At 37.4% G+C, this 72089-nt stretch overlaps 1 long non-coding RNA gene across 1 annotated transcript; it reads right to left on the bottom strand.

Moving 5' to 3' along the window:
* Positions 1–28776: 28776 nt before the first annotated feature.
* Positions 28777–48676, bottom strand: LOC121666019. The gene is made up of 3 exons (XR_006016538.1): positions 48575–48676; positions 45140–45227; positions 28777–28914 (listed from the first exon to the last, which is right to left on the bottom strand). It is a non-coding gene; the product is annotated as an uncharacterized LOC121666019 (long non-coding RNA).
* Between the last annotated feature and the right edge of the window lie 23413 nt (positions 48677–72089).

Below are 72089 nucleotides of genomic sequence, written 5' to 3'. Positions count from 1 at the left end.
CAACGATGACAGCTTTACAATTTAATTAAAGGCAACAATAGAAAAAATGTAATAATAAATAAGCATAACATTTCATGTGAGTCAGATACAAAGGAAGAGATTGTTGAGTGTCTCATTGATAAAGCACTGAATCCATTTTACATTTTACAAATGAGAGCAGCAGACCCAGGGGTTCATGCTCAAATGTTGAAAGACCCAACTTGTAGGGTGTCTTTACAGCCTCAAACTGTATTTAGAGAGAGAGGAAAAGGAGACAAACATAATGCTTTTACAGCTAAAAAGAGCATGAAATGCATTCTATTTGTAGATAAGTATTAGAGATATGACAGACTCTATCTATATGAGAAATTTCTCAGCAACATCTATCTGCTGAGAGTTTCTGACTTTTGACTGCAATGCCAGCCAGAAAACAAGATTTTAAGGAAAGGTGCTTGGTCTTTAATGTATATGCTCTATCTTTACAGCTTTATTGTAGTTAAAGAAAGTATATTATATATAGTAATATTCTTTGTTTAACTACAGCTGAGAGACATTGGGCTGTGTTCCTTTAAAAGTTACTCAGGAAGCCATTTCTCTCAGACAGGTCAAGTTTCTGAGTGGGGGGCTTGGCAAAGTGGAAGGCTTAGAGAAGTGAAAGGCACAAAAAAGAGTAATAAGACAGGTTCAAAAGACAACAGACAACTTAGGCTAGGGCACTCTACAGGGAAAGACAGCTTAGTTCTAAGATGCAGGCATCAACAGTAAAGTGATCTTAAATAAAACAAACAAGCACAGGTTAGACAAGGTGATTGTACCATGGGCTCTCTCACAGGTAAGCAGGCAGTGATTTACTTGCCTTGCAGTTACCTTTCCTACCTCCCTCTCCATGCAGGCACTCCATGCAGAGCCTTCAGAGAGCTTCTTTCAATGTCTTGAGAACTCTATCACAACAGACTTATTTATCTTTACTGGGTTCTCTATTATTCCTCTCTGTCTATTGGTCTTAGAGGCAGTAAAAGAACCCACAAAAAAACTCCCCACTTTTTCCTTTCATAGGGAAGAGGTAATTTAGTGCCTTCTTCCAAGATGGATTATCTCACTAAACAAAGACTTTTCTAGTTCTTCCTTTTCAGGTGAGCAAAGACTCAGAGTGGGTGTCCAGCATCACCTGTGACTCTGTGTCAGCAGGACACGGGATTCCACAGTGCACTTTGGGTGGGGAACAGAAAGAGGCACAGATGTAGGTGCAGCACTAGCCACAGAGCCTGACTGTGGGCTTGGAGGACACTCACTTGCAGAGCCAAGATTTAGAGAAAGGAGATCTGTTCCAAGAACTAGAATTTCTACAAGAGTGAAGTTTTACACTGTAAACAGTAGGAAGGTAAACAGAGTGTCCATAACTGCTTGCCTTTTATTTCTTACTACAGGCAGTTACATCTTCTGTGCATAAGACACATGGCCACAGCAAAAAGATCATCAGACATTTCCTCCATCACTGCCACTACATCCTTGATCATGGCAGTGTCAGCATCTGAGGAAAGTATCCCCAGGATATAAATAGTGTCATAATTCCTGTTTGTTTAGGTTTTTTTTAAATCTGTGGATAATATCTGCCTGAGATTCCAGGAAATATGGTAATTAATTAAAAATTATACAAATATGTGTGATTGAATGAATATTTTCCAAATCTAGTATTTTCACACACCTGTTCCTTCCCAGATATGAGATACAGCAGTTGGCAGCAAAAGCAAATAGAGAGAGGAAAAAAGCCCTCCTGTGCAAAAGAAAGAATGTCCATTAGCTAAATGGAAAAAACCAAGATGACAAAGGGGAGATAACAGACTATAAAGTTCAAGAATCCAAATTAGTGTTAACAATTCAATTTATCTTGCATAATATTACAGTAATTGGATTGTGTCTATCATACTGCTGTTGTGACACACTTGGTTTGCTCTCTTTGTTCCGGCAGTTTCCCACAGAGACCACTGTTAGATAGAGATCACTTTTGCAAACTCCAGAATCTCTGTTCTCCTTGCTACCAGAGCTGAAATGCACATGGCAGGCTGGCCTTCCCAAAAGTCCTGCAGACCTTCGTGACCTGGACTGCTGCTCTTCACTACAGTAACAATATGTACACATCGTGAAAAAGTTCACAGATATTAATACTTTAAGACTAACTTAATGTGGCTATTAAGATTGTCAAAGCATATTTCTTTTCTTGGTGGTTTAGTCATCAGCAGTGAAAGGTAAAGGAGTAATTTTCATCAGCCACAGAAGACTGAATATAGGTCATGGTGAGTTCAAAGACAAATAATTTAAGAATCAAAGTCTCAGTGGAATGCATCAGAAGTAATGCCAAGTAAATCACTGTGTCAGTATGACTGATTAAATATTATCAAAGAATGTGAATTGATCTTTAAAAAGAAGAAAAAGACCTTTGTATCTATTATGCTGTAAATATTTTTTCTTCCATGCTACCATTACATTTTCCATTTTATTTTATTGACCTATGATAAAACTATAATGTTTGCCTCAATAAGGTTAAGCATTTTAATTCAAAATCCATAAAGGTGAACCTCAACTAGAAACAATGGAAAGCTAGTCAACATTCTATAATGCTCACTCAAAACACTGTAGTCTTTTCACATAACTCTAACAGAATAAATGCTGCAATTCATCTTAAATATCAAAAATAAGCACTGAATTTCATGTGACTAATGTTCAAGCAAAATTGTCATATTTCATTTGTAACAAGGTAACCTCTAATCTCAGTGTTGCTAGTTTAGATCAGCTAAAAAACCTTAAAAGTAAATTAAGGATGGGTCCTGAAAAAAGTGACTAGACAATATTGATATATAATAAAATCCCAAACAAAATCATCCCTTAACACATAATGCACCTCTGGATTAGTACATTTTTTAAAATTTTAAAATACCCTTTCTAAGCATTAAAGCTCAGTAAGGAATGTCTTTGAAAGTTACCAATTTAAATTGTAAGCATAAAGACGTAACATACGTCATCTTGTGATGGGGTGATAAGAGAAAACAGTCCAAGCTGTAACTAAGATAACAGCACTAGTCATCCCAGAAACTGGTTAAAGGGAAAAAGTAAATGACAAACACTAAAGTGCTTTTGGGATGTACTCTATTTGCAAAATAAGGCATTTCTAAACATGTCACGCATATATAAAAGAATAAGAGGAGAAAAGCAGGGCAGGCTTTGTTAGCTTTGATAATTTTGCATTTCAGACTCTCCAGGATGAGGACCGCTTCTCACCATGTATGCACAGCAGTCCTGGCTTTTTCTTGAAAGAAGAGACAGGCTGACCATTTGTAAGTTATGACCTGTCCACTGTAAACAAATTGCTTTTTCTTTGCTTGCATCTTCATTGCTTAGTTAAGCAAATAAGACAAAAGGATAGTGCCAGAAGACATCCTTCTGTGAATTTCTATAGGTTACAAAATAAGATATTTAGACAGACTCCTCTTCCTGCAAGAAAATAAAAAGCTATTTAGACACCCAGAAATAGTAAGCACATCAGCTACAGAAAGGAGCCATTTTACTGTCCTGGTAAATGTGGAGTCCTTTTGTTCAGTGCTGATAAAGGCATCAAAATTCCTCTCACTCGTTGGACATCTCATGAGATTTCTCCAGCCTCAGGGCTGCAGAAACTAACTCTGTGCTTGAAGGTGGAGGTGCACATTAAAAACATAAGATGAACAATGAGAGACCTGGAAATCTCACCTAAGCTGCTCTTAAAACTGTTCTGTAACTCTCACTTCTCTATTCATGGTTTATTTATGGGAGCTGACCCGATTGGTTACAGCAAGTAAAATGTCCTCTGGACATTCATCAAATACCCAAGCTGAACTATTAACCTGAGCTATCTTGACAAACCAAACTCTTAAAGTCTAATTCAATATACAGAGTTTTAGTAATAATAGAGCCACAAATTTCACTAAGACTTCCCTCAGTATCAACCTATGTTATAGGCTACATAAATCATATAACTATACCTCGCAATGATTTAACATTCGAGTGTAATATATTTTGGCATTAAAATAAAAATATGTTTAGTTATGATATTTGCATTGTGCTTATTTCACCTTGGATAACTACAAATGCTGAGCTCTTAATTTAATTTTACATGTTAGTCCTTTAGATCTCACAAATATTTATATTATTTGTATTTTTATACTCTATTTATCTTTTCCCTGTGCTATGTTTAATCTCTGTTTCACGTTTTTCTTCTAAATTTCCTTTAAAACACAGCAGCATTTGATAGCTTTGTGTCCTGGAGGGGGGAAAAAAAGTGTATACAAAGGAATATTTTTATCTAACCATAAAATGATGCCCGAAACCCAACAGGGACCAAACACCATGTTGGAACAAAAATAGTCCAGAGATACACTTTCAAAGTTGAGCACCTGCTGTAAAATAACCATCTGTGTTTAACTGTAATTTAATTATAGGTTCATTCCTTTTGTGTACACTGGAAGGATCTCATAGGTCTTCCCCAGTTGGTCTGCAATCAACTTCTGGCATTTTGCAAAAGCAACAGACATGTTCTCTTAATAACACCTGCTAACTTTTTTCATTCTCGTTTCAGCAAAAGTTTTCTGGGATTTTACAATGCTGTTGAGAAACAAAATAAAAATTATTACTAAATCTGAAATAAAACCCTACATTAATTAATCACCTGCCCTAAAAAGCCAATATTATTGGCTGTCAGATTACCATTTCCCTTTCCACAAAAGTAAATCAAGATTCACAGAGGTAAAAGATTTTTTATTATTATTTTTGAGGGTGAAAGAAAATCAGTATTCTCCAAAGATCTCCAAGCTACCATGGCAATCTATATTAATTGAAAACTGCAGTGTTCTGCCCAATACCTCAAAGCAAAATAAAGTTCATAGACATTAATACTTGCTGAAACTAAGCCAGTGTATTTGAGCTTTACTGGAATTAGAACAAAAAAACAACACAGCTACTTCTCACAGGTAGAAGGATACAGTCAGAGATCCCAAATTTCATCTTAGTGTGACCAATTCATTAGGCCAAATGACACAAATATTAATGACCAAAGTTAGCCATTGAATAAAAGCTTGATGTCAGAAGAATTTTTTCGATGACTATTTAATTGCAAGATAAAGGATTGAAATGTCTTATGTTTCCAGTGTACCTTTACATATATTATATATACACAAATAAATTGTTACCTGCTGAATGTAAGTCCTCTGGATGAAACTGTAGAAAGCAGTGTTAAAGTCCTGAATCCCAAGGTGTCTCGTATTAAAAATTCTAATAACTCAAACTATCAACTTCAGAAAAAAGTGGAATTAGACCTGAATTCAGCACTAGCTCCTACTAGACGAAATAATGAAATACATATACATATACATATATATATATATAAAGTAACTTCCCTGAATGTTCAACCACTAGCTGCTCCATTACCAAGCATGCATATAGATAACAATAATGGTCAGGGTTTTCCTGTCAACAGCGGCTGACAGAAATATCCACAGCAGCATGATACAGAAACTTTCATATAATCTTAACTGTTAAAAACTACAATAAAATCAGCAACGAAGGTGTGTACTCAGACTTACATAAAGCAGTACTATCCCCAAGATCCTAAACAATATCTCTTTACTTGCCTAGCATTATTGCTGTTTTTTAATATCTTTGCAAATCCCTGGGTAATTTAAGCTCATACATTCATTAAGCAAACACCTGCAAGGGACAATTTATACTTTTTAGGTAACCTAACAGGGCCAATTACTACTCAAAATCAGACCCAAAGTCTTTCCTGACAGGCAATCAATGCAATCTTCTAATCCTGAAGAGGATTTGAGGCAGTGGAAAACACTGGCCAAACCCAAATTCATATGGGAAACCTAGGTGCCATTGCAAAAGTCCTGCACTTTGCTCACTGAGTAGAGGCACACTGTTGAATACTATTCGATTCTGTGTGAAACAAAAATATTTAATCAAGTGTTATTCTCTATTTTGGTGAAATACCTTCAGAGAAAACTCTTATGGAAATGACACTGAAATGAAAGTATTCAACAAGTTCTGTTCTGTCAAACTTTCTCAGTGCCACACTGATGTAAATCAAGTACAAAACACCTCTGATCTCAGGTTTCTGTTTCTACTTGTACCCCAGACTGATCCATAGCAATCTTTCAGACATTCATTAGGAAATGCCATTCCAGTGGCACCCATCTACAGGCAGAGAGGGTTTCCTGCTTGAATTGGCAGCAACAGAGGCAATTCCGTGCAATGTAAGCACAGACAGGATGTATATGAAGGAAATGGGCACCTTGACTGAGACTCTTGTGTGTGATGAACAAAGCGAGCAGGTGGATGCAACCTTGCAAATGGACAACCTCTCCTCCTTTTTTCTTTTCTTTTCTTTCAACAGCTGTACACAAACAGCTCTAGACTTGTTCAATAGCAATTCCCTACTCATAAACAGCTGTATCTATGATAGATTTAGTCCAGCTGCTAAACTACGTATAAAGCAGGTGTTTTATTGCAAGTCTGACTGAATGACCAAGTAAAAAAGTCTAATTCAAGATTTAACATCTTTTCACCTTAGCATTCTTCTCTAAATAATCACCATTTTTAAAAGAAAATAAAAGAAAAATCTGAAAAAAAACCCCTGCACCTTACAAGTTTATGAAAGGTGGAACTTCAGTAATACCATCAGCAAACCAGGGAAAATCATGAGCAATTCTGATGGTTTACCAAGTTCTTTGTACCAGCCTTTTACCCGCAGCTGAGCAACACAGCTCTGAGCTATGGATCCTCAGGGCTGAGACCTGCAGCTGCTCCAAGGTGGCATTGGCTGATGGAGCCCTCGGCTGACAAAATGGGGCAGAGGCTCTTCAGGAAACATCACAGCAATGGCTGCCCCTGCAGCTTCCCTCGCCTCTGATCACACAGGTTTCCCAAGACAGCCTCTGAATTACCCAATTCCATACCCTGATTTCATCAGACAGGGTGTGCATTTCACAGTGACTTGGGTCACACCTTGCAGGGGGCTAATTTCATACAGAAGATATTACAAGCTTCTCTCTATTGAACGTGGTGGCACATCAGTTAAAGGTCTGCTACTACAGGTTTAAGGGAGGAAGCATAAAATCAGAGTGCAAATGACTGCAGAGGAACAATAACATAAACAGCGATGGAAGGAAGGCCATGGGAGTAAGAAATTTGGAAGACATTAAAGGAGAACACAGGAGAGCATCCACTGCTCTGCAGAGGTGTCTAAAAAGCTGATTTTGACCCTAATCAATAGGTTCCTTCCCAAGGAGCCTTTTTTTCTCTGTTGAGGCTTAATAATGCTGAATAGTGTAAAGAAAAGGTGCAGGGGAAAATGCATTCACAACTTCGCAAATTACACAGTAAATGAGAAACTGAAATTACAGTCTCAGGCCTGCAGCACCTCAAGAGTACCCAAAAAATATAGTTACAGAATTTTACAAAGCAGAGAAGACACTTATACTATTTTTCCTCTCCTCGTTACTAATTACAGTCTCTTCATATTCTGGATGCCCAGCAAACACCACCTGGGCTACATGGAAAGTCATTCTAGATGGAGTGCTTAGATTAAAAATGTAATTTTTAATTTTTCTATTCAATAGAAGGGCTGGAGGTCTTTTTGTCTGTAAAAAAATATTGCCTATAAATCAATTCTTCCTCTGTCCCTCTCAACTCCTGAAAAATAACTTTCTTTAAACCTTGTAAAAGCTCAGTTATTTGTAAATCTCTCTTTTTGCCTTTAAGAAAGAGCTGTGTTTTCTTCTGTTTACACTATTCCCTTAATTTGCTTACAGCTAGGATTGATTAAACACATAATAACTAAACCTTCTCTTGAAAGGCAATTTGCAATGGCCATGCTGCCATGCATTTTAGATTGTATTTTTAAAATAACTGTTCCCTCAAGGGTATTACTTAACCTCTAAGACCACTAAACATTTAAAGGTTTGCATTTAAGAAACCAATTTCATACGCAAAAATAACTCTGTTTACTACAAACCCAGTCCTCCCATCTCAGTCAAAACTGCTCAAACTCTGCCTCTAACATATATTCCTCACTCTCGGGTTCTGAAGTTGTTTTTAACATCAGTGACTTTGATGAAACGTCAGATTGAATAAGACCTCCCAAAGTCTTCCAAGACCATTTGTAAACCATTTATCAGAACTTTTCAATGCTGTTCATTGAACACAGGTGGAATTCTCATTACCAATAACTAATCACACTGCTTCCATAGATATCATCTGTCGTTTATTGCACATACTACTCTTGCTTCCAGTGACAGCCTCAGCTAAATTAGTTTTATTTACATTTTACCTGAATGTTCAAACATATAATTTCTTAATTAAAAAAAGGGTAAAAAGCTGATAGAGTAAAATGAAAATAAATCAATCCCTGTAACAACACAGATGACTAAGTAGCTTAATTAAATATTTAAAAAAATACAGATATTTTATTAAATGCAATATATACATTAGGAATGTGTTATTTAAGTGTTTGGCATTTTCACAGTTTCTGGTGAATATTAATTACTAGAGAATTAACAGCATAGAGAATACTTATAATGAGTAGAAGTCATATGCTTTACTGTCACCCTGGAGTTTTAAAGCACCTGCCATATGTTCTCCTAATAATTGCTACTTTTGCTTTCTGAATACAGTAAGGGAATTTATTAATTTGCGAGGCTTCTGAGATATATGTGCTTGTGACTGGAAATGGAGAAAGAATGCCAAGATGTTAGTTCAGTCTTAGGAAGTCTGATTTAATATGAGGTGAGACCTAAGGACAAAGGCTAAATTGATATACTTCCATGGAAAAGCAAACACCCAATGAAAAATTATCCTTTTAAAAAAGTATATGAAAAATTAGGGAAACTCGTCTGAGTGTAGCAGTCACAGGGATTTTCAGATCCATTCTGTTTGATTGGGTTGCATTCCACCCATAAAGCATTTCTCAGCTGTGTTTTGTTTATCACTATTTTATTTATATCCATTTTCATTATTAACATGCTGTGCATTGAGTCCCATTGTATTCACTCATTACACAATAAAGTGTTAGCAATGCTTGACATTTGCTTGTTGCAACGGGCTGTACACAAATCCATGGAATTGGATACTATTTGTGAGCAGAATTCCTATCAATTTTATATCCGATGTTTAAAACATCTCAAACTCTAACCAACAAACGTAAAAATTAATATAGCTTACAAAGCAGACCTTTACAAAAAGATCCCTACATTTTATATATGCTAAAATTCTTTTGTTAAAAAAAAAAAAAAAAAAGGAAGAAAAGGAGTCATACTGCAAATAAAGGAACTCTATCACCCTTATGAAGGAAGAAGCTGATTGCTTAAAACTATCCTATGCAACTCCCATTCACCACATGAAAGAGCTTTATTGTTTTGTATAATTAAATATGTAATTTACTGCAAGTCCTGTCAACCAAAACTAAAACCTTAGAGAGACTGGTCCTAAATTAATTGCTAATATAGCAATTTCCTTTTACTTCATTGCCAATAAATGTAGCAAACAAAGTTTTTAATTCATCACCTCTTGATATTTTGGAGTTGAAAATAGCATTAGCTATTCATTTTAAAGCCATGATAATTTATTTCAGCAAAACTACATGCTTTTTCTTGTGCTGAAATCTGGGTTGTATTGAAGTAAATGTGAAGGATTCACTATTTACCTCAATGGAGCTGAAATCTCACACTAACATTTAAAGAAAATAAACCATCAGTCATAAAAAGACATATTAAAAGAGAAGTCAAATTTTTTATTACTTTTCTCGTCAGAGGCTTCATGCCAGAGTTGGTTGAGGAAAGCAGCTTTAAATGGTTTTGAATCCTGCTCTTCCTCAGGAGTTTCCCTGACTAAAATCCTTCAGAATATCTTAGTATTACTGGAAAAACACCAGGCACAGTCACCCTTGTTAAACACAAAACCGGGGTTAACAACAGATCACCCATGGATCTATATATCTAATCTGCATTTTTATGTGCACCTATTTATCTTTGTGTCTCTTTATGCAGAAATATGTGAGGCCAACAACAGAAGAGTATGTCTTTGTAGAAAGTTTAAAGTTTTCTTCAGTGAAAATTGCTAGAGCCCATTCCTTCTGAAAATACCCGAATATTAAACAGGACATTTCCTTCAGCAAAGCACAAGTGTCTCTATCCCACCCACGCCAAAACTTCACAGAAGCAGCATATCTGGCATCTTCATACTGCTATGTGTTTAAAATATTCTTTTACCTTGATGTTATAATAGACAGTCCAATTCCCAGGGCTTTGATACCTGCACTCTTAGCAAACCTTTGCCCAATGTTTTTATTAACTCAATTTAATGGAACCTTTTTTATAGTGACCTTAAGAATTTAATAACTCCGCAATGCAAGGACAATACCACCTGCAGGCTCTTCTGGGATTAAACTGTGGTAGTTCAATATGTCTGCAGGAGCACATAAAAGAAAAGCAGAAAAAAAAAAAGTCAGGAACTTCACAAATCAGTAACTCATTGCTGAATTTGGGAATTATGCCTGGTTATGGCGTCCTGCTCTGAGACATGTGACATAAAACTCTGCATCTGATACATGCTGCAGCCTACTTAATGCTGCTTAATGGTATTAATCTAGCTTTGATCATGTCAGTTATGCTGGCAATTTTCAATTCCAGAGTGCCTTCCTTTCTGACAGACACTCTGCATATCTTACAGATACAATCAATACGTTATTAGTCAACAACCTGAGAAGAGGCACATAAATTAATCCTTTTCTGTCAACCCAGCAGTCTGTACTCCAGTGAAACCTCACCCCTGCAGTATGTGCCAGCCTGATCCTAATCCAATTAGGGTAAAATGAACTTTTTTTCTATGGCACTCTCCATCTATGTTAATTCAACCCCCTGAAGACAGCTGCTCTTAGGAAATAATTTTATGCTTGACCTTTTATAGGCAAGGTTAAAATCAGTATAGATACACATATATGCAAGGAAAGTCAATAAGTTTGCTCTCTCTCACTTCCTCCTTTAACCTCCACTAGCACCTGCAAAATAATGCCAGAGAACACTGCTGATTTCAAAGTGACAGGAATGTATTTATTTTAGTTGCATAAAGGACTCTGTCACTTCAGCTTTACACCGAGTACATCCTGTACCCTTGTTTTGCTGAGGGGCAAATTAATATGGAGTGACAGCCCTGTCTGTAGTATTGTAGGATTTGACAAGTAGAGGATGTTAACAGTATACATTATGCAAAACAAATCATTTCTTCTCTTTGTGATAGTTATCAGATATAATGACAACAACCATTAAGGAAACAACACTTGCTTGGTGCTATTATTTCTCCAGTAGGAAATACAGGAGAGAGAAAAGAGCATTTGAACCCATTTTAATAACAATAGAACAGGGTGCAGTTCTGTACTAATGATGCAGTGCATGCTGGAGGGGGTCTTAGTAAGGTAGCGCTTAACTGATTCCTTTTCTCACTTTTTCTCACAACAGTATGGAATATCATGGCTACGGTCCATGATTACTCTTCGTTCACCTAAACTTCCTCTGAAGATCTCTCCTGACCAAACCTAACTTCCCTGTGTTAAAATTAAATGACTAAACCCCACCCCGTCCTGTTAAGTAGGCAGGGCAAAGAGGCTACCTGGAAGCAGGTTGCAACTACAGTGTTGCAGCCCTATGGCAGGAGGACTCCTGTGCTTCTCCCTCAGATTGAGCTCTTGATTGCAGTCAGGAACAGAAGATAACACATAAAAAAAGGCTGTTGCAAACTGCAGGAACAGCCTTCTCCTGGGAGCTCCTGGGGATCCTACGTGTGCCCCTTTCCCTCGCTGTCCGGTCCCAGAGCTGTCCATGTACATATTGTGACAGGGAGCAGGTGTGTAACACACTGCCTCTGTCTCTTGGCTCTGCCTAGATCAGGTGGGGTATTCACAGGAAATGTTACATGTCATAAAATGACCTGACAGCTAAAGAAAGAAGAATCAAAACCTTTACTTTGTGAAGTGCAATGGGCACCAGTCTCTTTTCCAGTCTGGATTGCTTACATAAAACATTATCCCTCTAACGGACAGAAAAACACACAAAAAACTTGGTCTCTGAAAACTTCCCAAGGCAAAGAAGATGAAGCAAAGACTGTTATTTCTCTATCTAGAAACATGTCATTTTTAATGTCATTTATTGGACACTGCAGTAGAGACTGTAATCATCCTAAAATCAGCCCAATGTGTTTCTGAACTGCTGCTCTTAGCCTCTGCTTAGTCATACATAATTTTAAGAATCATGCCTTACTTAAAACTTCAGCATTTTTATTCTAAGACTTTAGCCCTGAGGTTTGTTCTACTTGATTTGTTTGTTTCCTTTGCCATCTAAAACAAGTAGCTTCATTAAATCAGGAAAGCCTTATTTTCCAGTATAATTAAAAAGGATAAAAGAATTTTATCAAACTCTCAAAAGTAAAAATAGCTCTGAATGAGACTAAGCAAAGAAATCTGTAGGTCCAAAGTCTTGAGGAGTTATGGATGAATAACACATACATAACAGTGTAAACTTACACCCCATCACAGCATCTGGATTACCAGTTCCTAACCTTTAAAACATCATAGCATGCCTGTACTGTGAAAGGATAACAACAGGCATTCCAGGTTTGAGTACACTATTTCTCCAGCTAATAACTATTTACATTTCTTCATTAACAGTATACCAACATGAATAACTATGTCAAATGCTGTCTGCACAGCCCCTTCTCTAAACAAAACTATGTTGTCAAATTCAGTTCTCAAAAATACCTACCTGAAAAAGACTCTCATCCCCCTGGCACTAAGTGTCACTCCATGAAGGGTGGGAAAAACACAGAGATGAGATGAAAGGAAGTGTCTTTGAAGAAATATTTCCTCAAGGTAAAATTGCATTTCTCTCTTTTTCATGAACTTCCTAATCCCAACAAACCTCTTGGCAAGTTGCTCTGTAGATGGTCTCAGGCAAGAAGGAGCAAGTTCACCATCAAAGCAAAATTCTAGTTATCCTCAATGTCAAAAGGTTTCCCATACCCAAAAAATATAACTTCAAGGAAGAAATTATTGTTTGGCAATGTTCTAGGCAGCTTAAAAGGAGATAGGAGCTGCATAACTAAAAGCTTTGTGTATAACAAACTGTCAGAAGTGCTGCTGAATATCTGCTCTAATCAATGGTGGCAGACAGTGATCCCTGTCTGACTTGACTCAGTGGATTTTTCAGTTCCCAACATATTCGATCATATTTCTGACTATGTCCTGCAGCCACAGAACTAAACTAGTTTCCAAGAGTCTTCCATGGGACAAATTACTGTCTGCATACAGACTTTCACATACAGATTGATATTAATGGGACTAACATTTGAATTTAGGTATAAACACACCTACATACCTTAATTTATCAGGCCACCCTTCCAGCTACCAAGCAGCAGTGGTCAGCAGTTCACAAGGAGACTGTAAACCCAGTTAGGAATACTCACACATAAAGGCAGATGTTTCTTCATAACACCTTTTCTTGCTAATGGGATGCCAAGGAAATATATAATAAATATAGTGTTTATATTTTAAGATGACATGCAAATAAGCACATTAAAATTAAGAAATCAAACCAAGCCTAATTGCAATAAGGCCAAATCAAACTATTAATTCTCTAACCTGGAACACAGGCCCTTTCAGGTAAGGATCATGCTGCAAGGTGTGAAGTTTGGTTGCAAGATCATATCTTTTTTATTGCAATAAAATCTCCTGCTTGTTGTTTGAAGAAAGACTTTGACCTTAGTATTTTCATACAACAGAGGTACTCAAACTCCCATCACTAAAATTCTGTGCTGCTTGTCACAGCAGGAAACTCACTGAAATATTTGTTCTGTATCAAAAAGTTGGTTTGTTTTTTTTCTACAGAAGATACTTTCCTCCTTTTATCTTTTAGTGCTCCTCAGACTGTAATTGAGAGTGTTTTGTAATTGGAACAAAGACTCTGAGGAGTAGTCATGCACTGAAGACAACCAAAAATCTGAAATAGTTTAAAGTCAAAAGCAAGTTTTAATAACATATGAATTAAAATACCCTACAAGCAATAACAGGGAATGAAAAGATGGGGGACAAATAGCAGTCATGAAATGAAATTCAGATACTGCTTATTTCTGACCTAATAAATGGAATGGCAAGTAGCACAGCATGAAATGTATTGTAACAAACAGTTTCATAGTTGTATTTTTAAAAAGCACTATTCACAATGGCAGAATCGTTGCAATTCTTAAAAGATTTCAGCAACCCTGGGTTTCTCACTAGATACTATTTCTGTCTTATAGCTGAAAAAGTTAAGTATTGCAGATCTTAGAAAAGGCCATTTTTACCCATTTACACTTGAGAATGATTAAATACAACACCTTATAGAGGAAAAAGAAGACACACAGAACCATGTCTACATCTCCTTGGAGATAACCAAGGCACAATAGATCAGGTCTCAGAAAGGGCAACTATCACATTATTGTAAGCTTCAAAACTCAACAATGACTATTTTATTAATAATTTCAAACCTTATTTTTTTCATCAAGAATGAAGAACAATTAAACTCTTCCTATCTTTTTCCTAGTGGCATTTGTAACTTTTACTGAAAAATTCTGATTTTGCTGTGTGCCCAGTGGAAAAAAAATACAAAGAAATATGTTTAACCTTTTCTTTCATTTCAGTTCACAGCTTCTATAACAAGGTTACTGGAAGCATTCTAATATCTGTGCCTATGCCTCTGACATGCAATAATGAAGTATTTTGTTTGTATGCTACTTGAACCCAGGTAGCTGCATAGAAGAAATCACGGTTCAGCTAGCACATCTCTCTTTTCTTATTTTTAGCTTAGTTTGATTAAATGCTCATGAAACTTCTGATTCCTCCAATGGGGCAGCATTAGGTAGATGTAATCTGAAGAATACCACACTGACTTTTACAGGGACTGATAAACACAGCTGGGAGGAATGACCTGGTCTCAATTAGGGTTTTTTTACTTCACTGCAAAAAAAATCACTATTTGAACTGTGCTTATTTTTCCCATTTCCTCTTTTTTCTCTTTCATTTAAAAGAGACTGATAGAAAATATAATGTAATGTTGACAAGAAAGTAAAACAAAAAAAGTAGAAGGGTGGGGGGAGGAAGGAAAGCACACTGGGCTCAAGAAAAGCAAATTATTTAACATGGGAAAACTTACTTATGTTTGCTTTGCTTGTGTGCATAGCTTTTGCTTTCCCTATTAAACCATCTTTATTGCAACCCATGGGTTTTCTTGCTTTTCCCCTTCTGATTCTCTTCCCCATCCTGCTGGCAGTGGGGTGAGTGAGCAGCTGTGGGGTGTTTAGCTGCCAGCTGGGCTTAAGCCATGAGACCTACCCAGGATCTAACCAAACCATGCTTGTTACAAAGCCACTGCTCACCCTGAAACAAAGCCCAGCTACCAACAGATATAATGTGCTCCCTCACAGCATACAAAGCAAAAAGCCCCAAATCTGGATATTGACACGTATCTCTCTCCCAGTCAGTCCTGATTAAACATAGTCTTAATAAAGACAATTTTTTTGAATCACAGAATATAGCATTTCAGAAAACAATATTATTGTTTGATTTAAAATGCAGTGACATGGCCTCAAGCAAAAGTAAAATCTATTTCCAACCACAAGTTTAAAGGAAAAGATGATCACTTTATGTCAGCAATACTCAATTAATTTCTCCTCAATAGCAGCACTCCAAGAAGTTTAAGTAAACTATTTGCTAAGAATAGCAAACTGGTACATAGTATGTTCCTCATGGGTTGTGCTAACTACATTAAAAAGAAATAAATAAACCCTGGAAAGCTTGAAGAATGAAACCAAACCATGTCAAGTAATTTAGTAACCAGTAATTAAACCAGTTTTCAATCTTGTTGAAAACTTTGATGTTTTTCCATAGTGTGTTCTGAAATTGTATTACTTTATTGTTGGTAATAAAAATTCTTTTAAAAAATCCTCAGAACCAACAAATATCTCATGGAGAACTTTCACGTATCGTATCTCATGTATCCTTTCTCATGTAGTACTTACAAGAGAGAGTATATTCTGTACACTTTATAACTCATCTGCCAGAGCCCTGCCAAGGTGCTGAGGTCCTGCCTTCCTCAGCAGTCAAGTGTTTCTCTAGCAAGTTTCAACAAAGGCTCTGGATGCAGCCTTCCCACGACACAGCTCTCTGAAAGAGCTCTTCATCTTTCATTCTGCTTTCAGAAGTTATTTTCCCTTTATAAAGACAACCTGAAATACTATCAGTCCCTTAGAAATTGCTAGGCTTAATGCTAGAACATTCTGTAATGAAAAACCAGTTTGGTGTCTGGGACACTAAGGCAGAGTTTGTGTCACAGCACTGTTCAAATAAGACAGACAGAAACAGTGACCTACATAGGTTCAGGGCTCCAAAACAGAGTCTGAGCATGTGAAACAATTTGTTGTGTCTTGGGATCCTGTTTTGACCGCAAGTCAATATTCAAAAAACATTTTAGCTTAATTTAGGGTTAAGTTTCTGCTTATCCAGATGAGTTCTTTGTATGAGCATTCTCTTAGTTCCCTATCTCTAAAGGGCAGGAGAAGGATCTACCTCACCTGACTTCTGAGTGCTGCCACCTGTGCTCATCATTCCCTAGCAGCTCATGGAGAGACACTATGCAGCTGATCTGTGTTAGACTTTAATGTTGAATAAAATGGTTAATCTCAATGGGAGACTAAAACCCAAACTTGTTGTTATGGACATGTCTTTGCTTAGACTGATGAATCCTACCTTGCTCACCTAAATAAACCTGAGATTTTGGGAATGCAGCACTAAGGTACAGAAGGTCACCTAAGATACAGTTTGAATAAAGAAGATTTAGGTTGTTTTTCTGTACCTCTGTAACTCTCATTATGATTATTTGGATTATTAAAATCAGAAATCAAGTGACAAACTAACAGCAGATATCCTAAGTTAAACCATAATGAAATACTTTCTATAGAAACTGAAGTGCAAGAAGATTCAGATTGATCCAAAAGGGATGACAGAAGGAAAGAAAGAAGGCTCACTGCTCTTCTCCATCCATATTGGCAGCATAGGTCAACAAGGCCAGAAAACAGGCGAGAACAAACCATTTTTCTCTTTCTCTTCCACTCATCTCTTTCCCCTCTACTACACAGGTTTATACTTCTACTTCTTCTGAGGCTTACAAAATTTCAATTTAACATGACATCATCACACCAGAACTCCAACACTTTCTGCTGTAGTGTGCACTTTTCCCAGGAGTGATTCTCAAGGATAGGTCAAACCCAAAAGATTTCATCAAGTTCCCTCAGCAGAAATGTCAGCATATTATTACTGACCAGGAAAATTTATAGCAAAATAAATATCTCAAGGGTAATTTCTTGTTCTATTAAGCAAGAGAATATTATTTCCAACAAGAAGGCTGATGTGACAAAATACAGTTACAGAATTACAAAATGAATGATATGAAGTCTCCAGAAAGATGTTTAAAAAGTGACCCAGCTATCAGTTCTTGACATGCCAGAGAAAATTCCAGATCAAGCATTTGATATGCCAACATGTTTAAAATGAATTTTTCTGTACGGTTTATGTTATTATTGACAATTTGAAGCCAATTAGCATTAAATAAAATGAGAAACAAAATTCCATCTTCCTGGTAAAAGAGACTTATTATTTGTGTATATTCCTTTCTAGGAAGGGTCATGCTTTTTGAGTTAAAAAGTGCAGCTCAAAGCATTCTGCAACAAACTGTGGACTACGAGATGTCTCCTAAAAAAAAATATTTTATCATAGGAATAAAAATAAAAGGTAAGTTTATATTCTTTGTAAATGTAAATCATGCTAATATATGCCTGGCAGGGAAAAAAAAAAAGAAGAAAAGAAAGTATTACTATACATGTAATACAGGCTTATCATAAAGATTTTCCACACTTCTTTTACAGATCCCTATCAATACAGACAGAAGGAAGCATCCCTTTGATCACGTTACTTGTCAGCCATCTCTGACACCTGTGCAACAACAGCTGAAACACCACAACCCCATTTCTCAGAGGCTTCTACAAAGACCTCAGCAAATGACAAACTCAGAAAGGAAGCCTTGCTCAAAATATTTAAGCCAGATTAGATGCTTCAAATGAATGGAAAAGTTTGAGTTGGAAGGCACATCTGAAGGCCTGCAAAGACCAGCTTTAAAGTGTTATCAGGTTGCTCAAGGCCTTATTCAGGCAAGAGTTTTAAATCTGCAGGGTTGGAGTTCTCTCATTCTCTCTGGGCAACCTACTCCAGAGCATGAGCTAATTGGCATCTTACCTCATAGTTTAAAGAATTCTAATTTCCAATTATACTGCTTTATTTCTACCTATGCATTTTACAATTTTCTGGCACTACTGGAAAAGAGAATGAAAAAGGTGCTGATAAAAGCTATCATGACACCATAGATAAGTGTGAAAAGCTTAAGGATGAAATAAATATCAGAAAATCCGTGTTTATTAATTTCATTTCAACATGGTATTATGTCTGTGCCCTACACTGATCTTTACCACTCCTTTCACTTGCTTCAAATGTCAGATATTACACTTCAAGGAATTTGGTTCATTTGGTTTGACAGACTCTAGAAAAAAAACTCAGCAAAGGGACAGCTGACTGTTTGCAAAGACTAAAAAAGCCCCCCATCTTTATCTGATTGAAAGTTCCTCTGATAACCAAAGTTTAGGAGGGTAATACAAACCCTCTGATGGTGACCTAGTAACACACACAAATCTGCCATGAGATATTGCTCCCAATAATGTGGTCAGCACACAACTTGAAATGTTCTTTCAGTAACCACATGCCCAGATGCCAAACCAGTTTTTATACTCTGGGTTCTCTTAGAACTCTCTCTCAGTGAATTATCCTGCTCAGTTCAAAAAATGTAAGGGCACTGAAGAGGTGGGAATGCATTATAAGTGCCTAAAAATGGGCAGTGCAAAAAGCTGGAAGCTGACAATGACACAAACCAACTTGGGCAGAACAGTGGATGTCTCATCCCCTGCAGATTAGAGCATCTTGAAGCAGATGTATGTTTTTCCTGGTTGCTACAGAGAAGGGTAGGAAAATGGTCTCATCTCCTGCCCTTAGGAGACTCTGGCATAAAGAGATTAGTAGCCCTTAAAATTAAAGGATGGCATTTGATGTATGGTCATTCATTTTCTGAGAGTGAGAAAATATCTAAAATTATTATTTCTTTTGAATTGCACAAAACTAATCACTGCTTTCTAAATTTTGTTTAGAATTTGCTCCATTTGCCTTTTAGTTTCATTTTATTTTTGAAATGGTAGGTTCTTTGGTGGACTATAATGTGTACAAGGTAAAGAAATGCCAATCTTGATCAGAATGGCAAAATATTCATATTACTAGCTAGCACAAATACTTCTGATTAAGTCATAACAAATGCTGAAATTTCCCAGAGAGAGCATATACTCCTGTCTCCTATTTTTTTAATCAATTCCAGATGATAATTCTTAAAACCATCCAATGTTGATCTATACAATCTTTAAGGTCCCTTCCAACCCTCTCCAGTCCTAACCATTATATGAGTCTATGAATTATTACAAGGCATAAGCCTTCCCAGACAAGAAATATCCTTTACAGTGTACATGTTTGTACTATTAATCTGGGTTTTTTGGGTTTTTTAAATTTCCCAGCACTGGCAAATCCCTGTTTGGTGGTGCCAGCCATGGCATCCCTGTACACACAGAACTGTTTGCTGTGGGGTCAGAATGAGACAACATGACAGTTTAAACCTGAAGGGATGCTCAGGTCATGAGTCTTCTGATATGGCATCATGACCAATGAAACTCAGTAATGTGCCTGATTTTAACAAATCCCAAAGCCACAATAACTCTGGAAACCTGGTTCTGCACTTTTATGGCTCCTATTTCTCCTTTTAATTGAAACGAAATTAGTGATTGATTTGTGACTCAGGAAATCACCTGATCTCAAAAGTCTTTGCTATTTCAGAGCCATCTCTCCCACAGCCTTCTGACTCTCTCACCTTCATGTCATACCATATGCTTTTTACATGCTCACCTTCCTTTACTTATCTTCTAACTGCTTCTGTGCTATTGGTAATCCAAACTGGCTGCTAAAGCCTGCATGAACATTCTCACTCTTTCCCCATCTCTTCTTTAACAGTTAAATATTCTTTTTACCTTGCTTTACACTGAGTTTTCAAGAGCCTTTAGCTCATCGCCTTGGCAATAATGTTCACGTCTGGACAACAGTCAACAAACATTGACACAGAACTGCTTTCAAACCAGAAAGGGCTTACCAGGCTGAAGGAACGACTATGTGGTTGGATTTCCTGGCTTCCAGTCAATTGCCATGCTAGAGTATTGCAAACTGGTTGCTTCTCCTCCTGCTTACCCTCCTCCACATCTAAGATGAAAGAAGAGCACACATCATTTTCTCCTGATTATAGCAGGACTGTTGTTCCTCTGGGGGTTAAATACTTGGGTGCTTTGGATTTCTTCAGTCAGAAAATGAAAATTTCATTCCTTTAAAGCTCATGGATATATAAGATTTTCTGACTATAAACCTGTCAGGTGCAGACTTAGCCAGACAGGAGTCACTAAGAAGCTGTTCTTTATTCTCTTCTACCTGCTGTATTACTTAGCACAAATAAAAAGACAAGTGACCACACTGTAGTCTGGAAGCTGAACTAATGTGCTTCACTGCCTCTAATCTCCCCAATTACTGCTGAGTTTTCAGTCAAGAACCATGACTGATTTTATAACTCAAATACCATTTTATTTTCTTTAGTTCTTATATAACTGTGGTTATTTATTCTTTGGTACTTGAGAGTTATTTTTCAGTAAAATCAAAAGAGCAAACTGAACATATTGTCAGTAATCCAGTGCAAAAAATCACAGCATTAATTTAATGAGAGCTCTGCTATTCATTTGGCAAATGAGACGGTGGAGTGGCACTGACATATGTAGAGCAGGGACCAGTCTGAGATGAAAATACATTGATTCATGAGTGGCAAAGAGCAGCTTAATGTAACTCACTGATAAAACTGTCACTGAACTTGCTCTCTATCTGGGGATTCCAAGAGAAAATGATAGGAAAGACATTCTGTGCCATTAGTGACAACTGAGTAAAACGTGCCAATGAGAGATAATAATACACCTACATGACACAGACCATTAAACAGCCAGTTACAACAGTCTCAAATAACACAAACAAATGAAAATAACATTTATGGTCAAACCCTTGTCTTATTAAGCTGTTGTATGCTTTTCAGAATAATTAATATGACCTGGAGCTTATAATTCAAAAATTTAAACTACTGCCCTGTCTGCTTTCTCCTAGTTAATAATTATTTAAGCCAGCATTGTCAAGATCTGCAACAGTAATAAGCAGAACTGTGCTGAAGGAAATGCTCTTGGCTGCAATTCCATCTGCAGAACTAAACAGAAAGGACTTCTACCACCATGAAGAGCCACTGCCACTGTGCTCTCCCAGGTATGTAAATAAAATTTCCTTTGAGGTTAAAAGCAAAGATGAATAAAATTGAAAAGCATAAGAATGAGAATGAGAAATACCTGCAGCATCCTGTTTATCCTGCACTGGAGAGGTGCATGAATATTTTTTGATCCATTTTTTGGATTTCTTCTCAAAATAACAAGAACACCACACTTGTCCTCTCTGCACACATGGAGCTGATGCTGAAAGAATTTAGAGATACCACTCCCATGGCACTGGTCACCTTTCTTATGTCCTTATGGGAACTTCGGGTTATGAGAAGGAAAAAGAAAAAGGGTTCTTGAAAATCTCTTTGAAGGCATGTGATGGCCACTTACATTTGCAAACCCAAATGAGAGCTGTGTGCACTGAAAGTATTGCACCCTCACATATCCTATCTTTTACAAACTCTCAGATGAGAATGTTGACATGACCAAAACAGAGAGCAGCCCCTGTGAGGATACAGTCGTCCATCTCCTCTAGATCCCTCCACTGCCTTGGCCCACGCAGAGGAGGACACTCAGCTTCTCCCTTACCGAGTGAAACATTATCAGCTCCTGCTGGTCTCATTCCAGGGCTGGGAAGATCAGGTCAGTTAACCTGGATCAGTTTCAGCATCCAGAAAAATGAAGGCAATACACAGCTGACACCACCAAAACTATATGGATTAAAAAACTCTCGAATGCTGGGGACTGAGAGGAGCTGGGTCACAAATGTTTCTTAATAAAGTGAGACCTAAGGTAATACTGTAACAAAACAAGGGCAACCCCTAATTAAGTGAAATTATATTCTTTCAAGGATTTTAAACATCATTGCAAATATGTTTAATCTTGCCCCATAATATTTTTAGATTTCTTTTTGCATAACTCTGCTCATACTGATTGATATCCAAAATCTTCTTGCAGCAGACAATTTTTAACTAAATGTATGGATAACTAAATGCCCAATTTAAATATGTCCTGCACTGCAATTTACTGCCACAGTTTGCAAACATTTTTAAACCCAACACTTCTTAGTAGTTTTTGTTGTGAGTAATGATAAAATGGTTTTATTAGGAAAGCCTAGATCTTATTTCATGCCAAATCAGATCAGACACTGTAATGTGATATTGTTTCTTTAAGCAAAGTGAAAAATTCATAAGCCTTTAAAAAAGCACTTTACAGGTTATCTTTTAATTAGGAAAAAGAAATGTTTGTATCTGAACTATATAAACTTCTGCATTAATTTCCAAATAAGAAAAGTAGTTTTACATTTCATTGAAGCAAGCTAGGTTGGTGAGTGTCTAGAGTCTGGAATAAAGCAACCAGAGAACAAAGCTTGTACATGTTCCTTAAAACAGCGAGATAAAATTCAGATATCTTTTACTGTGTAGATTCCTACAAAACATAACCTACTAGCTTCCCACTTTTTCAAGATTATCTGTTAGGTTAGAGGCACTTTAAACTACTCTCTTCCACTGCAATGTCATCTACTTAACTTGGTTTAGTTCAAGTGCATCTTTATCATTCTACTCAAACACAGTTGCCTTGTTTTTTTCCCTTGACTTGCTGCTTTTTTTTGGTTTTTTCAGTCTGGTTGTAGATTCTCTTGGGCAAAGACCAGCTGTTAATATGCACAGCATCCCTCTCTGTAATCAGGACTTTTGAAAGGTTGTTACTAATGTTCTTGGAGAACTACCACAAATCATGCATAAGTAGGAAGCTTACACTTTGGCTATTAGATCACATCCTTTTATTTTCCTCTCTTTGCGCATCCATTCACATACTAGTGACAAAATAAAACCTCATATATACACCATTTAACCCAAAATGATGTTCAACCATCTTGTCCTTTGATTCAAAAGGGTATTTTTTCTTAATGTTGCGCTCAAATCGCTGCATTCTGTGACCAAAAAAATGAACTCATCTTCTTCCCTTCAGGGACACATCTCATTAAAAGCCTTTTTGGTGCAGTGTACCCTTTGACAATCCCTCCAAGGAAATGCAAAAATGATCTGATACTGTAGCTTTTGCACTGTCTCAAAAATCAGTACCAGGATTCCTGATATTATTTAAAACAACCTGACATGGAAGAAAATCCTTTTATTGTGCCAAGAATTTTATTAATTGGTCCATTACACTTTTACCTGCAATGGGAACAAATGAAAAAAAGGACAAAAGTACCTTGAAAGGTGAAGTTTCAAGTGGTCCTGACTGATAAGCCAATTTCCTAGAGCTGCATTTGTATTTACAACAAAATCTCCCTTCTAGTTTTAGGTTTGAAAGTTTATGGTGACACCACAATGCATAGTTCGGTGAGGAGATTCAAACAGCAAGAGGAAGAAGATGATAGACACATTTTGATGAAGCATAGCTGCAGTGTCTAAAAATATCTCTGCATAATGCTGTTAATGGCTTACTGGATTGATCTGTTCAATTTGTGTTATTTAATGAAGTAGAGCACCTGACACTTTATCATAAGCTTGTACTGGTTAAAAGTGTTTAGCTTAATGTCTGTATATTGCTAATGGTATCTCCATGTCATATTTCATTTTGCAGATTTGCAAAAATAATAGTGTGGATAAATTCCAGGTATTTCTTTGGAAAGCACATTTTGAGAGGCAAAAGACAGACTAGTAAAGAAAAGGTCAAGCAGCTTTATAATACAAAGAGTGTGAGTAGCAAATAATTGTCCCATAATTAAAGAAAATAAAACATGTCATCATACTCCTAGCTGGAAAGAGCTGGAAACCAATTACATCTGGCATTAATAGTTCCAGTGTTCTTGTGTGGTATAAATCTAGCAAAGTAGAAATAAAGGCTATAGTTTCAGAAAGAAAACATTTAGGTGTTCACATTGAGACTTTGCTTCATTCTACTCATCAATTTTTAAAATTTAGGTAGAGCTTTAACAATCTTGTAAAAATGCATTTATAAGTTCAGTGTTCACTAGATTATATTTGTCTTTAATAAGATCCATACATTATGTTTATAACAAGAAAATTCACTCTCCCTGTTCTTGGTGGCAATGAATAAAAACAACTGTAAGAAGAGAACACATTTTTTACAATTCATAACCTGCAGTTGTCATTGGACTCTTGACACAATTAGAAAGATCTCTTAAAAATTTTCAGCAACAACAAATTTCTTTGCCCAGCTGTATTCTGGTTCCTCTGGACTTCTAAACGGTTTGCAAATGAATCAAGAAGTCCAAGGCCAAATCCCATTTAACAAAACCTAACACATTGTGAAATCTATGTTCATCATGTGGGCTGGTTCTTGGATTATTTCTTCTGTAGAAAATACACCTTGAGACTTTCACTCTGGTTTAATTTGGATAAAGTTTTAACTACTATTAGCAAAATAGGCATTGTCAAGAAATTCAAGATTACCCTAGTATATGATCCCCCTCAGACTGTAGAAGTAATTCAGAAAAACCGTTGAGTAAAGCATATTTATCAATGAGAGATTAAGCCTTACAGATAGAAGCAATGACTAAATGCTACAGAAATTCATTGTTGAAATTATTTTTTTTCACTTGTGTATCATACTGCCTTTTAAGTATTTGTAAAAATCTGGGAGCAGAGAAGTGCTTGATGGCAATGTGATCACAGTAAACTGTTCTTTGTTGTTAGTATTTCTCAAACTGGTTTACTGGTTGCATCAGAACTGACTCAATTTGCATTGAGGCCCATTAGTAGCTCAACAGCTCAAGAATGCTGCCTTAAGTCTTTAGCCTTCCATCAGCTTTGCCATGGAAAAGCATATAATGCACATAAATAATCCATCCCTGTATCACACAGCTCAATCTGTGTTGTATGGGGACCAATTCTTACTTCAAAAGGAGTTAAATTACATATCTTTATGTAATATTTATGTACCTTGTCCAGTGAAACATTCTATTTCAGCTTCTCCACCTACTCTCAGAAATTACTGAAGACAATACTAACTGAAGAAAGAAACCCCCTCGTTCATTAAGTCTCTGTGGTCCCCCTCTTTCAGACCTGTAGAACCATGTGTACACAGAAAGAAATCCCAGGACACGAAGGTGCAGAGCTGCTCTGACAGAGTAAGCTGACACCTTATTGCCTTCAAGAACAAAGCAGCACCACAGACTCCAGTGCAAAGGAAAGGTGGCCTTGGAATTCAAATTTCTGGCCAAAAATGGAGTCAGTTAGGATTCAGAGCTGAACTTGTCCACAAACCTTCACTATAATCCTAAATCAATGGAACTGTCCCATTAAACTGTTTCCTCACCAATTATGTAACAATTCTTGAGTCTTAAAACACTTCAATAGATAAAAATTCATAAAAGAGCAGATCTGTCTCTAATTTAAATGGGGATAAAACCATTACCTGAATACCAGATTTGCCTGTTTTGTCCATCCAGATGGGAGTAGGATAATCTATTACTGTATAGATGGGAGGTACTCAATACAACAGAAGTTCTAATTTCTGCTGAGAGGCTGCATGTACTCTTTTAATAGGTATAAAATTAAAGGGTTCAGGAGAAAAAATGGTGAAGTACAGAAGATACAAGATAAAAACATACACCAGCAATTTCTAACCACCCTTCATAAACAAAATAGTACCATTTCTAAGGACTCCACTGCCCAGCCCTAGCAGAGTCCACTGCCCAGCCCTTCATAAACAAAATAGTACCATTTCTAAGGACTCCACTGCCCAGCCCTAGCAGAGAATATTTAGAGTTTGGAACTAGTATATATTAATTATTGATTATGTAGTTTGAACAAGAAATTGTATTTTTTAACAAAGACAGTAATATAACTTGTGAAATGTTGGATCCAAACTAATTTTACCAAAGCTCTCATGATTATAATTTCCTGGAAACATTTAGGCTCCTTTTTTTCTGCAGTAGGGAAAGGGAACTGAAAATCTTTGACATTCCAGTGTAATTTTCAAATTAAACGAAATAAAAAAGCCTCCTTACTAGAGAGGAGAGATATTCATTGGTATTTATGAACATGTTTGCTTTTCTAAATAATCCCCAAATATTAAGTATTACTTTTAATTTACAAAATTGAAAGTCAGGTACAGGGCACTTTTTCCCAAACAGATGGTACAGCACCTGGAGATTCAATTCCCACTAGATGGTAACAAACACCTGCAAGTCACAAGAGTCAATAAGTCTCAAAAATAAGGCAACATGCTCCACTTTGCTCACAAGCAAGTCAGCATGACACCATTAACTGAAAAATGCCCAATTGCCTTCAATTTGAAGGAATATTTGTTCCAAACCTCTTCCTGACTTATAATTCCCGCCCTTGTGGACTAAGAACTGGGCATGAGCCAACAGTGCATGCTCTGAGCCCAGACTGCTAACAGCATCCTGGGCTGTATCCAAAGAGGAGCAACCAGGAGGTCAAGGGAAGGAATTCTCCCCCTCTGCTCTGCTCTTGTGAGAGCCCACCTGGAGCACCGCATCCAGGTCTGGAGTCCTCAGAGCAAGAAGGACCTGGACATGTTGGAGTGGGTTCAGAGGAGGCCGCAAAGACAATTATAGGGCTGAAGCACCATCTCCTGTGAAGACAGGCTGAAAGAGCTGAGGTTGTTCAGCCTGGGGAAGGGAAGACTCTGGAGAGACCTCATTGCAGTCTTCCAGTATTTAAAGGGGACTAGTGGGGGTTTCCCAGAGAAGCTGTGGATGCCCCATCCCTAGAAGTGTTGAGGGCCAGGCTGGATGGTGACCTGGGCATGCTGATCTAGGTGGTGGCATCCCAGCCCATGAGGGGGCCTTTAAGGTCCATTCTAACCCACACCATTCTATGACTCCTCCTACAAGCTCTCAACATTATAACCTGATCCCTCCACTTCTACAGCACAACCCACTTTCTCATCTTTCCCGACTTTCTTAAGTGCCCTGAAGTTGTCCAACAGAATGCTCAGTTACATGATATCTATTCTGGTTTTGTAACTCCAGTGATGCCATAGCTCTAACCATGCCTTGTGCCCGCTTTCCTTTTAAACCCCACCTCATCTGTGGGCTGGGTTTCCAGCCCCCTAATTTAAAGCCCTCACTGCTCAATTTCTGTCTCTTGCTGCTGCTGAAAATTCACAGTAGATTCTTATTCCCTTAGCATATGAAAGTGAAGTGTTCCTAAAGTAATAATCCTGTTTGTACATTGCTCCGAGCTGGTGAAGCAGTGCTTTTGTTATCCAATGGACAGCAATGAAAGCATGCAGTCTGGCTCAGCATATTGGGGTTTTTCTGCACATGGAATGTGCCCAGAATTATTTTGGTTTTCTTAGTTCCATGTCAGCAGCTTTCTTTATAGAGCAAACTTGACAATTCACTGTGTTTAAGGAATTTTACTTCAGGAAGTCTGCTATGTTTGGTGTCTGCATAATTCACCCACAGATAAAATTCAGTATTATTACCTTTGTGTTAACATACACTTTGTATATTGCAACAATCAACATGTAACATGAAGTTGTATTTTATATGATCAGCCAGGTTGATCACAGCCAGGCTGGAAAGATTTTTAGTAGGAACCTTCCCTCACCTCTCAAGTTGTTTTTCTTGTTGAGGAATTTTAAAATCTGCAGTCTGAAGCAAGAAGAGGACAGAAAAAAAGTTATTTCCCTCAACTAGAAAGGGCGTCATGCTTAAAACATTGATTCCTGACATGTTCAGTTCCCAAGATGCCCATCTTGAAGAACTGAAGCACTGCACAGAATGATACACTGTAAGAGTGGCATTACTTAGCCCAAGTTAAACAGAGAAGTAACCCTATTTCTTCCCTTAAGCACCAAACAAGGGAAAACCATCACTTAATCTTTGGCATTTGCTATTTACCTTGTAAATCATGGCTCAGCAGGGACACTTGCTACTTCTCCCCTGTAAATATAACTTAGTTGGAACAGAATGGGCTCATGGTTATCTTCTCTCTATAAAACTGGAATAAAAGAACTAAAAAATATTGAATTTTTTTGAAAGATATAAAAATCCTGAAGGAAATTGACTACATAAAATGCAATTTAAAAAACACAATAATTTCAAGCATCTTCCCTTTGAAGTAATTAATAAAGGTTTTGCCTTTACATTTCTCATGGAGTAGATTTCAGAACTAAAACAAGCTTTTGCAAACTAATTCAATTGCTCTACCTCTTGTATGAAAGAAATATTCTGTATACTCCTGCCCCTATCTAAGCACTGTGTAGCTGTTTCTTAGCCATTTTATATGCACCTGTACTCACCAGACCAACATGTATCTTACACTTGACAATTACTGCCTTTCCGAATCCATAATCCCGTGCTGTTGCTAAGGGAAGCCAAAGGTCTGTTTTCCCAATGAGCAGCTTTTGCACATTTTAACAGGTTCCAGTACACTTTTTCTCCCACTAGGAATAAAAAAAAAAAAAAAAGCATTCAACAAGTGTTGGAAGAGAGCTATGCAGGACACAGCAGGAACAGTTACATTCATGCATATTTTCAAATAGCTCAGTTAAAATGTATTAAACAGAGTTTAAAATGTTCCCAGTTGTTTCTGTGAAGGTGTAATATTTGTTGTTTCAAAACCTGGGTTCAACTTTTTTTTGCTGTTGTTTTTTTAATCAGGCACCAGATTTTCAACAGAAGTGTGTATGCCAAAACATTACAGCCAAAACCCCAAAAGACTTCAACTTAGGAACGCTGCCACAACACATCAACATCATTGCATTGATCATTTTCATATTCTCCTAGTGGAAGAAACTAGTACTTTTTAAAGGATGCAGCTGAGAAGGCAACCTGACTCAGAGATGAAGCTGTTGAGCTGCAGTGATTGAGAAATAGGAAAAAGAAAGCAAAATGCACTATTTTTCAGAAATATCTTTGAGCAGTTCATTTTTATTTGGCAAACTATTCAAAATTAATCAGGAAGAGCTTATTCTAGGTCTATATTAAGATAAAGATTTTTAGTTGTGGTTAATTGTGTTTTAGTTGTGTTGTTTAGTTGTGTTAGAGCATGTTTGTTATTATTCTTTAAAAAACTGCAATTAGTGCTGAAGATAAAATATATCTTAACAATTACTAACATGTTGAATAAAAAACTGTCTAGGAGCCATAAATTAAGTAGTTAAGCTTTCAGGCAGCTGCAGTTCATGTTACTCTAAATAAATTTTTAGATCAAACTGGAAATCATCTCCTGGACATGTTTCTTACCCATGCCATGAAGAGAGGTCTGGATTGGCAATGCTGGCAGATTTCAGTACAGAGGCAGCACCACTGACACTTTCAAATGAGGTCTCCCTGAGCTACATTCCGAGCCCAGCAAGGAGGAGCAGTCAAGGCAGGGTCTGGCAACCCAGCTATAAAAAGTACTACTGGCTGGGACCAAACCATATCTAAACTGCATTGGCAGTTTTATTACAACTAATAAAACTTTTATTAGCTTTATTTCCCTAATTTATTTCCCATGATTTAAACCACTGGTCTGTGTTAGGACCCTGAAAGGGATCACTGCAGTTCATCTGAAGAGAGCCTTTCCACTTGCAATACCATGGCAGTGCTCAAATACCCAAGACAGCATTCTAAAAACTCAACACAAAGAAGCTAAATGTCTTTAAGTCTCTCTTTTTAAATTTAACATTAGATAAAATTTCTTTTGAAAAATTTTGACCTTAGAGCAGAAACAATTGAAGACATTCTAGGTAAACGTTCCAGCAAATATTACAAAGCCAGATTTTACACAAAAATATTTGTCACTATTTCTCCCTTTGGTACAGTTTGATGCACCTCTTTGTTCCCCGACATGGCAAGAAGGTGTAGTTACCAACATGGATGAAACAGTTACATCAGAAGATACAAACCCCAGATCTTATTACAGCATTTAGCATTAACTCAATTAAGCAGTCATTAGGGAACAACGCCCTTAACAAAATTAGCTCATTTTCACAAACCCCAGCACAGAAAGCAGATTGCAACTTTTCTTAAGTTCTGCAATAAAATAAGCTGACTTCAGATATAGGATAATTTTCTTCTGGATCTGGCCGTTAGGGGCTGTACCTATCATTTATATCACTAGATGCTTGTTATTATAAGAAATGCTTTAATATTAAGAGATATAAGGAAATTTAATTATTATTATTATTGTTATCTTATTGGCTTACTTTTGAAGACTTTTCAAGAAGTTTCACTAACTGCCTAAAGCAATAAATAAGGTAATTTTGTTACCATCTCTAAGTTGGTTTGGGTTTTTTTTAAGATATCTTTCTTGAGATAGGATTTCACAGGAGTCTTGAGGAGCAAGTAAGATTTGAGATTTTTCTAACTACTCTATGAAGTATTTTAAGCATTTTTCTCCCCATTTAAATTTATACCCCCTTTCCATTTAATTTCTAAATGGAAAGTGGCTACAAAAACATTAAAAAAATCATGAAAATGAAGTAATTGTCTTTGCAATTACTTGAGAACACCCCAAGTCAGAAAAGTACATTAAATACTGTAATGTAATTAATTTGCCTATAATTTAATGTAATCAAATTAATGTAATTAAAAATGCTAGCACTTAAGAGTGACAAATCACAAATTTACTTATAAGTGCAATAATTACTCTCACTTATAAAACAAGCAGCAGTTCATTTGAGGGTGCCTGCACTTGTAAAGTCAAGACACTGAAAGCAGAAATTCAGCCTTGGATTCACACATGAGTATAACACTTGAGGACTCAATTTCCCTCAGCTCTCTAGTGTCTCCAAGTAGATTATCATTCAGCAAAAATGCTGAACTACTTTATGGTCACACATTTTGCCAAGAGAAATCTCAGCAAAAGAACCGTACATTTTATTTGGAAAGGGTAAGAACCAAGGTCATCTTGATCACAGATGGGAGAAGTTAAGAACTGCAAGTACTTGACTAGCACATCGACTACCAATGTGCATCTTTTTAAAGTACAAGCAAATCACGATGAGCCCATATAACCTTTGGATCTGAAGAACCTTCTTAACTTAGATTAAAACCTCACTTTGAAATAATGGGAAAACAATCTCTTCTAATGTATCCATCCTCTGTTACTGCAAAAGTACATCCATGGACTTTAGCAGGCAACTGATTTTGCACTTATGCTTGGTTTTTAACCGTGACAAATGAGAACAATTTTCCCACTGGGGTAAAAGCTATGGAATTTGTAAGTCCTTTTGTTAGACTTGCATAACTGGATGACAAAGCAGTGCCTGGGTGCATACTTAGTTTTCTGGATCATCCAGAAACTCCCCAGTAGTCACCTACATGGGTCGGAATAGACCAGCTGGAGACAAGAGTGAACTCTCAGCTGCCCCCAGGATAAATAACTGCTACAGGGGAGTCTGCAGAAGGGACTTCTGATATGGACTGATTATTGTACCCTATGCAAAAAACCCAACAAATTAGGGATTTCTTTAAACAAACACTGCCCATGAGTGTCTAAAATGACCCAGAAGGCAAATTGAATCATTTCCATCTTTGTGTGTCTGCAGCAAAGGAAAAGAGCATAAAACCTTCTCATTGAGGTGGCACTAAAAGCTTTCAGTGTCCTCCAAAATAGCTTGCTAGTTCCTTCAATATCATTGTTCTCCAGGAAACACAGCATGTCTCTGAACAAGGGCTATGAAGGGTTTTGCATGTTTAAAAGTATTTATTTATTGACAATGTGTTTCCTAAGTAACAATGTCCAAAAATGTACTTTGATTAATTCTTCTGCCTATACAAGACTAGAACATACTATATAAACATCTATTTGAGATGATACCATTTGATATAATACTGAACTAAAGAGAAAAAAAAGTATTTCTAGAGACATTTCTGGAGGAAAAAAAAAACCAACAAAGTAAAACAAAATAAAAATAGCCACATTTTCCCCCTCTTCATTTTACAGATAGATGTGAAATACTTTTAACCTTCATCAAACTGCATCTAAAAAAGATTGAGTGTAAACAAAGGTTAACTAAAAAAATTCACAAAAGGGAACACAAGCATTAGCACACTAGAAGCAACAAAGAGAACCAGGGACTGAATAAACTGAAAAATTAGTACTCATTAGACTCTTTTTTATTTCTACTCTATTTAAAAACAACATAAAGGAGATTTAATATATAACTTATAAAGCAAAATGACATAATCTAGGTTTCAGGGATATGACTAGACTGATTTTTAAAAATCCATCAATCTGCTAAAAGTGAAAAATACACTTAATTAGCACTTAAAAATCCTCTGTTTGTATAGATCTTTATAGTCCTTCATGAAACAAAAATGCTATTTTTATATAATGGTAAGAGAGCACATTTTTGGAAATTAATTTTCAAAATTTACAATATGATACTACTATAAGAGTAAATTTAGTGTGCTGAATATTTGGAGTGAAAAACAATACTTTGGTTTCAGATTGTTAGTGAGCCTCTTGCTCCAGTAGTTCTTATTTGCAATTCCCACATGAATCAAAACAATCATATTTCCAAAAGTCTATTTGGAACACACTTCCTGAAACTTGACTCATTGTCCTATGCATCTTCTACTCTGTAGATGCTAAGAGAGGTGGCAGAGGAATTCTCCTGTTTTTACAGCCACCTGTGAAAGTCTCCCTTCTCACGCTAACCAGCTGGGAAAACGGTTTGAGGTTTTGTAAACTATCTCACAGGTGCTGGCTGTTTGTGTCTTTGTTTTCCACACTGGGAAAAATATTTTGGAAATGGGTGTTATGCTGTTCAGCCAATCCCTCTGAGAGGTGGATGGTCAAGCACCCCATGGTGTCATGCCACCCTTGCAAACAAAGCTATATAAGCTGAATTATACAATTAAATGGAGCCATTGCTGGCCTTTGAACCCGATCCTGAATCCGTGTCGTTCTTCACACCGTCCTGCACACAACAGCGACACTATTCCTTTGATAAAACTCTGGAAAACACTTTTAAAAATTGCTAATTTCTGTTTAATGCCACCTTACGAACTGTCACACTGAATTTAAATTTTCTGGGCATGCTGCTGCAGCTGTAGCATACCAAATGCCAGTGCTACCAGCACTGCAAGATTAAGTTCCTGAAGGATTATTTCAGCCAGAAGCACCACACCTTTCTGTATCCACCACATTTGCCAGAACAATTTTCTTATCTTTCTCAGTCCAAACTGGACTTCAGACTGAACACCAACATACCTTTTCAAAACCGACATTGTCAGTTCTAACTGTTCCACAACATCAGGCTCAGGTTATTATTTCTAAGAAACATTCATCTTCCTCCATAATGGTGATTTTATCAAACTATCTGAATGCTTTACATCTGATGCATGCACCCTCTATAGTAAAAATGCATTCTTTTTTGTCCCCTGATTGGAGGAAGGGACAAAGAAGTTAAGCATTAGATGTAATAAAATGTCTACAAAACAAAGAATTAAATAAAGATATGTAAAAAAAATCTGGAGCCCTGAACATGGTACTGAGGTTCTCAGCAGAGAGCAATGTAAGAACATGGCAGAATTCACTTTTGATTGCCCTGCAGATGCTGAGCTGCCTAAACACTATTTTCCTCAGCAAATAAAGACAGAGTGATACCAAGTGTCCTACCCCTGAAGAGGAAGCATCTCTTAGCTCATATCCACAATTCCTCTAAAACAAGATGCCTACTCACTTCTATTCTTTTAAAAAACTGAAGGAAGTTCAGTCTGCCTTTTGCTTGACTTTTTCCAGGTGACAGCTCTAAATCTAACAGAACACCCATGCAGGAAATAGGAGCATGAGAACTCATTTCCTCTGTTTTTCTAAGAAAATACAATAGTAAATATCTTTCTGTCATCTAGCATAGCTTGGGTGAGGGAGATTCAGATTTTTCTGCTGAACTGAAAAAGCAGATGACAAGTAAATGTGAAATTGTTTCCATATCCTGAAATGCATTTGTTGTCATACACAGGATTGGTTTGTTCTTGTAGTTTTGCCTGGGTGATTACAGAAAAGTAGGAGAAGGACAAAATACATTAATGCCTTCTTCCACAGAGACTCTGCCACAGCAAGCATGAAAAAATACCTACTGAGAGTCTCCTGCTTTAGCCACAAAACATATTAAATCTTCTCTGAAGCTGAGTGGTCCTAAAGGAATGCATCCAAACAGAGTATGTTATACTTAGTCCTTTAACACTGGATCCGAGGTTAAGAGTGGTTGAAGGGAGTACTCCGGTTCTCAGGCTGCCAGACAGGACAGCTCCTTTTTAATTTTTAACTTGCTAATGCCAGTAGTTCTCTCACATCCAGCATAAATATGACTGGTGTGGCCTTGTCCATATGACTTGTGTCATTGCCAGCAGAAGGCCATAGGTTTGCATTGTCCTGGAGAGCAGAGCCCCAGGAGCTCTCTGGGCTTTGCATTGGGCAGAGCTGACTGGGACTTGTCCCATCTCTGGTGGTCCTGTGCCCGTGGTCTCCCTGGCTGTAGCCATGACTGAAGGAGATCTCCACCCTTCCTGAGGTACATTATACATTTTTAACAGAATAATCCTTTTGAAGATGTACATTCTTGTATTGGGAAACCAGTGAAAGCAAGTTAAAAAATTTTTGGTTTGATTTTCCCATGTCTCCTGGGAAAAGAAAGGAGGAAAAGAGGTGAATTTCAGTTTAAATGTCAGATCTGTGTTCAGATTCTATTTTCTGTTCAAGAACACAAATTACAAGAAGTGGGGGGAAGATCTACAAAATGTCTTTGCATCAACTTGGTTTCCATTGAAAATTTACCGGAGAGGAAAACTTAAATTACCTTTTGCCATGAAACTATTGTTGAAATGTGCCATCCCTCTTCCTAACAACTAGAGCAACTTCAAACTTCCAAGTAGGTCTTTTAAAAGTTTCTCCAATAAAACTCTACAGTGGCTTGAAAGACATGCTGTTCAAAATCACAAAAGACTGGTCAGAACTGGTGATGTCCAGACTTTGGGGCAAGAGTTCACCCCTTCAATGCAAGAAATGCCATGCAGACCTGCTGTCTTCTCATCACTGCATCAGGTGCTAAGATATATCTGACACGGCAGTTTCTGGGTCTCTAGATGGTTGTTAGATTACCATAATGAAAGTAAGAATCATGGTATGTCTTGTATCCTAATGATAGGTTAAAGTGATACAAAAGCCTTCTTTTTCATAAGATGTGACAGTCATTTATCACATATTCTGAACACAATAGCATTGCTGTCATTGTGATAACAAGGTGCCTTATTACCACTGAGTGTTGAAAAACGCTGGTAACACTGTAAAAAACCTTTAAACAAGGAATTTTCATGCAAGTAATACTGTCTTACTATGATTTTGAAAGCTTCACTGTTACGACTCTGCAAAGACAGTTAATTGTGAGATGCTCTTAACCATAAAATATGCCAACTGAATTTTAAAAATGTGACATAATTACTCTCTATTTCTGCTGCCTTTTCTGACACTCAGATGATTTGTCAGATTTTAATCTGAGAGCACAAGCTGCCTTTGGAGAGGTAGGACAGAGGAGATAATTTTCTATATTTTAATCCAGAGCAGCCTGGCTGGCAATGGCCCACGCAGCCTCCAGGCCCTTCCTGAAAGAGTTGCCCTTGCAGCTGGGGGGAAGAAGTGTTGCAGCTGTCTCTTCATGCATGAGAGCTGCTTATGTAGCTGGCAACGATGAACTGTGCTGCTAAATCAAGTATTTAGGATATGGAATTAAGTTGTCCCTCTAATGACTTATGTGCGATGTTATCTCTAATTTAATACATCTTAAATTCCTTGTGAACTTAAAATACAGTGTACTTCCAAATTACTCAAAAGACTGTTCTGTTAATTAAGAGCTACAGACCAATATAATGGGCTAACTTAGGGCTGGACAATTAGCTTTACACTATTATACAAATGGAGTTGTGTTAAATGAGCGAGAAGAGCACAGTATTTTGTGGTACATTGACACCCCAATCTATTTTCAGTGATCCTGCTGTAATATTGTGTTCAGTGAATTTACTGTAGATTTATGCTGGTATTAATTAAGATCAGAATTTGGACTTTGAGTTTCAATCTACCTTGGTTTGTGTGCGTGTCTCATTATAACTGAGCATGAACTGTTACTAAATTATTTCTATTATACAGGACTTGCAAAAATGCTTGCAGTTCAGGTACAAACTTTTACTGTTCTGCATTCCTCTGAAAGTATTAAATGATGATTGAATATTTTATTCTTGCTCACACTTGGAAAAAACTGTCCAAAAAAAGAGAAGGAACATTCAGAGAGGGGTAATTTCTCACTAGAAAGTACTTGGTTTCTTTTCCTTGAGCTCAATCCTATCCCTACTAACATAAACTGATCATCCTTGAAAGTAGAACTAATGACATCTTTTCAGTGTTTAAAAATGTTACACAAATATTTCACTCTCATCTCTTTTTTTCCCATTGAAAATAAAAACCAAATTGTGTCATGAATTTTAAGTGAATTGAAACTCAGAAAACAAAATAAGATTTAGTATTATGGACTAATTTGGCATGCTAGTTTGAACTTGTCAAATGCAAGATCAAGCTTTTAAAATCGTATTTTATTAGTGTAATTTTTATAAGCTTTCAACTACCACTAAGAAAAAGATCTTTCTGCTACAGGATAAGTTTAAATAGTTTCCAGCCATGGTATAGGATTTTTATGGAAGTAGCTCATCATCAGAGGAAGCAGAGGCAAGGCATATTTCATTTCACAACGTTGCAAGTCTCTGGCAAGTATTCTTGACCTAAAATATGGTGGCTTAGATAAAAATAAAGACAGCAAGCAACACTTCTATCCATTTGCAACCTTTAGGAAAGTAGTTGTCATGACTTCCCTGGCAGATTTTTAGTTGGTTTCATGTCTCAGAAATCAGGATCCTGGTCCTTCCCAATGCTCGAGAGTGATGGTCTGGGAGGCTGCTCCCAGGCACACAAAGGGTAGCACTGCAGCTTGGTTTCCCAAGCAAGATCCCAGGTCCCACATTTTCATTTTGCCTCAAACTGTCCACATCATAGATTAAATTACCTCACAAAAGAGAAAAAAGAAAGGAAGAACTAACACCTAAGGTTTAACTTCTCCGTCACTACTGGCCACATAGGCAAACTAGCATTAGCAGGAAAAAGTATGAGAACCAGCATTTCCAGGGTCTATCTTATCTTGATATGTTGTTACTTTGAACGGCCACACACTCCTGCCTCTTCCCACAACACTGCTTCAGCATGGAGCCCCTCGGCTGGGCCCCTCATCCTCACTGGCAGTACCCTGCCACACACTGCCAAGGGCTGGAGTTTCTTTTAAAAAGGGCAGCTAGTGAGGGAATTGTTAGTGCTGAGGAAAGGCTCAGCCTGCAATCCCTGGGATATTTTTGGTCCCTACTCTTGGTTCTCTTTAACACTTTATCAAATTATTTGGTATCAGGAAACACTGAGCTACTTAGAAAGCATTCAAAACAGTACATGATCATTGCTTGCAGTGCTGTGCTGCTGAAGGGAGCAGAGTCCAATCTGTACTTGGCACATTATTCAAGCAGTATTGCTGAAGTTGGAAGAAAAGGATTTAATTTCTTTCCTTAGATAAAGGAAAGAATGTTAACACACAATATAGATACAGTCAGAAACATCAACAAGAGTATGCATTCACATTTCCCCTTAAGCTGCGTTTAGAAAAAAGGCTGAAACAAAACTTTACAGTTAAAAACCTAGAAATTGTCTTTTCTGTCAGGATATCAAGAGAGCTAAATATATATTATTTCTAAAAGTTTGAAGCACACCAAAGTGCCTTGATTACAATGATGACTTTCCCTGTGATGTGGAAGACAAAGGCCACGCAGAGGTCACACCTGCACAGGTACAGCAGTGACTGCACATCACCTCAGCCACTGCACAGCACACACAGACTGAGGCTGATTCACAAAGAGCAATTTCGAGCAGTGCTTGTACTTTCCACACAGTGCAAAGCAGAATTCAGTCTTGGCTTAGAAGGTCTATCAAAAGTTTGCATCACTGTGAGCTGCCATGTGGCCTTTAACCCCCCTTTACCATCCAGGGACTTAGACATCCTCAGAGCATGAGCTGGATGCACATACAGTAGATGTCTGCTCAAACTAGGAGCGATTATTATAGATATCATATTAAAATGTTAATTATATATTATTAGATGTTATTGAGATATTATTATACTTATTAATCATTCCCTTGAAATCTATGGAGATATAAACATGAAATAACATAGATTACTTTAGACCATAGATTATGCTTTTGGATGCAGTTTCAAAGCCACAGATCAATAATTTTAAACCCAACCAATCAACTAACTAAAAAACAATTCTACAGGAATAATATGACTTCTAGAAACCAGGGCTCAGTTGCCATAGGTAATCATACCTATCCTAAGTGAGCAATATTAAGTGCTGAATCATGTTTAACCAGGAAATGTGAATTTATAACATAAATTTCATTTTTCTAAAAAAATAACATCCAAATTTTGAAAACAGATGAAAAAAATGAAATCAAAATCCAAACACTTTTCTTTTTCAATTGACCAATAAGAAAGACCAACCTCACATAAATTTGATGCAGTTGTCTTTAATAATAAAGAATATATGAGGTAATTTTCCTGAAACAAAGAAAAACTCAAATCAGCAAGATTTTTCCTAATACTGTGTCTCTCACAGTCAGCAATAAGGCTCAAAACAGCCCCTTCTTTTCCATCTTGTTTTGAAACATGGCACTGATGCTGTCAATTCCCCATTACTCTATCTGCCTCCCAGAACTCCCTGCTGTTTTCCCTCATAAACACATACATTTTTAATCAGCACCTAAATCACATGTTTATTTTATCAGTCTCCAGACCATGCAGTTCAGTCTCAGTTCAACCCTAACACTTTGTATTCTGGACAAGATTCATGAGAGTTTTCAGCTATCTTTTACAGAAATGGTTGGGTATCCCTGTGCAGATATAGCATATGACAGCAATCAACATATCTCCCTTCTCTGCCATTGATACCCTGGTCATTATATCCCCACATCTTCCACCCAGTGGTGCTGAGCTTTCAGACGCTTGCAGTGATACAGGCAGTTCAAGGAGTGACTTTTCCATCTGCCTTCCCTACCACAGGATGCTATTTCTTCATTCATGCCCTTCTCTCTGTACGACTCCACAACTGATGGGATATCACAAAGCCATGAACCAGCAGTCAGAGATCGAGGAAGGGACAGAAAGGAAAATCAGCAGTGGGAGATCCTCAGTTTGACACTGCTGCCAAAGGTTTCCAGCTACAGCCTGGAGCACGAGCAGCACGAGCAGCATGCTGCACACCTTGACTAAAGGAAAAAGATATTGCACTTCCCACCACAAAGATACAAAAAGCCAGCTTGATTTCGGCCCATTCTTACAGTCTAAGGTAATTTTGATGTTTTAAACAATACTAGGTAGCAAAAGGCATGCTAAGGTCAAACCCACAGAACAGCAGTTTCCTGCCCCACATCTGTGATACTCTCTCCTCATTAGCTAAGGATTCAATCAGAAACTCTTAGAGCAAAGAACCAGTTTCTTGCTGATCCTCATGAATCAGTAGAAAAGGCTACATAGCAGAAAATGGGTCTGTAAGTCCTTATGCACACCTAGCAAAGACATTTACCAAAGCCATTTACTTCACAAGTTATAATTTAATTTCCTCTTAGGGGTGAAACACTATCAAGGTGATTTCAGCTAGACTACACAGTACCTCTTCTTTTAAATCAAGTTTGTTTTCCATATTAACTGAAGTGATAAAAACCATAAAGAAAACCAAACTCTCTAACAAACTAGTAATGGACTTCAAGCTTACAAAGAGCTTAAAATAACTAGAGGTTGTTCTTCCTTCCCATCAAATAGACTTCACTAGCAGGTGAAAAGGAAAATTAAATCTATGCAAATGTGCCCAGCTTTCAAAAACAACAGCAAAAATATATTGTTCCCTCTTCTGTTTGTGTGTATGAGGGATATGTACTGACTTCATGGAATTACTCCAGCAAGCTGTGAATGATGATGCATGAAATGAAAAAATCTCAGTCCAGTGCACAGGAAGAATACAGAGAACAGCAGGCTGTCAACAATATACTTTTTAGAGGAGAATGGATATATACCACACCCTCCTTGGACCCAACTGCTGAATTCATTCAACTCATGGTATCATAAGTGTAAGGAAGGGGCACTTCCAGGTACCCATTGGACACATTCCAGTTCAGCTAGACATCAGTGAATAATTAATGAAAAATTCATCTTTTATCTAACTAATAAAAGATCTGTCTCAATTGCAGGCAGTTGTAAATAGAGTCAGTGAAGACTCATGACAGTCTGCCATTAGATTACTGGTCAGAACAAAATATCCATTCATGATCTGTATTCTCCACATCTCTATTTTACTCATCTGTTTGATTGCAAGAACAGGCAAATTCTAGATAACAGAGAGAAATTAATAAACCCTTTTTGCAATCCTCCAGCCACTGACTACAGCCTCAGTCAGGGTACAAAGCCCCACCTCATCTAAAAAATTAGCTCATCAAGAATATATACTTTCCAGCAGCCAGGCATCACACAGAAGCTTCAAATTCCAAGAAGATATGGCGTATTTGTTCCTGCAAGTCCACTCTTCAAGAAGCAAGATTACTTATTGCTAAAGTCCTGAAAAAACCAAGGTAGGCTGCTTTAAATGCATTCAATTAAAAAAAGAAATGAAGCAGAAAGCCAGCCATGCCTATGTAAGATGAGAGATTCCAAAGCAATGACACTGAAAGAGGCACACCAGCGTTTTCATTCAGAAAGGGAGGAGTTGTGTCTCTTTGCCTTTTTTGGAGTGTAATGTCTTCTGGAGATAGAGCTGACCCTGATACCTTGGGGCTTCAGCACAGCTGATCTTTGTGCAGGCTGCCTAAAGGGATAATAAAAGGTTCCCTGTATGTCCATGTTACAGGTACACAGGGAGTGCTGGGTCTGGAAATTGTGTGATTAGGGGCAGGTTTAGAGCAGCTGACAGCAGGGGTACATTTCTGCTTTGGTTTGGAAGGAAATACACAGGAATTCTCACTGACTAAACATAAACATTTCTTTTAGGAAAAAAACTATATTGTCATACTACTTGAGCATTCAGAAATTACACAGCCTTCCAGAAAAGATTCAACAATGTATGCCAAGTACAACCAGGGACACCACGAGGGTACAGAGGACACACATGTAACTAACTGCAGATCCAACTACCTTGTGTAAGAGGGCACAGAGCTAATCAGCATATCATTCAGTGTGCAAACCTCTGCCAGGGATGTGCAACAAGACACAGATAAACAGCACCGCTTGAAAAGCCAGGCAGATGATTTCCACTACAACAAATGTTTCCTATTATTTCCATGCATTACATAACGAATTTAAAAAGAAAAAGTAAATTATTATTAACTTACGTTACACATTACACAGAAAATAGCAATGAAAAAGAGTTCTAACTTCTAAAATTGTTGGTGTTTTTATTCTATATAATAAACACTTTCTGAAATTTCCACATCATTTTTGCCCTGCTTGCAAATCAGATAACGTATCACCTCTCAGGAAATTTGCCAACAAATTTCAAAGGCACAAAACTGTTTCTATAGAACTAGTCCAGTCTCAACCTTGCGTGACAATAAAATTAGCTATCAGTTACCAGTCCTGTTTAAGACAACTTAAAGGATGGAAAAGCTCACAATAATTGAAAAAATGCACAGATAAACAAACAAGCTCTAGACAGGAGTCTTTAAAAATATTACTAATGGAAAGTGTTCCCCTGATATCTTCCCATATATTACTGGTAAATAAGATATGCGTAGAACCCCGTTATACACCCCATTAAAAATGATTCTACTGCATTAAAATAACAGTCCTTTCTCTCCTGGTTGAGATTGATGAGAAAGTGTTCTGCCTGATGATCGTGGTCATTACTGTGCAACCCCTTCAGGGCTCCTGTGACATCATCCATCAGTTTGTTTTTACAGACCTGTCGAAGATGCTAGAGGAGGGCCTGAAGTTGGAATTTATCTGCTGCATTTTTTTCCCCTTGAAACACTGTGATAGAGTATCTGTCAGAAGTCAGAACTTGCTAAAAATTTTATCAAATGAGATAAAAGAATACCACCCATGAGTTTCACATTTCAAGTGAGTATCAGATTACTAAGCATGTACAAGATAAACAATGGAGAGTCAACCTCCACTTTACTGAGACTTAAAAAACATACTTAGGGCCAAAGGAACTTGAAATATGGGCTTAATTTTTTGTACACTTGATAGAACAATTTTTGTAAAAATATAGAAACGCAAGCACCAGATGAAGAGGTGTCATTCTTTTTACCACTTCTTCATCAGCCCCTCACATTTCTTGAGAGAGGAATACGGTTGATTTCTACTTTCCACTGAGAAAGTGAGAGGACAAATCCTGGATGTCTGTTTAGTATATAATCTGCACCAGAAAAGAAGATGTAATTTATGCAGTCTAACTGAAGAATTAAACACTGTTAGCAAAGACTCATTATTGCTTCACCAAGAGTAACCATAATGGTCGGTTTAGGCCCTGGCTGATACCTGTTTCTGCTCGAGGATGCAGATGAGTTCTCTGAAGACACTTTCTTCTTGGAGAAATTCTCCTTGCTTGATGATCAGGAGATAGTAGCACCTCCTGAGTTCAGTAGCACCTCAGTAAGGGCATTAGGACACCCTTCAGTCACATCTCAATGGAATATGCTTATTTAATGTTACAAAAGCATTAGAAATAGCAGACAACCATTAATTTTAAATTAACAAATTGAACAAAATAGAATATTCTACTGTGCTTTCCTATTTGGGGCTAGTTTGTATTTGCCTTTTTTCTTTGATTGGCACTAGTTAGGGCACAAGTTTGTGAAGTCCTGGGAACCTGCCACTGATTTCCAGTAGGGACACAATCTCCAAACATCTTTTGAAGCCAAAGCAGATGTAGAGCTTTAACGATGTGGCCGTAGGGCCCTGCTCTCTCCCTCTTGGCCAGGCTGTCCTGCCACTCCATTCCAAGCAGCCAGGCTTCTGACAGGAGACAGACAGCTTCCCTGGCTGTGTCACCAGAGTCCACCTCCAGGGAAGCTTCTCATCACTATCAGTGACTCTGGACAGTGTCCCAGTGCACTTCAGAAGCCTGACTGCTCAGCCTGTCAGGGAGGACTGGGGTCGTGGCCAAAGGCAAAAATCTAGAACTTTCCAGAACTTTCCTGGCCCAATTCGGCAAGCTTCAATGTCTGGCACAGATTTTCTTTTCTTTTCTACTTTTTTTTTTTTTTTTTTGGCAGGAATTTGAACTACTTAAATGTTGTACTTCTCTTCTTGCATTGCTTTTGCCCAAGTTGTTTTAGAGGAATGTTTTCTGCAAGTATTAACCAAGTTGGGGGTTTTTTGCCGTAAAATAAGAGCAACACATTTAGCTAAAAAGTGGAGAAGTGAGAGGTAATAGAGGTTGTGAGGGTCAACTGAAAGATTGTTTTGTGTCACCTTGTTTTAAAAAACTAACATTTTTTGTACTACAAAACAGGAAAAGTTTCAAATAAGCTCCAGGCAGCTTTGTCTGTTATTTCTACTGTTTCATCCTCACTGTATACCCCACAACATCTCTGACATGATCATTATAGCTGGAGGTAGGTGAGGAGCAGAGTAGAAATAGATGGGACAGCAGAAAGTGGCCCAGCTCTTGTGCCTTCCCAAAGTATCATCACCTGTTGCTGCAGGCACAGGCTGGGTTAGACTGATAATTTATCTGACCCGTGTAGCAGAGAAAAAAACTAAACAAAACAAGCTGAATGGCCAGTCCTACCTAAAATGTTATTAAAACTTCGTGAAGTTGCAGGAATTCCTTCCTTTCCTTACTAACTGAGAAGTTCTAAGTTCAAAGCCACACAATTTCTACTGAGCAAAGTTTACAGCGAAAAAGCAAACGTGGTAAATGTAAGCTAGGATTTTCCTCAAGCATGCTGTAGCCCAGAAAAAATAAACCCAAACATTTCCACCACTGTGATCTTGTCCAGTTGAATCTTTTGACCTTCCACATGCAGCAAAATAAAATAGTGTTTTCAGGGTTGTTTTTATTATTTTCACTAGTGAGTTCTTAGAGAGTTTCAGAGTACCTTAATTGCAATTTGTGAGCTGCCATTATAAGTTACTGACAGAAAGATTTTTGTTTCCTTTAACTGCATTCTCAGGATTTTGGTTAATCAGTTATTGATCCATTTAGATTTCCTATTCAACATCTGAAATGAATGAAAAGCATACTGTTTCAACTGCATTGTGCATGAAAATAATTCCAGTACACCTAAGCATTAAAGAGAAAACTGCAAAATTGTACTGCCTCAGATAATTTTCATATTTATTTCTGCAGCAATAAAGATAATTACTTGAACATTTAGAAATACCAGATGTGTCAAATTTTGAATCAATGTTTTAATCTAACGTGGCATTGACACCGCAATACAATAGTGCCACCAATTACTTTAGTAAGCAATTAAATACATGTAAAACATATGTATTTTCTAGAAATGAGAAATCAAGGCTATGGACACTTAAATTCAAAAAAATCTTACAGATCAAGATATTAGCCAAATATAAAGTGGAACAGTGTATTTATTACCTTTTATAACAATTCTCCTGTCAGAGTCTGGCATCTATAATGAGCAGTCCCAAAGTTTTCTTGCTTTTTTAAAAGAAGCACTGATGAGCTGGAATTTCAGAAATTTTTCATTAGAATATAGAATAGCTTGGGTTAGAAGAGACTTTTAAAGATTATTAATCCACACCCCCCCCCCCCCCCGCAATGATCCAAGACATCTTCAGCTAGACCAGGTTGCTCAGAGCCCCATCCAAGCTGGCTTTGAAAGTTTCCAGGGATGAGGCATCCACCATCTCCCTGGGCACCCTGTGCCAGTGTTTCATCGCCCTCATCACAAAAAAACCCTTTTAATCTAGTATAAATCTATTATTTTTTAGTTCAAAACTATTGCCCTTTGTATTACTTACCATGTCCTGCTGAAAAGTCTGTCCCCATCATTTCTATAAGGCCCCATTAAGTATTGAAAGGCTGCAGTAAGATCTCCCCGAGCCTTTGCTTTTAATTCATTGTTATTACATAGGGAATCACTAGGATAAAATCCTAATGGCAACAAAGAATTTAGAGCAGAATAACTTGAAAAGTTAACATGATTAAATTTCCAAAGATCAACCCTAGCCCTAGTCAGGTCAGAATCAAAACTACTATCATCAGATATGAATTTCATCCTTACTGTTTGACAGCTCTGCAATATAGACTAAGAGCACCCCAACGCATGCTATTTTTTGTAATGTCAAATCTACATCAGTCACTAATATGAATCTGAGAAACAGGAATCTTTTTGTTTTGTTTTGTTTAGAGATGTTTTACAAAATGTTTATGCCTAGCAGATTTTTTTTCTAGATCCCTTCAGAGCCAACAGTGTTTCCCTGACTTCTCTCAGCTTTGGATCAAGTATTTAGTGACCTACATCTCATCTAGTGCAACTAAACCAGCAAACTTATGACTACTATTACATGATTAAAATAGTTGGAGACTGTTTAGAATAACCCCCCCCCACACACACTGAGATGTCTGCAGCATCAACAGTGATGCAAAACCTATGATACAAATAAAATTTTAACACAAAAGAGAGTTCAGAATACAACTGCCGCCCCAGATGTAAAAGATGTAAAAAATGTAAACCAGGAGTGGAGTGGGGTGGTGAAAATACTCAGCAAACACTTCTCAGTATCTCCAAGGTAAAGCATGTAGGGAAGTTAAGTGACAGAACAGGTCACATAGCACACGGAGAGAGGAATTCTACAAGAAAGGGTCAAATGGAAAGATCAAGCTGTTGTTCAGTAAACACAGAGGAATCAAAAGCAAACCATACTGAATGTGACATTTCACCAGTTCCAGTGCTTGAGTTGCATCCCCACCCTGCAATATGACCTTTTAAACAAAATGTGAAGAAATCAGAAATCTGAAGTAATAAAATCTTATACAGTGTAACAATTCATCAATTCCTTTACAAGTAACTGAAAATTGTGAACCACATACTACAGATAAACTGCATGGTTTGTAATAGCAGGATGTTCAGATATGGCCATTCATGCTCCTGCTTTAACTTTTAAAGTAGATTCTGTATAGATTTCTTACGTTGTAGACAGGCTAAAAAAGGTGCCACCTGACCATATTCTCAAAGCCCTACAATTTCCCATTAAAGCCTCCTTACCTGTCTGAACTATAGAACTGCCTTGATACTATAACTGCCTTGATACAAAGGCTTATTATTGTCATCTAGAAGGCAAAATAAATAAGAAAATACGAACATAATTTCCTTTTAATATATTTACTCTTTCAGGTCTCAGCAAGCCGTACATCCACTATTGACTCTGTTATGGCAGTAGCTGGATTACACACTGCAGATTTACCATCCTCATCCATCAGGGAGCAGAACACCCTATTGTCATTCTAATAAAAGAAAGAATCACACACTTCTGTGTCAGCTTACAACTCCTCTTTGACACTAACAAGTCAACTATACTTAGCATATGCACAAGTGTAAATAATAAAAGTATTAGAGAGCGACACTTTTAAGACTGAAGGGGTTCTTTCATCTTTGACTTGCCACTCAACAAGATAATAAGATCTGAAACCATCTCTGCTGAAATTATCTACAAAAACAGTTCCTAACTCTTCTCAGGAGTTATTTTGGCATCAGAGGAGATAAATTATTGGAAAGAGGACCATAGTCTGCTGCATCCCAAATCAACAGAACTATTGAGTTGTATTATAGCTGCATACTGGGCAAAATTTCAGTACAAATTTACTTTTACCCAATTTAATCCCCTTAAAACCAGTTTAAACAAAAATCTCTAAAAAGACTGAGGAAAATACGCATGGGAGTTGCCAATTTTGAAAATACAATTTGAAAAATCTTGCACCAAATCTCAGTAGATGTTGGGGAGACTATCTTTTATAACTAGTTCACCCAATCCAATGGTAAATGCATGCCATACCAATTAAGTGGACACAGAGGGGAAATTATTAAACCCCATGAATATTCCTACACTTTGCAACCTTAGACCCACTTTTCAGTAAGAAGAGAAGACAGTGAGCATGATCTTCCCAAAGCATGAGAGAAACAAAGGCAAAAGTTTGCCTAGACACAAACATTATCACCAAATTGCCAGCCCTGGGGTGTGGTGTTTACCTGAGGAGCTCCCTAAGAAGCTGCTCAGGAGCTGCACACTGGAGCACAGGCGAGCTCAAAGCTGCACAGGCTTCCCCTTGTGCTCAGGAAACACAGCAACATTTCATAACTGACAGAAAAGTAATGGTTTAGTAGTTCTGCAGCCTGAAGTCCAGGTTTGTGCTGTATTCATAAAAGGCCTGATGAGCCTTGGCTCAAGCTCAAGTTAGGCAAATCCCAGGTGGCTGATCCGCAGAGCTTTTGTACGGGTTTCATTGCAATTCACTTTTGGGTAGTTCCAGTCTCTGCTCACTCAGCTCTGCTTTCTGCTTCTTGGAGTTGGGTGAGTGGCTTATAGCCAAGAAATTCTTCACAGTTATGACTACTTAATTCCTTTGGGCACTTGGAATTCACATGCAAAGTATGCATGGACACATGCATGTGCACTCATTCCACAGGTGGGCATGTGCATATACTGCATGTTCACAGAGAAAGCCAAAGCTCTGAGCATCCGACAGAGTCAACATTTATAGGAACTCTGGCAATGCACAGGAAAATATAATTCTTTTTCTGATGATAGTCACATGCCAAATTTTGTGTTCCTATGAGTCTTCTCAGAATTGCTTTCACAAACTGCCTACAAGAGTTTAAAATCTAGTGGCATCTCAACCATGTGACTGAAAACCTTCAACATCTGGGCTTAATTTTTATAGCGATTTCAACCAATATTGTCCTGATGCAATTTTCAGGCTGCTTTAGCCTGTACATCTGTCAGTGACAATGTGGTCAGTCTAACGAGACGGTCAATTTAAGAACACCAGCTGTGATTAAGTTGTACCCACCTCTGAAAAGTTCCTGAGCCACTAGTCACAGGATATCTTGTAAACGTCCTTGCAACAGGTGGCACCATTCACTCTCCTGATATCCTGATGTGTTAATCCTGATTTCAGACAAGCCTGAGGAGAAAAATCAATAAGTAGCACTCATGCTCAAAGTATTGTCTCCAGCACTAAGTGTGCATAATTTTATCTGAAATGAAAATGTACTGGGGTGAATAACATTGAGAACAAAGTGGAGACAAGAAAATAGCTTTTTCTTATTGGTTTTGCTTACTGTGTTTCAGCAGGACTACTAACTCTGGTGTGTCTTATCCTTGGATCTTCCCTTTCCTCTTTCCCAAAATTCAATAAAAATACATTTTCTTTTAAAAAGTGTACTTTTAGAGGAGATTCTGTCCCCCCTGGCTGCTGCCTGGGGAGCTAAAGTTAGTGAACTGAGTTATTACCTTAATACTGACACTCCACACTAAATAAACTACCTGTCAAAAAACCCCTGAAAATTAATGCAATAGGCAACCAAGAAACTTGGGAAATGCTGCAGCTGGAGGTTAAATGTGCCAATTGCAACTCCCTGGGAACCACTGGTGCAGTGTTTGGGCCCTGCTGAATTCTGGACTCAGCAGGAAAAAGGAACCAATCTAGTAAAAGTGCAAAGTATTACCCAGATTATTAGAACAATAGTAGGGGTGAAGATTATGTCAACAAGCCACTCAAAATCTGCCCCCGAATCACTCTGACAAGTTGGCTACTCCATATGGTTACCCTGAGCATTCCCTGCTCTGAGGGCACTTCTCCAGGATAAACTTGCTCTGTAGTCTCCTGGGCTCCAGAGATGAGTGGGCCCACTTTAGAAACTTGCTGAAAACACAGAGATTCTTGCACTATTACCATCCTTCTACTGTTTGGTTTTTTCCCAGGCCCCTTCAGATGTGTTCCCGCAAAATTTTTGTACCTCAATAAGTGGCAGAAAAAACATAATGTTCAACCTACACATTTCCAGTTCCTTAACTGCAGCCATGTTTGAGCATAGTTACAGAAATTAAGAAACTAATACTACTTCAGTTATTCAGATATGAGCTAGAACTGGAAGGTCAAATCATGTGACTTTTGAAGACATAGCTAAAAAAAGTGTAGGGGAAAAACAGGGAGTTTTTGTTCTTAAACTCCTAAATAAAAAGGCCAGATCCGAGCTGCTTCCTTGCTGTCAGAGACTGGCCCTTAAGTTTTTGCAAGTGTAGATACCACTTTTTTATTCATCACTACCCACCCTTGAGTCTTTTATATATATATATATATATATATATATATATGTACAAGTCTACATCAGAAAATTGGACATCTTGCATATAAAAAGCGTATCAAGAAGGAATGACATTTTTGTGTAGAAGAGTGTAACTACTGGCAATTTAATTTAGAACAGTCCCTTTGAAGTCAAGTCCAGAATGTGATTGCAGTACAGGATTTTCTAGTTAATATCTCCTCTCTTTTTCTCCTTATTTCTCCTGTAGGTGTAGTACTTGCTGACTCTTATCTAGAACCTGAATGCCCCAAGGGAGAGAGAGTTTTCTAACTTTCTACCTTTTCATTTCAGGCACATTTTTTGCATTTCTCTAAAGACTATAGATCTGCAAATATCATATCCTTTCTACCACATACTGAACTATTGAAAAGAAAATTGTCAAAAAAGAAAGATAATGTCACACAGATTCTGATTTAACAATTCGGGAACATAGTGGGGTTTTGTGTTTTGGGGTTTTTTTAGGAATACTTGACAGTTTTTCTTTGAGAAGACAAAGCAAAGGGACATCCTGGCAAACATTTCAAACTATAGTAAAGTTAGGGCAAGAATGGTTCTTCAAGAATCGAGGCAGGATTCTCATTATTCAGCAGAAAAAGAATGAATTCGTATCAAGGAGGTATAGAAATCTGAATTTAGCTCAGTTTACAGTGACTTTTATAAGAAGAAAAAACTAAGTTCCACCAGATAGAAAATTTGAAATTTCAATGCGAGGTGAAAAAATATGGCCTTACAACAAGATGGGCATGTATATTCCATTTTCATTAATAATTTTATTTTTCCAGATTTTTTGCATGGGTATTGCAAATATGAACTTTTAAAAATGGTTTACTATAATCAAAGTAGCCAACATTCCTCCTTTGTAAAGATTGCAAGTTGCTAATTTTGCTCAGATATATTTGTTTTGGTAGAAATAATAAATGAAACAAATTTAACAATTTTTTTTGTTGAGATCTTCTAGAAAAACAAAACTACAGAAAATCAGCCTAATTGCTTTTATAAAAGTTAATTACATTTTTTGTGTTTCTGGATCAGCATGACCGAAGGCCAGGTTATTCAGCAGAGAAATTCAACTTTGTCGTAAAAACTTAAAGTTTATAACTACTCTTTGTACCATCAGGCAGCTTTATGTTCTGAATAGTTTGTTTTCAGTGTACTGGTATGTGGGTGTTGATGGCATAACTTGAAAGGTCTTTCCTTTATCTCCCTTCAAGCTGTCACACTGATCCCTTCATGGCATCTGAGAAAAGTTCCTACTTTTCCTTGACCAAGACACTGTTGGACCAACCACATAGAAGAGAAGGCAAGTTTGCAAAGCTTTTCCTTCAGCCCAATACCAAATTTATACATAAACAACATTTCACCAAAAAGACAATAACCCTGACGTTTTCAACCAGCACCAACTTGTTTAAGCACATCACTAGAATGGCAGTTCAAGGTAATCCATACAGTCCACAAGAACTCATGACAAACATTTTCAGTTCCTGGTGTTTCTGGCCAAGTTAGATGTCACAGCCATTACGAAACTTAAGTCCTCCATTTTGTCTCGCAAAGGAGGAGAAAATGACTGTTTAAAATCAGCTTTCCCAAACCAAAAAGAACAGCAACCTTGCATTATTTAACCTTCATCATCACTCACTGAATAACAATTAGTACTGTTATCAGTATTAGTATTAGTACAATTATCCTGTACAATTAGTACAGGATATCAGTCTCAAAAGCCAGCATTATGTCATCACTTAAAAAATAACACTCGAACTACCTCTGAGCACAGAAGTACCAACCATGTCTAGCAACAGCTATTCTTATAACCACAGTTTCTGTCACTATGGACCATTATCATCTTTTCATGTCATTTTTGGGAATATCACCTATTAGGACCAAACTGAGATACACTAATACAGACATCAATAGGACTAAGACTGTACATCATGCCAACTTTCCATTATTGTAAAACCTAACACATATTTCTACAAATAGTGAAATGAAGAAATATAGAAACTCAAAAGAAGAGGCAGATTGAGGCAATTAAATACCAAAGAAAAACCAATTGCCATGGTTCTTTAAAAGAAGTCATTATTTTTTCTCATACTTTGGTAAATTATTCTAAAGTGTATGAATTAAGCTTTTAGGTTTAATTAAAAAAAAAAAATACCACCAAATCCCAAACTTTGCATTTCAACATATTAGAGGACTAGAGATTTAAAATCCTTTAATATAAGCAATGAATTGGAAACTTACTCCTGCTAACATTTACATATAAATGTTATCACTGTTATTCATGTGGCAAACACTGATGTTCATTCATCATGACAGAAATGAGTGCTCTCAAATAAAAACCAGCCTATATTTATAACACCACATTGCACTGTTTATTTGCTTGTTTCAGTTTGGTTTTTTTCTGAATACTGTGCCTGTTTGTCTTCCAGAAAGTCCATTAGACTTTGATTAGGTTCAAGATAATAAGAAAAAACAGCAGATGCCTTCGTTTTAATTAAATCCGAACACGTGGATTTAGGTCAGGAAATAACTGTTTCAGTTAACAGAATCTTAGAGTGGTACCAATTAATTTTGCAGGTATTCCACCTTTTCAATGGGATCAGTTCACAGTATATCAGGTGGCAGAGCAAGATGCAGTAAAACCAGGGACAGCATAACAAGTACAAATTGAAATCCTATTTGCTAATCTACCTATTAGAACGCCGAACCAAAAGCAAGTCAGCTATATGGAAGCTGTAAAAAATGGTTATACAACAGTCATTACAATTGCAGTTTTAAGGATGTCACTTCTTACTTCTAACTCGGGGAAAAAAAGGACAAATAATTGGTTTAAGTTGAAACCTCTCTAAATGAATTAAAAACGTCATAGCATTCAAAAGTCTGCAAAATTGTTCAAAAGTCCATGAAAGGGATACTAAATAGAATACTAAGTAGAGTGGGCCATAATGAAGCCTGCTGATTTTTTGACCTCCAGCAGATTGCATTGTTCTTTCATTGTATGTGCACATTCTCTATGGGAGTGAGAATGAGAATTATTTGTTCAAATACTGAGAGATGCAAATGATGTCGTCACAGTTGTTTCCCTTCCTAAATTCCATCTCATAGCCATATAATGTATAGGGTAATGGAGTACTCAGTACAGATCTTTCATGAGTATCCCATGATCACAGGATTGACACTGGTTCATTGCATAAGAAGCAGTAATTTTCCAGAAAGTTAAAGAATATGATTAAAATCCACTTTCCATCAATTATTCCTACCCAGCATTTTACTTAATATCATACACAGTTGCCTTGAATTGCTAAATTAATGTTTACATAGACTCAAAATCTTCTGTAATTAAATACCTTTTACTTGAGGTAGAAATATTTGCATTGAACAACAAATGCAATGGCACAGTGTGTAAAAAACTGGGATGGGATAGGATGGGATGGGATGGGATGGGATGGGATGGGATGGGATGGGATGGGAAGAAGCAAACTTAGAGCAATAATTTGAACATTATTTTCAACTGCAAGGATTTTAAAAAAAAGAAAGTGTGACTTCTAGGTTTTCTTAATGTTACTATGACAACTTTCTTTACATCGAGTGGAAGCGTTCTAGGGATGCAAAAAAGCTCCTTGACCTTTGGCAAAATTTTAAGTTCTCCAGAAGTGCTCTACCTGTAGTATCCAAAGGCTCAGATGAAACTTAAACAGATTAAATTCTGCCTTTTCAGTTATATCTGTTGAATTTCATTTGAGTCGCTAGTACTACACACAAGAAAAAAAAATCCTTGTCCAGTAGTGTTTAATATGAGTAAATCTCAGGTTTATGTAGATATACTTAAGTGGCTTAGCATTGTTATTAGAAGTCTAAAACCTAATTTCCAACACAAATTAATTTTGACACTCAGGAGCCTTGCAGTTGGCAATGCCTTTACCTGTGGAGCTGATTTCCACTGATGCTACTGCCCCTTTGAAAGTACACACTCAAACATAAACACCACCATCATCCTCCAAAAAAACCCCAAATAAACAACAAAACCCCAAAACATTCACCATGCAACAGATTGTCTTCAAGAGCAGGCAACACTCTAATTAAAGACTTAGATGAACCTGGAAAACAAGATGTAGCTCAATGTGATTTCCCCAGCTATGGATCACACTAGACTAACCTGACAGCTTTTCTTCAATAGATTTTCAATACAACATAAGTGAGGTACAAAGAAAATCTTATCTAACAGGATTTCAGGAACGCATTACAGATGGTGTCACATTAGAGCTCGCATTAAAGTCAGAAAGTCAGGATTAGCAGATGAATTTAAAACATACAAGGAATTAAGGAGTTGAAGGAAAGGAAAATGACAGCAGTGAAAGGGAACACATCTGGTTAGAAACAGGCTATTTCAAATTCCCTAAGGATTACTCTCACAAAGTATTTCATTTAGTACTCTTATCAATGGCGTGGACCCAAATAGGAGTGAGAAAGTAACACTATCTTTAATAAAGAGGAAGTTGTCAGAGAGATGGAAATCTTGGGGACTGCAGTAAGAGAAGCACCAAAATTCAATTGCATAAAAAGAAAGTAATTTTCTTAGCTAACTTGGAATTCAGGCCCAGAAAGTACCTGAAGAAAGGACGTGAAGGAAGGATGATCATAGAACTGTGATACAGACCCAAGAGATTATATTATGGCCTTAGGACACACCAAGTAAGAAAAATTATATAATTCTACAAGACATTCTCTGGATCAATGCATAGTACACTCATGAACTGTCCTCAAGTAAGACAGAACAAGAATTGGTACAGAACAAGACCCTCGATGGAACAGAACAATGAGCTGAAAGTAAAGGGGGTTTTGGGTTGGTTAGTTGGTTTTGGGGAGGGGATGTTAAATCTAAGTATCTAAACAAAAGAATTGCAACAAGTAGAGCCAAGGCTCTGAAGAACTACTTTGATGCTAAAGGATACGTCTAACAGAACAAAAAACAGATCAAAACAAACCCAAACAAACAGGAAATGCTTTGTTGTGAGTAAATGTAGGCTAGAAATGAGAAAAATCCAAACCATTAGATCAATGATATCTTTCACGGTTTTCCTGACTGCTTTAAACATAAAGCTCACTAAATTAATGAAAGAAATTACATTACATGGAATTTGCAGTATTAGGGGACAAAATTTGGTGACATTAAAAGTTCTCTCCTGTTTGGAAGGAACCTATATCCATCACCTTACATAATTTTAGGAAAAATGAGTAACATCTTTTTACACCTAGAAATCAGAAAGCAGCACATGTAGCCGATTTACATTTAAAACCTGTTTTCTGCAGTAGAGGTCAATCATTCTGTCCATAACAGTGACCTCAGGGAAAAAAGCTTGCCATGTCACATAAGGAAAACACATTGTTCAGACACAGACCTTCTGAATTGACTGCATATTTTCACCATTATCAGGTCCTCATTATTTTGAGACTACTTGTAAACATCTTTTAGAATCTATCTGTGGCAAGAAAAAGTCATAGCAAACACAAAATAAATCTTTCCCTGATCAGAGTTGCTGACCTAAAATTTCATAGTCTTTAATATACTGAGCATTCCTTATTCACAATCCATTATCCATGATATATTCCAAAGTGTCAAGTAAATACAGTAAAACTCTTAATTACTGAAAAAATTACAGTTCTTCCTCTCCAAAAAGGAAGATGTTGGAGATAGATTAGCAACATCATGTGTAGATATTAACACTTAGCAATAATGCCAGGAGTATAATGGAATGTGTTTTTAATGGATACATCACCTGTTTATCTCAGGGAAAAAATAGATGCCCAAAATAAATTTTCTCTTCTCCCATCCCTGTTTCCTATCACTATTTCTTTATTTAACTCTTAGCCTCCTCTTCTACTGCTATTTACAGTTCTTCTGTCCTCAGTGCTCATAGCTCTCCTTCTCCCAGCCCATTCCACTCTGCATTTATGCATGTACTATTAGACAATATTTTAAATACCACACACACACTGCACCCACCCACCCTGAAGCTCATCCCCCTCAACAGAGTCCATGTATATATATACATATGTCACTGTTAAATTGCCCTCCCTTCATTGTGTGACAGATACAGACCTTGCAGCTCTCCACAATAAAAAAGTTTCCATCAGAATTGATAAAAACATTACAGGCAGGCCCACCTTCTGTCACTATCACCGAGCTCCAAGCCACAGTGAAATAAGACAACCATGAAGATTTCCAAGCCAACAGGAACCTTTCCTAGGAAGCCCATGGAGCCAGGAATAACACTGCACGTGAAGCTGCCACCTCTGCCCCAAATGCAGTAGGAACCCTTGCAGGAGGGCTCTTCTGAAGAAAATGTTCCATGTCTACACCAGACCCCAAGCCCAGGACTCAGCCTGGCTCTCTGAGGGCTTGTTTCCCATACTAGCACTTCCCTTCTTGAGGCCCAGGCTTTTACTGTGAACACTCTCTAAAACAGTCATGCTGTCCATAGCACAGAAACAGGCAATTCACTGGTCTTCTGCTTTGTGAAAAACTCTGTCCTTGTGTCTCTCTTTTAGCCTATGCAAGCAAACCTTGGGATCAGCATTGTCCTCCATTTGAAAAAAAATACTGCCTCATTTGGACCTTAGCTTTCATCTGGAAAAAACATCCAACTTTTGGTACAACCTAAGAAACCATTTATTAAGTGTACACCTTGCTCTGAAATATGGAACTTTCTAGTACAGAAGCACAGACCTCCTGTTTCTGAAACAGCAGTGACACTGTAGGGCACAGCCAAGCAAAGCAAAGAAACCACTTGGGCAGCTTTGCACGGCGTGTTTTTACGTTTATGCTCCTATTCCAGATCCATATCAAAATCCTACCTGATTTTAAGGAGCATTTTACAACTAAACCTGATTTAATAAATAAATAACTTTAAATCATTTACCAAGACCTAAATTGCTAAAATGCCTTCTTACTGGCTTTCTGAGAACATTTGATGTAAAGGCTGCCTGAGAAATGAGAAGGGCTGAGCCTCTAATTTGGAAATTTTGTTTCTCTTGGGCTGATGCACTACCCTTAATTTCAACTGCCGGCAGTAAACAACTTCAGTGTGAGGGCTATTAAGAAACAATCATTCAGGGTAAGCCTCATGGGTGACAGAGCTTGTGTTTCCAGGATTGAGTTTAAAACTGAACGGACACAAATATGGAGAAAATGCAACTCAGTGATTGATCAGCCAGAAATAAAATCTGGATCACAAAACTTAGTATTCTGGTTTACATGTCTGTGATTTTTACAAGTATGTGTCATTAAACTTGTGAGTAACTTTAATTAGAGACTCTTGTGACATGTGGACATATTCCTGAACTTAAAAAAAATCCTGGACAGTCTCAAAGTCCTACTCTAAAAATGTTCTAGTATGAAAATGGAAGTGTTCTTTTCCCCCACCATCGCAGTCTCAATCTTTTCATCCCTGTTTCTTTTATAAAAATCCAAAGAGATTTTTAACACAAAAATGAAACTGGTTTAGATATGGTAATGATCTAAGGCCTTTTATCCTATATGTATGCAGAAATACCAGAAGTCAAACACTTCTAAGCCTTCTCCCCTACTCCCTAGAATACTCCCATAACAATTCTTTCAAACTCTGCTGCGGATTTTGAGGCAGACTAATGCAGTGGCTGTTTCATGGCATAGCCTGAGGCTACAAATGCTCCCAGACCTCAAATGATATCCTTCAAAGTTTTCAGAAGTTTCTCAATTCTTTGTTTAGCTATCACATGGAGTCTCAAACACAAGTTTCACACAAGCCACCACTGAAAATAATTAAAAATCCCTCTGCCTTTAGAAATAATTAATTACAGAAAATACAACATATAGCATATGCTGACTGCATTTCATTGTTAAATCAGAGGTGTGCATTCTGCTCATGGGCACTGAAGGCCAGTTTCTCAATGAGTGCATAAACGTCACTTGACTTCAAAAAAAGATTTTTAACATTGATTTATCCCATGTCAGTTTACAATTGTGGACAAACCAATTAAAACCTTATAGTAGGGTTCCACCTGATTATGTTTCTGCATTTTCCTTAAATGTTTAGAGACAAATAAGGAAAATTAACACAAGTTTCATGAAAGTAGGAAACAGATACTTTTGACATAAGAATTACTTGATATTAAGGGTAAACCAGAGTCCACCTATATTCTGGGAACAGTTATCTGCCCATACATACACAATTTTACTTGGATAGTTATTTTTCTAAATTCACAACAAAAATATAGCATGAGAGCTGCAAAAGGAATTAATTATAAGACATATCAACTGCTGATGAGAACAATACTTTTCAAAATAAATATATGATTTTCAAAGTTTTCATGTTCTGAAAGCATAATTAGTTAACAGGCATTAAATACTTAGATTCAGAAGCATGCTTTGAAAGCAAGCTTGGTTTGTAGCTGGACAACAAAACAAAAAACAACTAACCAAAATCCTTACATGCAAAATTAAGCAAGCAAACAAGAAAGCTGCACATTTTCTTTCTACTGCACACTCTGTTTCTGATTTATGGGTGGTCCTGGCACAGGGAGGACTCATTCTGCTAACCTGCACCAACAGAAACTTCCCCATCTTCAAGGATTTTAAACCCTCAGTACTGCTCATGACACAGGCTTGGAGAAGGATCTCTAATACTGCAGATTAATAACTAGTGCTTCTGATAGTGCTTTTACATTTCCATATAAGACCAGAATGAATCTAGCAACATGGATCTGTTCTACTATTGCCATTCAGAACTCTGAGAGCAGTAAAACCCTTAAGAATTATGTCAGTTCCAGGCTGCTACTCTGAAAGGCTACCAACAACAAAGGACAACTGAGATATAGATAAAAATACTATGTTTCCCTCTCACTTCAAGGCAATGGGGATAAAATGTTTTAAATATGGTGCATCCCCTTCTCACAATAGTGAGAAGAAACACACAAAAGAAGGAAGAAAATATCTCAGTAAAATTTCTGCCTTTAAGTTGGAATGCAGCCAGACATGTAAGTGGCCAGAGACATCAGTCAAAGCATGGGCCTGTGCAGAACTGACACATCCACCACCACCCTGCCTGAGACATCCCATTCTGCCCTGGAGGAGAGCCACTGCGTGGGCACAGCACTCACCTTAGGGGATGCTCTGCATCAGCTGATAAACAAACAAAAGCTCTGCCTCTAGTCCTATATCTAGGACCATATGTAGTTCTGGCTGTGGATTTGCCTATGGAATGAGAATTTGCAATTGCCTCTTGTCTCTAAAAAAGTCACCATTTTGTGCAAAGTAACCTTTACAACCAAAGTCCTACCAGCAAAATTAAAGACAAGAGAAATGTGGCTCATTAGTGACATATTGTGCCAAATGACACAGTAACTAGGACAGATTGTTATCTCAGTCACCATGGAATGATTCAGCTCTAATTTCACTGTCTTCCATAGTGTTAGTATCATTCATTAGTTTCCTGTGGATGTATCCAGCATAAAGAAGGTTAGGATCAGGGTCATCTGAGCACATGTCTTGCACTGGGCTATAGTAGTAACCATGCTGATTCACCCCGAGTTCCTTATGACTCTACATTGTGGTTTGGATATATGTACACCTAATACAGTGCTGCTTGCATTTCTAGGATTGGGAAATTAAATTCTTTTTCAAAGACGTTCCTTTTGAGCAGAAGTAATATTTTAGCTTTCACTAATCTTGAGCTTTCAGTTGTGATTAAGGAGATCAGCATCAAAACCAAATGAAAAATTGAGCAATTTTACTTCTTTGAGTTTAATAAGTCCTTAATTTAAGATAGGATATTTATTTTCACATAAAGTATTGGCAATTCTTTGGCTTTGAATACCTTCCCTTTCAAAAATGAGGGAAAAAGCACTCCACTTGTGATTGCTTTGATGTTATATTTCCCCATCACATGGAATAACTCAAGCTCTCCAGACCCAAGCTGACATTCAGAAAGCCAAATGATCAAGCCATGTCAGTAACTTAGCTCCGTTTCTAAATATTTGGGTACTCTGCTTTTGTCTGTGTTTTTAATTGGACACAAAGACTATGAAAGCTGTTCTCATTCTTTTTCTGCTTTACCATTTCAAAGAGAACTTTTTCATATTTCTAATTATGATTGTCCAAAATGTTAAATGATGGAGTCCAGGAATTATACAATAATCATAACATTAATTCAAGTAAAACTAGCAATGAAAGTAAGCAATTCTAGTGCTATGGGATGAAAGAAAAAATTGAAAATATGATCCTAAAGGATCATATTTTTTAACCAGCCTCCCTGGCCCATCATGTTCCCCATACTCATCACTGGTGAGGCTGCAGTGAGTCCTGTGTTCAGTTTTGGGCTCCTTACTACAAGACATTGAGGGGCTGGAGCAAGTCCAGAGAAGGGCAATGGAGCTGGGGAAGGGTCTGGAGCACAAGTCTGATGAGGAGCAGCTGAAGGAGTTGGGGGTGTTTAGCCTGGAGAGAGGAGGCTCAGAGTAGACCTCATAACTCTCTAAAACCACCTGAAAGGAGGGGTAGCCAGGTGGGGGTTGGTCTCCTCTCCCAGATAACAGGAATCCTTTTAACTAACCAATACCAAAGTTGTGCCTTAATTTGTTGCTGCAGATGCTTTATTTAAAGGAATTTCTCATAGACTTATTACTGTGGCCAAGAAAATGAAAAGCAGTCCTTCTGAGAGTCTTTGTCAGGTTTCATGCTCATCACAAGCCAGCTGGTGCTTAAAATTAATTACAATTTGTTACCTTAGTAACACTAAATCATACTTGAAAGTTTCAATATTGTTTATCCTTATAGGTTTCCACAACAATTTCAGTTGCAATAGTAAAAGATTGAGGACCAAAGTTCAGCAGAAAAAGCAATCTAAACTGACCCCACCACTGAACCAGCACCCCTTTCTCTCCCCACCTTTCAAAAATGCATTTATAGCTTGTTGCACTCTGGTTTAAAACATCTGATCTTTGAGTATCTACCCTTAAAAGGCTGTTCATAAAATGCCTACTGTTCACATCAGATACCTGCTGCTCAAGTCATAGATTCTTAGACCTCTGCTAAATTGATATTGATTTATGTTCAATTAAAACCATAAGATAACTGGGCTGAAAGCAGAGACTGAGGAGCTTGTTTTGCTGTTTTTAAATAGAGAAGAATAAAGCTAGTTTTGTATACATCAGGCCACTCTCAGCAGTCCAAACTGCCCCTATACTTAGGATCAAGAAATGTCAGAAGAACATTGTCTTACTCAGTAACCTAGGCTTGAAAATGAAATTTCATTTTACTGGTAAGATAGGCATTGCAGTGTACAGATTTTGCTGCAGGGTGAGGGTGGAGGGTTGTAAACTTGGTGTCTAAATGCCTAGGTATACTTTGACAACCTGTTCTTTTCTACCTTAGGTTTAAAAGATTTTAAAGGTGAAGATCTTACTTACAATGCAATTGCCAAATTTGTAGCTTAATTTTCTACTTTCTACAGAAGTAGTTTGAGACTTTCCTAATTCTGTATAGTATAAAACACTACCCCAGCTAACAGTTCTGAACAAAGCTTCTTCATATCACTGCAAACTGATGACTTTATCCAATCAACTATGTCCTTGCAAATCATGAGCTGATACAGTCATACCCCTTACCCAAATTTTATCATCTCCACCATGAGATTTTCCTCCTTCTCTGAAATACAAGGAAAAAGTAGTCCTTTTGGGGTAAAGAACTACTTTTTTCCTTTTACAGCCAAGGCAATCCCAACACCCCCACACTGCAAGTGGTTTTCCACAGTTGCTTCCTGCTCTACAGTTTTTGTCACAAGAGCTGAGGGATGAGAAATTCCACCTGATTAACATGACCTCTCTCCTTACATGTCTGCAGGACAAAACTGGGAAAAAAAGCTCAGAGTGTGAGCAAGTCATGAGTCTTGAGAGCTCAGCTATGTGGCAGGAGAGCACATAGCTAAGGCTCAAGGTTAGAAGAAAATCAGTGGCTAAACTTGTCGATAACAGATCTTTCAATTCTCACTTTTCTGTCTCTTTGTCAGTACCTCTTCCACACTGCTACCTACCAAAACCTTCATAGTGCAACATTCAGCGCCTGCTGTCTCCTCTTCCTGATCCATGTGCCAATCACCCATGTTGGACACCTGGAGTGGGAGCCACCAGGTTTGTGTGCTGTAGGGAGAGCACCTAGCAGGGCTCACATGCTCAGAACAGCAGAGCTTCTCCTCCAGACCCTCTGGATGGCCTAACTCGGATGCACACACCCACCTCATGAGCCATAAAGCAAATACCCAAATCAGATATTCCCCTGCTAATGGGACCCGATACAGGCAGGTGCATGCATTGCCCCTTCAGAAAATTAGAGAATTTCACTGAGTTCCCTGGTTCTTGTAGAGCTTGGAGTAAGGCTATAAAGAGTAAATTGACAACTTCTGGGCTGAAGAATAGTGACCTCCCTTGGTAAAAATACCAGTATATCAACTGATGCAAAATAATGTCTATTCAGAAGGTGAAGGATGAAGTGCAATTAACCCTGCTTTGCAATCGAGGCATGTGTAGAGGCAGAGCTATGGCACCTGTGATCAAAGCAAGTCAAAGGCATTTCTTGAAAAGCACTATTTAAAACATATTCCCTCTTTCACAGTAACAGTAAAAATGTGCTCTTTTCACTTTTCCAGTTGCACAGAGAATTAGCATCACAGAGACACGGGGGTCCATGTTGGTCTAGAACAAAGCATGAAGCACATTAAAATTCCTCTTTCTTTTCACATATTATATAGAAGTTTTCAGGTATTTCTTTTGCAACTAATGTAACAGGTGAAACAAGAATGCTTGGCTATGAGAAACTCCACATTGAAGTGAAAGCGTATAGTAGCTGAGCACTGTAAGTGCTGAGTAAGTAGGCTGAGCAGCACAGAGTTGTAAGAACAAACCTGAATGTACAGGGATAGAAAGTCCTCTACTGTCCAGCAGGAGAAAGAGGGGAAGAAAAGCATGCAATTAAAATAATACATTCCTCCTGAACAGAGACAAAACCACGGGAGTACCCATTGGGTGAATTTAGGTGCACCTTTCCTTGAAGTGATCTATTCATAGAGCAGCCTGTTACTGCTTCATTAACTCTGGAGATCTGGGGTTGAGATGTACAGCACTGCTCTGCCTCTTGGATGCTACTCCATTCCAATGCAACTCTTTGTCACAATTAATATTAGTTAAGAACTAATCAACAAGAATAAAGATTGAAGAACTGAGTCATTGGAATTCATGTATTATGATACTGCAGGTTTCAAAGGTTGACATAGTCTGTCAGATCCTATGGAGTTTATTAGTCAAAATCAAATCCAAGCCTTTACCTAAAATTTTTCTAAAGCCTACCTTTCCTCAGCTCATATTGTCCCCACACATCTTCACTTGGCTAAACACAGCTGTCAAGAAGAATGCATAGTTTTACCCCTACCATACCTGTGCCACTGAAGTGCTTGCAAATAAAAGTAAATAAACAATGTTTAAAAGCTGGTCAATTTTTCATGCAGCTCTTATGCAATCATAGAATCCATCAGCTGCATTGCCATTTCAGCCAGAGACCATTTTATAGCAGAAACCACCAATCAAGTTGAAATTTCTACTAAGGAGGATGACATCTCAAAAAATTTGTCCCTGCTAATGAACTTCAAAACTGCAGCCTGGGCTCAGATCTTCTGTGTGACAGGCTAATATAGCACCTCACCAGTTTACCTGGCTCTCTTTTTTTTGTATTTAATCTTATGCTGCAGGTATGGGTATCTGCCCTCTGTGTGCACTGCTCATCAGATAACACTAGGTTGCTATAGTGATTGCTTAAAAAAGAGAAAAAAGTGAAAGCTGAATTGTGGATAACCCTGAGGCTAAAAGATGGATGAATTACCAATCCTGAAAATGAAACTTAAGTATCATTTTTCCTGAATTCTGCTGGAGCTGTTTGTAAGGGAGTATATTCTCCTTTATGAAATAAAGGCAATTTGTTTCTTCTATTAAATCTTTCTGATTGGTACCTGTGTTGAAGTGGTATCACAAAAAAAAGGGGAAAGTGAAGCGGTGAAAAAAATTCTGTATATTAATTTTGTACTTATCCAATATCTTTGTTTCAGGATCAAATGGAGTTAAAATTATCTTTATGTAACACAAAATGATATGAATCACAAGGAAGTTAAATAAGATGCCTAAGGCTAAAAAGGGTCATTACTTCCTGAGACCTGAACTCAATCACTCTACATTACTGTTTCAGGTAAAGGTTTATATGTTAAAGTCCTTAACAAAAATGTAGATGTACACAGACTCATGCACTTGCTTAGGTAATGAACATTTATACACTCATATATTTTATAGAGAGAACACAAAATTATAACCAAATATCTAATCAAAGTAAGCATTTCAGGCCTCACAATCCTTTAGTTTGAAGCTTAAATTGTCACACTTGCCCTCAGTGAAGCTGAAGAGCCCGATCTGCACTGGAGTCTGGGTGTATGCACCACCTACACAGCACTTCATCCCCTGCCGAGCCCTTTGCCCCACCACAGCCCGAGAGAAAGGCAACAGCCTTTCTCTGGCAGACCCTTAGGACGAATTGAGAGTCCCACAGAGTTCAAAATAAATCAATGAAACCTCAGAACAGCAAGTCTCTACTCAAAAGAGGGGATAGAAACACAAGTTGGGACCCAAAGTCACTGACATAAAAGGCAGCATCAGCATCCCCTAAGGGAACCCTGTGGCTTTAAAGAGTTTCTCCAAGAGTTGAAACAACCACTTGAAAGCTATGACTCAAACTAGCTGGCTTGCTGCAAGTGCAATAATTAGGATTCTATCAAAATCAACCACAGAGATAGATGCCAGGAGTAGCACCTATTTACAATATTCTGTCATTGTTTTAGTCAAACATTCACTACTGCTCTGCACGTTCAGAGGCAGAGATATTTCTAGATTTCTATGACATCAGGTTGGTGAATTATTTCAGGAATGCAGGCATATTTGAAGATGGTTCCATGGACAAATATGGGAAACTAATGCCTAACTAAACCTTCATTACTGACCTCATTTCTTTTCAGTTCCATGTACCAGAGGATTTAGCTGCATGTCACTAGCACCTTCCTCAGTGATCTTCATAGCTCTAATTTTAGTGGATTCAATCATCACACTAAGATTCCTTTTGCTTTAGAATTTCATCCACTGGGATATGTCAGTGCTGGTAGTAAGTGATAAACACTCTAGCATCTGAAATTTGTACCAAAAGATCAAAACACTGAAATTGCATGCTTGGAAACTGCTGGATTTTTTGCTGCTATTTTAGTCCTTATTGGCAAGAAATTTAGGGGAGAGTTCCTGCTTCTCGGGAGATGGGAAACTTGCAATAGTTTTCATTTCATCCTTCTGTTTTCTTAATTAATGGCAGGTACTCTGTCTCTCAAGATACATAGCCTTTGTCCTGATCCTTGACTGAAAGAACAAGCTTTAAGATAATGCATAAATTACCTGATAAATAGCCATCATCTCCCTGTCTGTAAGGCTAAACCGGCAGTGATTTAACCAGGGCATTCATACAAAATTATGCTCTTAGGGATAATATTCTCAGATACTGAGAAAAGCCATTGAAATATCTCATTTAGATCACACAGGAAACCTGCCAGCCACTGAGGAATAAAAACTTTAATGAAATGAAGGAATCTAATCTGACAAATATTTAGGTAAAGTTTCTAGTAAATGGCACAATATATTGTCATTCTCTCATTAGCTAATTTCAAATCTTAACAAAAAGTGACCATTTAAGTTTACTACTTTATCTGAGTGGAAGAAAAATCAGTCTCTTCATTCTATGAAGGTTTTAAAAGTCAGAAACAGGGCAGGTGGGAAGGCAAAAGGAAGAAAAGAAACTATTTGGTAACGAGCAGGAGAATGTGAAGTCTGTTACCAACTCCAAGACAAAAATAGCTACATTTGAAGTAGAGGCCTTAAGGTACCTTGTGTAATTTATGGACAGATGCAGGTTTAGAAGCATATATGACAGCCACAGTATTCCCTTCCCATAATGAAGTTAGCTAAGGGTATTTAAAACGTAATTTCTTAATCTAAAACTGAATAAAAGCCATAATTTCTCTTATGGGTATTTACACATTTGAGATAAAGTGATTACACAATGGAAATTCTAAAAGTAATTACTTCCCATACATTTATATTCCAGCCCAGAGATCGAATACCTGTTGGTTGCCTTTCTTACAGAGAATTACTTGAAAGTTTTTGCATCCTCTCCTAGGGCTGAAATACAATAGGAATCCACAGAGAACATCAATTTTCTTTGCTTTTCTAATGTTTACGACTTCCCTGTAGTGTTTATCAAGAAATATACAACTCCCCATAGTTAGAGCTGTGCAAGCTAACAGTAGGAATTTTTGGTGTTGATGGAGCTATTGATCATACAAACATTAAAATTATGTCCCCTGTAGTAAACGCCAATAAAACAGAGGTACATTAATCAGGAAATCAATAGCCTTGTCAATAGAAAGGCTAACTTTGACAATGTAATGCAGCAGGCAGGCTGACTGGATGGTGGACCAAAACACAAGTAACCCAGGCTGTGACCTTTTTGTTTGACTTCTGGCTGTGCTGGTACTGTAGGAGTAACTGGAATGCACAGAGTGAAAGGAGAGAGACAAAGAGTTAGCTGCTTAAATTGTTCCATAGGAACGAAATTTATTGCTACAGTGACCTTTAGTTGTTCACTAAGAAAAAGGAAAATGAAATGGTGAAAAAAAGGAAAAAAAATTACACCACCACAAACTGAAGGAAAATACCACCACTACCACCCAAAAACCAAAAGCAAAACACAACACCTAAACTCCAAACTTCTAGGTCATTATTTTCAATATTGCTATGTTAACACCTTCTTCATATGGGTCAACTGAAATTACATATTTTAATCCCTGACCCTAGGAGATGGCACAGCTTAACTGAGCCCTGCACTCTGAATAAATATTTCTACTGTTTTTGGCCTGAGCGCTGTGCTGCAAGATGATTTGGGAGAACTTCACTTGTTTTTCCATTTCTTGAAGGACAAAAATTTACTGAACAAATATTTCAAAGTTTATATGTGAAAACCAGAATTATATACGAGTTAATGGGGAAAGTTATTCTTCTGAGTTACACTTAAATATTTTATCAAGTATTTGATGAACAAGCATGCATTAGACAATAGAAAAGCAGGTAGAAAACAGCGGCTTATTACAGACAATTTATAATTTAAAAAAATATTGCAAAACCTTCTGTTATTTGAGCTATCTACATGCACATGCAACTCTGTAAAAAAAAATAAATTGATTTTACAGCGGGGGCAGTCATAGAAGATTCCTGTCATTCTGTAGCTCTCTTCTTACTTGTATGTTTGGACCGATATATTGCAAAGCAATACACTTTTCAAATATGCATTACTACTCCTGATGTCAAAAATTAAAAGTCATTGTTGGATCCAGGCAGGATATTTTCAGTCATATGAAACCAACTGCAAAACAAAGATTACAAAAATAACTCTTCCCATCACCATCTTGAGTGTTCTCTAAAGTCAAAAGCTGTCTTTTCTATGTTTTACTTTCCCACTACAACCCGGGAAGAAAACCTGGTCTGAAACTGGGTAAGAGTATCTAAATAGGAATTTTCCATAGTGCAGATCAAGCTTTTAATTAATTTGTTTTAAACATTTCACAGTGGGGACAAAATCAATTCTCAGTTTTACAAATTCCATATACAGAATTGTTGTAGACTGGCCATTGCAGACCTGACCACTTCACCTTATATTACTGCTGAATATATTGATTAAACAAAGACCAGAAGTTGACAGGAACTAAAGAGCTGGTGTTTGGGTATGGATGATTCTGTCCATCCAATTTCAGATCAATTACTAAGCTTCTGTCAGTGCAGTATTTGTTTTGAGGAGTTATAAAGAAAAGAAGAGATCTGTTTACTGACTTGCTAAACAGTATTGAATATATCAAACAGGCAAATTTATAAAACAGCAAATGAGCTGTATGTGCTACCTAGTGCATTAGATGTATCTGAAAACAAAGGGAAAATAAATTTTATGAAAAAGTTTTGAGCTATCCAATACAAAAGCAAAATCTACTAGAAAAGTAGCCCACATGTATATACACATGGGTATTAAATAGGCCACTAATGTGGTGTCCAATACAATGTAGCAGAATTCATAATAATGTCAATATCATATGAGTCAGCCACAAATGTAACCTCTCCCCTTTAAGGGAAAAAAGGGAAATAAAAAACCCCAATGAAAGAGAAAAACAACAACTCTCATAAAGAAGCATGCTTCATCTTGGACCTATAATTTACTACTCACTACACTGAAAAAATTAGCTAAAAAATAAAACACTGAATTCACTTAAAGATTCTTTTTGCATGCATGTTGAAATAAAATCTGATTATGTGATACTATCCAAATTACAAAGGAATAGTACAACATGAAGTTAATCCTGCATCTGGCTAATAAATTATATATGATGGCAAAGTTTAGATTCTTAAAATGATAGTGCAACACATTCCCAAATTTTACTCCTAAACTAAGTTCTGATTGTGATTTTATTTTCTCCTTTTCTCAACTAAAAAACATCTTTTTTTCTCTCACAGCTCTCATGTTCTCTCTTTTCCTGTCTGTGCTCCTCTTCTCTATTTGTGCTAAACATTAACAAAGTCATAACTGGTAAAAGCCCAGGCAACTACTTTTAGGACAATTTTGTTTGATTAAAGCTTTGTTTCATAAGCTTATAAAAACATCCTTAAGTATCAGAAATACATTGCTTGCATCTTGTGTTGTTCCGCATTCTTCTGAGGGAAATCCTCAGAGAATTCAGACAACCCCACTCAAATAATAACTCCAAAGTCAAATGGTTGATTCAGCAGTAAAGTACGACTTTATTAAAAAAAATAAAGTTTGGAACATTTGCTTCTTTAGGTGCAAACAGACTTCATCACAATGGAGATTGACCCTGTAGCCTGATCCAACTTATCAAGAATGCTGATGATTGCCCAAGTGCTGCTGGAATACAAAACCGTTCCATGCCACAAGAAATGGGTCTTTTAACAAAGATTAATGTTGACCATTGTGATAACTTCTCTGTAGTTTTATTTACTTTTCTAACTGTGCTGCGCTGTGGGACTATGAAGCCATGCAGTTTTTAGTCACTCCTGTATTTTCTTATTAGATATTTTCTTATTGGACAGGCTCCTCCACTTTATTTTTGGTCACCTCCCTTCCTTTTTAGGTATATTTCCACTTACACCTGGAATGTGTTAATTCTAGTTGAAGATATTTATGGAGCAGCACTCACTACACAAACTAGGTGCTATACATTTATTTTTATTCTTTCCACATTATTTCCTTCTCACACGCATGTATGACCCATTTATAGTACAGAATATGTATTTTATAGCTGAAAGTAGCCCTGATTTTGGGAACCAATTTAGATAGACTCACATTGGGAACGAAGGTTATAAAGTGTTTTCCCATAACAGGTAATTATAAGCATATTTATTGCTCACTGCTCACCACAGAAACATTCCAACAATACAATCTACTTCAGCAAGTCAACAACAGGAATGGAGCCAGTTGACCCCTCTACTCAGCATTGGCCAGGCTTTATTGGTCTGGACTACTTTGTCCTTTTCTGCTCCCTCCAATTAAAAAAGACTGGATAGGGTCCAAAGGAGGGTCACAAAGCTTCCCAAAGGGTTGAAGAACCTGTGCTTTGAGGAAAGACTGAGAAGGTAGATATTTTCACCCCGGAGAATAGAAGGCTTAAGTGGGAACAATATCAGAGTTTTCCAGTGTTTAAAGGGCAGCTACAACATGAAAGGAAGGTCTCTCCTCAAAGGGGGCACATGGAGAGAACAAGAGACAATCTGTACAAGTTGCACCAGGAGAGATTCCACCTTGATATAAGAAAGAATTTTTTTCCAGTGAGAGCAACCAGTGACTGGAACAACCTTCCCAGGTGCATGGTAGAATACCCATCACTGGAAGTTTTCAAGATAGAACTGGGCTGACACCAGATAAGGTCACCTAGGCTCCTTTCCCAAAAAATGCTGCACCAGGTGAACTTTCAGGATGTGCTCAAACCTGGGCTGTTCTTCTCTGATCAGAGCTTCAGCATATCTGGGGGATGAGTTTGGGAGACTTTAAGACCTTTTGGCTCAAAAGAAAAGCTTTAGCAGCAGCTTGTCATTTTCAATGTCTGCCATAGTGTCTCGACAGGTTCCTACCTGCATCTTAAAGTCATCCTTACTGCCCGTCACAGGAGACCCCATATAGAATGTCCACAGTACCCATAAAGCCAGAATGATCACATGAGCTTAATGAAGCATCACTTCTTCAACCTGGCTGTCCAAGCTGCATCCCTTTTCACAGGAGCAGTACAGAGCAGAATGGAGGACTTCAAGCTGAACACACAACAGTGATCTTTAATTCCTGAAAGAATCACTTCACTTAACTGAAAAGTTACCACAGTTAATTGCCTATTAGAAGCTACATATAAAACTGCAAGGTATGTCTTGGTAAACAAAAACAATGTATAATGATACATCATAACAAAACCAGACTGTTCAGAATTCCAATGAATTTGAGGTTAAAGATAAAAGAAGAAAAAAAAAGCAACAATTACATACTCCCAGTGTAATTGCAAGGTTAATGAAGTTTGCTAAGAATACTGATCAATAGTATGGAAACATATGCATCAGATAGTAGAAAATGAATCTGAGAAAATGGGTAAGGAACTAGGTTTTGTGGGTCCAAAAAAGGAAAATACTTCGGGAAGTAAAGGGCAGAGGCAACTGTCCTACAAGAAGGTGTCAAGATGACCTAAGGAAACACTTTAGATGACAGGTTCTGGAAAGAAAATATAGTCAAGAAAGAAAGATAAGTAATTTGAAGCTCAATTCCACTCTTCATTCTGTGCTACTCAAGCAAGCTCACAAAGTAAGAGGATGAAGAGTTTCATAGCAGGGCAGGAAAATAAAAATTTTCTTCTTGTCCCAATTATTACATTTCCTTCTTTCATTCCATAGATTCAACTAAAATAAAAAAACCCCTAAGAAATTAGTTTAATGACCATGTATATTAGTTAACATATATTACTGAAATTGGATTGTGATGTACCAATAAAAATGTGTTTTCATATATAGTATAATAATTTAATATATAATAATATATTTTATCCTTTTGATATTTTATCCTTTGAACATTTGCTCAGAATAGGAGACAATAACATTGCCATTTATAGTTATGCCTCCTTCATAGGAATACCATGTGTATTTGCTCAAAAACCAGAGTCTCTGAAAATCAGAACTGTAAGTAAGTAGGATTTTTCCACATTCAAATTTTAAGGTACTTTTAAATCTTATTCAGGCTTGAATTTTTTGGGTGGTTTTTTTGGGGTTTTTTGGGGTTTTTTTTTGTTTGTTTGTTTGTTTTGTTGGGTTGTTTTTGTTTTTGTTTGTTTGGGGGTTTTTTTGTTTTTTTTTTTTTTATCAATGCTATCCTGTGTAACTAGAAAGCCCACGAAAATGAACATGCAACTGTCTGGGACCTGCCATTCAGAAATGCACCTATTTCAGTCATCACAACAGCTGCAAAGCAGTAGTGATCTCTACAAACTGGTCTACAGACCATCCAAAGAGAAATAAGAAAGAAGATTCAATGTCCATTTTTGTGCAAAGACAGCTTTTTCTTCCTCCATCTTCATTCTTGAAAGCTTCTGGAGGAACTCACAAGCCTCTTCTGTAAATTAAGCCTTTCATCACATCGCACCCTTGCTGACCAGTAGATGCAGTAATTACCTGCAGAGCATTCAAAGCCTGTAGAATGAAATCTTGTCTGCTAAAACTGATATTTTTATTTACTTCATCAAACTACCCTCATAACTGAGCATCTGTCAGCTGTAGTTACTCTGTCCTGCTGTTTATCATGGAAAGATTTAGGGCACTAGATTACAAATTCTGGGTGTTTTTTTGGGGTGACAGACTGAATCATCTTATGAAAGAGGGTCTGTTAGGTGGGGGGTTTGAGTGTAATTTAGGAATTAGGCAGAAATGTGTAAGCTTATAGTGTCTCACAGTACTTACATGAAAATGTGCACCCTGAAGTGGAAAATATTATGGAAATGTATCAACATATTATCCCTATTTTTAACT

The sequence above is a fragment of the Corvus kubaryi genome, unplaced genomic scaffold (genome assembly GCF_017639235.1).
Source record: "Corvus kubaryi isolate FWS band 111438036 unplaced genomic scaffold, C.kubaryi_AGA036_p1.0 37334, whole genome shotgun sequence".
In the NCBI taxonomy this organism is placed as follows: Eukaryota; Metazoa; Chordata; class Aves; order Passeriformes; family Corvidae; genus Corvus; species Corvus kubaryi.
The sequence above is the reverse complement of the archived record's forward strand: the minus strand, read 5'-3'. Positions and strand labels throughout refer to the sequence as shown.